At 37.9% G+C, this 72,089-nt stretch overlaps 3 protein-coding genes across 4 annotated transcripts in view; 2 read left to right on the forward strand and 1 right to left on the reverse strand.

The window, feature by feature from the left end:
* The first annotated feature begins 460 nt into the window (after positions 1 to 460).
* On the forward strand, positions 461 to 42,136 carry MTMR7 (myotubularin related protein 7). 2 transcript variants are annotated; one of them, XM_039700072.1, is made up of 14 exons: positions 462 to 834; positions 11,835 to 11,957; positions 13,520 to 13,682; positions 16,779 to 16,936; positions 18,555 to 18,683; positions 21,474 to 21,608; positions 26,577 to 26,709; positions 31,474 to 31,583; positions 33,528 to 33,653; positions 34,443 to 34,492; positions 36,171 to 36,371; positions 37,590 to 37,730; positions 39,352 to 39,478; positions 39,953 to 42,136. In XM_039700072.1, exons 1-14 carry the CDS (start codon positions 811 to 813, stop codon positions 40,307 to 40,309), a joined length of 1,977 nt encoding a protein of 658 aa, XP_039556006.1. In that variant the 5' UTR covers positions 462 to 810; the 3' UTR covers positions 40,310 to 42,136. The 2 variants fall into 2 exon arrangements, with proteins under 2 accessions (XP_039556007.1, XP_039556006.1); XM_039700073.1 differs by lacking the exon at positions 33,528 to 33,653 and having other exon boundaries at positions 461 to 834.
* A 4,779-nt stretch (positions 42,137 to 46,915) lies between these two features.
* VPS37A (VPS37A subunit of ESCRT-I) lies at positions 46,916 to 61,445 on the reverse strand. The gene is made up of 14 exons (XM_039699846.1): positions 61,440 to 61,445; positions 60,897 to 61,259; positions 60,492 to 60,814; positions 57,370 to 57,444; positions 56,302 to 56,416; positions 55,332 to 55,432; positions 54,224 to 54,440; positions 53,192 to 53,262; positions 50,946 to 51,073; positions 50,800 to 50,858; positions 50,639 to 50,707; positions 48,691 to 48,834; positions 47,881 to 47,961; positions 46,916 to 47,678 (listed from the first exon to the last, which is right to left on the reverse strand). Exons 1-13 carry the CDS (start codon positions 61,443 to 61,445, stop codon positions 47,881 to 47,883), a joined length of 1,752 nt encoding a protein of 583 aa, XP_039555780.1. The 3' UTR covers positions 46,916 to 47,678.
* CNOT7 (CCR4-NOT transcription complex subunit 7) overlaps positions 60,929 to 72,089 on the forward strand; it is a 22,270-nt gene continuing 11,109 nt past the window's right edge. Inside the window, exons 1-5 of the mRNA XM_039700077.1 lie at positions 60,929 to 61,291; positions 61,469 to 61,675; positions 61,911 to 62,104; positions 65,002 to 65,163; positions 70,920 to 71,064. Of these exons, the coding sequence (XP_039556011.1) occupies positions 61,559 to 61,675; positions 61,911 to 62,104; positions 65,002 to 65,163; positions 70,920 to 71,064 (618 nt within the window). The 5' untranslated portion in view covers positions 60,929 to 61,291; positions 61,469 to 61,558. The remainder of the gene's footprint in view (positions 61,292 to 61,468; positions 61,676 to 61,910; positions 62,105 to 65,001; positions 65,164 to 70,919; positions 71,065 to 72,089) is intronic.

A 72,089-nucleotide genomic window follows, 5' to 3' on the forward strand; every position in this document is an offset into this window, starting at 1 on the left:
ATAGCTGGTTAGTGTATGAAAGATGGTTAGAGATACCTGTTCTTTATCTTCACACTGGTAAACTGGGAAAACCATCTCAGTGTCATTTCTTTTTGCTCCAAGAGGAAACACATCTCTGGCAATAGCTAAGGCAAAAGATGGGAAAAGGAATTTCTGGCATAAGGCTGAAAACTGTGTGTCACAGAAAATATTCCCTTGTGCAAATCTGAGGATGCAGCAAAGTCGTGAATTACAGACACACAGATCTTGAGATAAACAAAACTCAGTGCTTCAGTTTCATAAGTGGAGCTTTTGTCTTTGAGCTTCTGTACACGCTGGGCCAGGGAACAAACAAAGCGGGGGGAGGCGATCTCAGACAGAGCTCGCTTTATGCTTCCGAGCTTATCTCCCCTGAAAGAACGGGCAGAGCGATGTGGGGCTCGGTGAGGCAGCGGAGCGTGCGGGCTGAGCCCTGGGTGCCGCGGGGCGGAGGCAGCGGGCGCGGGGCCGGGCCGGGCCGGGCCGGAGCATCCCCGCGGCCCGGGCGGCATGGCAGCTGCCGGGGAGGTGGGGCCAGCCTCTGACCTGCCGGCATCGCAGCGCGGGCACATCATCTGCCGGCAAGCAGTAAATCCTCCCTTCTTCCTTCCCAGCTGCGCCGCAAAACGCGAGGAAAACATGAAATGAAAATATAGTATTAAAAAAAAAAAAAAAAAAAGGAAAAAAAATTCTTTTGAGCAGCAGGGCCGGAGGACGGCGCGGGGAGGCCAGGTGCGCAGGGCTGCCTGCGCCCGCGGGCCGTGCGTGAGGAGCGGGGCCGGCGCTGCCGCCATGGAACACATCCGGATGCCCAAGGTGGGTCCCGCCGCATGCCCGCGGCCCCTCCTGCTCCGGCCCGAGCGAGCCTCGCCCCGCAGCCCTGCGGGCCCCCACGGCCCTCCGGCTGATGCTGCGGGCTGCGTTCCGGCCGGCTGGCCGTGATTCCTGCCCAAGAGGCCCAGAGGTGGGCGCGTTGCTCTGCGGTGTGCGCTTGTCGGGATTCTCGCTCGGTGCCTGTTAACGCAGGCACTGCCCAAGCTGCAGGGATCGGGAACGGGAGCTCTGTTACTGCTTCTCAGACGCCTTTCGTTTGCCCCCAGATTTCAGAGCCGGTGATGAATTGATTTAGTGTTCCTATGCATCTATTTGATCTTTAGCCGACGCAATCCGTCCTTTTCTACAGCTTTCTAAGCACTAGGACTGTATTTGTTTAACGTAATTGTCACGTTGCTCTAAAAAATAAAATAAAAAAAGGATACCGTTTTAACACATAAAAGGTTTAGATTAAAAGTAATAACAAAAAAAAGTGAAACCAGAGCAATATGTTAATTCGAAATGGGGTGGGACATATTTTAATATTTATTTATTTATTTATTTAATAACACAACTCCCTGAAATTAAGAATTTATTTGTATATGTTATCAATAAAATATTAGCAACATATCGAAATATTATCAATATTATCAATTTTTAAAAATGACAAATTTATACCTTTGATCAATATTTAATGTGATGGCATGAATTTGAGATTAGGGCCTTGTTATTTGCCTATCTTTTTTGGCCTTTAAGTGTTAAGATGTAAATCTAGTATGAACATAGGCATTTATAACAACTGTCTTTCTCCTAATCTCATTTCATTACCTGTTATCTCCCTCTTTGGGAAGGAAGAATTTCAGAATAGTATGACTATGTCTTCCTGCAGGTAGGTACAATCAGTGGAAGCTGTCTGTACAGATGCTCCTGACCATTGGCTGAAGAATGCTGAAAGCTTGAATGAGAAAAATGTTGAAAACAAACTAATAATGATAGAAAAATATCCAAAAAATAAATAGTTGTGTTTTCTGTGAATGGAAGACCCAGGAAAGTCCCTGTTGCAGGCAATGGAAACTTATCTGTTTTCTTTTCTACAACCAGGTCCTGGTCCAGAAAATATTATTCTGCATATGTAAAACCCATTTCTGTATCTGATACTGTGAGAAGGCACTGTACCAATGCCTCAGGTCACTGAAAACCTTGACTCAGTGTGGGGTGATTCTGCAGTCTTGGATCCTGGCAGTCTCTTACATTATAGCTATGCTAAAAGGTATCTGATACAATAGAGCAGTTTAAAAGAAATAATTTAAAGGAACAAGGGTACAAAAATCCTCTAAAATTTCCAACATAAATGTAGAAAATCAACATGAGTCACTACTGAAATACTTCATCTCTCCAGTTACTCCTAAATACACTGAAAAATCAGTGTATCTACAACTACCTGACAGAATTGATACCTTTGATTTTTGAAAACCCCTCATCTTAAAAGTCCTTATTGGGGGTTTGGGGTTTTTGTTTTGTTTTATTTTTACGGAATTTGGTTTTGATAATCGGGAACTGAACATTAATGCATAATCCAATGCCTGTAATATAAAAATAGGCAAGGGAAAGCTCACAGTATCATGTATTAGCCTCTGGTGTCACATTTCCTGACTCCATACAATCTTGTCCTGAGAGAAATTTGAGAAGCGACTGCCCTGCTCTGCAAAGGTATTCATCTCAGAATTATGACACTTTCCTGATTCACAAACCTAGCCACATGGAAAAGCAAGACAAATTCCATACTTTGCAAGATAATATACTTATTAATATCTGAAAACAAAATTCTTAGCCCAAATAAAAGCTTTTCCTTCAAAGGGAGGTCTATGTTACATGATGCCCATTAGGTCTCAGCAATTGTTTTAAGTTTAAGTGAAACATGACTGTAGTGATTTATGGTTCATAAATATTAAAATTAATCTGATAAAACATAACAGACATTAAAAAAGCAGAAGGTAATTCCATACCAGGTGAATCAGTAGTTCATTAAGATAACTAGTCTGTGTCAGAGTGACAGAGAGAGAGCATTTAGACTTGGCCACATTCTGCAGCTTCTCAGCATCTATAGTTGTATTAGGGTCCAGCTCTTCCTAGTTCCATTAGTGTCCATTTATGGACCTCTCTGTGTGAGTTAGCCAGAGCTCCTTATAGACAGGATGACACTCTCTGGCTCCACAGCCTGCATGGAAGCAAGCTCCAGAAGATCATGGCTTTCCAAAAATTACCTTCTTCTGTCTATTGAAAAGTTTTGAGTATCTTCCTTCAGTATTGGTTCCTTCTAGCTTCAAGGATTTGTTCAATAAAAATTCCACGTTCACCTTATCCATGCCTTCACAGTAAATCTTGATCACAACCCACTAGATAATTTCAGAGAATTCTGATCATTTCAGAGAAATGTCATCAATGACCCCAAGACCTCTTTCCTATGTCCAATCCATTGTTCATTAGATATGTTTTAGGTTGTTTTTCCTGGAGGTATTCTACCATGTCTGTCTGTGTTGAAGCTCCTAGGTGTCTCCTTTTCCCACACAATGTTTTGCAAGACTCTTCTGGAGTAGGATTTCCCACTGCAGAAGCGGTGCTTTGGGTGCTTTCCCAACAGACTGTACATATCCACCTGCTAACACATTATTTCGTGTGCTGACCACTATTGTTATATCATTATACTCTTGGTAGTAAACTTACATAGGCACTGTATTTTCACAAGGTAAATGCAATCCTATGCATGAAGGCTGTAATTTAAGTTTAAGAGTTGGAAACTGTCCCTCATTGCTGAATAGAATTATATATAATTCCCATACCCTTTTAAAAATTAAAAATTAGTAAACCAGTGACTGACTTGAGTTTGGATTGAACAGCAAGATAATTCAGGATAACTCTCCAAACCCAAAATATGACAAACATCCAGAAGAAAAGAAATCGGCAATACTTCTGAGAAGATATGAAGCATGTTTTTATGAGGATGTGTAGAGATATGATATGTTGTGTTTGTATGTTGGCAGCAGGCCTACTTAAATGCCTTATAATAAAGAACACATCAGTTTATCTCTGGTGTACTAGCTGTCTTCAGTGGGCTTGGCCCAGAAATTCTTTTGGCTCAGTTTTAACAGAATACTTGGGATGACTTGAGTTGCTCGAGTGCTTTCATTTTTGTGATGTTACGGTGAGGTATTTCCTTTCAGTGATGTCTCTCTCAGGCGGAATTTAAGATCTGCTCCCACGTTAATGACAAATCTCTCTACCAGATGTATTGCTTCACAGAATAAATTCCCAGCATGTGTAAATGGGCTGTGTGTTTGCTTTTGTTTTTAATCTATTTTCCATAATTCTTACTTTTGAATAAAATCTTATAACATGTCCTTTTTCACAAAGTCTCCATCAGGAAACCCATGTAATTTATATCCACTTTATATGTAACAATGTAAATGGCAAAACATTTGTCAAGGTGTCTATCCAGATCAACAGCAAAATTGAACCCAGCATGCCCAGTCTTTACTTTCTTTTTACATGTTCTGGGTTGCTGGATCTCCACATTTTTTTAGAGGTAAATTGGCATATTCTACCACTGTTCTCTGTGTGCCTTTTGTAGAGATAAGGTGTGATACTATAGTTATGTTCTCTGTATCGAAGCAACAATTCCTTTTGGAAAAGTTTGATTTATTTCAGTTATGTAGAAAGGTGGCAGCAGTCCTGAGGTGGTATTGGGAAACACCTGAGGACATGGACTAGTTGTTTCCCCCACTGGGAATAGGGAATGGAGTGCCACAGGTATTTCACTATAGTACTGGAGTTTGGCTAAACTTGTGTTTAGTTTGCTACTTAGAAAAGTTAGAGGAGGTGGGGCTGGCATGGCCTTTGCCTTTTAATGGTGTTTTGGGTCATCAGGTTACAGCAAGCACATTATGCAATGTCTTTTAAGTGCCAGCTTGATTTTCTGCTTTTTGAGTGTGATGTGAAGGTGGTTTCTGCACTTTCCTCTAAGTGTACAACTTAGAGCACTGTGTCTTACAATTCAGCTGGTGTTTTCTGATTTCATAACTGTTTTTCATTTCACATAATGGTTAAAAATTGTTCAGCCTGTTCTGGGTCCAGTAATGTTTAATGGCTTCAAATATGTCATTCTACTTCACTGCTTTAGTCAAATGATGCATTAAAACATCTACACTAATCCTGGACACATTTAACTGTGATTTTGTGAGTTATGGATTTTTTCTTATTAGTAAATCTTCTTTATTTAGAATGCAATTTAATTTTCTTTGGTTTCCATCTATTCCATCTTTGTGCTATGAAAGTTTGAGCCCGAAAGATAAATTTAATACAAGTGAGCTTTGTAGTACACTATGACAGAAAATGTTGTGTGGTAACATCAAACTGGACATGGATAAAATGAAAATAAGAACTGCAGAAAATGTCCACATATTGTGGGATTGGATTTAAAATTATCTGTTTGGAATTGTGCTATAAAATATTTGTTTTGAATTTGAGTCATCAAGCTACCTTCTTATTAGTGTGAGTTTCAATTTAAACAAAATCTTGTAACAGCCATTATTCTCAAAATATTTAGTTAAAAATGGTCAGAAGATCACACAGACTCTTATTTTCAATAATGTGACACTCAATAAAGAGGTAGCTGGATAAAGTCACAAAACAAGCTCTAAAAATCATGGGTAGTCATGTATTTTAATTTGTTGTCTTGACATTTATGTCTAAACTGCTAACTCTAAACCTTATTGCGCTTGAAAAATAGTACTGGAAATCATTAAGACAGCATGTCTGCAGGGACCTCTTTGATTTTTTTAATTATTTTTTTAATGCATAGTAGGAGACTGAAGTTGGAATGAAGGATTTGAGAAGTTAGGCTTTGGGGTGGTCAAGGCTGGAATCTCTTAGGCCTGGTGTTAATGGGCCCAAGTGGGTGGTATTTGAGCAATTGCTGTCTGTAAACTAAATGAATGATCTATTTGCAGTAGAAAATGCACACTGACATTTCTTGCTGTGTAGGTGTACTCTGCTAAGACAGGTCCCTACCACCAGAAAAGGAGTCCTACTAATCCATTTTTAATGCAAATCTCTGATGGCCTGCACAGTTGAAATGGCTTGGTACTGCTGCTCTAAAACAGGCAGCTGAGCAGGGCAAGGTTTTAAGCATGTAACAGAAAAGCCTGTATCAAATACAAGAGTTTAAAGATATATTTCTTTTCAGTATCCTTTGGCTGCATGCAGAATTCTTTCTCCCTATATATCTTTTCAGAACCAAATCTGAACAAATTTGGCAAATGTCTTAAGATTTACTGCCTTGAGGAAGCCCTATTTTTCCTAAATTAAAGCTCTTAATTAGGATTTTTAATAGAATAAACTTAGTTGCTCTCTTCTCCTTTTCTAGATAAATGAGATCTAATACAGACTGAAAGAGAAAATTTTATGTATGAGCCTTGTATTACAATGTTGTAATCATATTGTAATGCTCTATTCTCTTGTAATAGGGTCTTGTTTGCTGCTCCTATTATGCAGCTGCTACTCAGGTGTATCTGATAATGTGGTGCTGACGTCTTTCTTTATAGATCTTAGCAGACAAGAGTTTATTTTTTAAGGCAAATTATTAGGTAGTTTGTTGTCTGTCTTACTATTATGAATCATTCATTATTATTTTTTCAGCTCTTATCCTCCATTTCCAATTTTAGTTCTTTAGAAAATTAAACTTCTTTAGATTTTTCTTGAATAGTTTACCCCATCCTGCCAGATTTGCCCTGGGGAAACTTTTTACAATGCATCTCTTAAGGTGTCTTTGCTAAAATTTAATGATTTCCTTTTGCCTTTGTTTGAGTCTTTTGACTTATGCAGCCTTCTAACTTCATAGACTGTGCATTATTTTACTGCACTTGGGAGATCTTTTCAGAGAGGGAAATATAAAAAAGTAACATGCATCAAGTACAGTTTTTGTGATTCTTGCGAAATAGAATAGAAACCACATTAAAAGGCAGCATCAATTGGCAATTCAGTTTTCTTTTATTCTTACTCCAAGATCATGCAAAAAAGACCACTTATTGTATATTTTGTTTAACAAGTACAACACTACTATCTTTGTGTTGGAAAAAAAAAGTAATAGCATTTGGCCTTTTACATGTAGTCTTTTTTCACTCTCAGGAATTATGCTAAAGACATGGATAGCTGGGGTCAGCCAGGGTGAAGAAAACTCAAATGTTCCGCTTGGCCTCAAACCATACCAGCTGTGCTCCTTTTTTCCCATTAGGCTGAGGCTTTTGGCTTTCACAAGCTCTTCCCTTAGCTTTTGTCTGCCAGCAGTGCTAAGGCCAGTGAGAGTCCTGTGACGAATTCCCAGGATGCAGTTTTTTCTTGCTTTTACTCCTGTGTGTAACCTCATGAGGAGAGTAGGGAAGGCTGCAGGAATCCCTGGTCAGCCTAGGAGGCCAAGGGGATGGACAAGAAGAAGTCTCTGTAGGGCTAAGTGTGTGCCCCTAGGGCCCAGCCTTGGCTTTGGGTCAACTCTTTCAGCAGCAGAGAAGTTTGTGGAAATGGCCTTTTTTTGTCCTTGAAGAATCACTGAAACTCATTTGTGCAGCCAAATTTCAAGGTTCTTTATCAGCTTATACATGAAACTTGCTTTTACGGGTTGTGGTAGAGCAATGAATTTCAAGTCACTGAACAATAGAGAAGCTCCTGAGTGAGGACATTCCCTGCTTACCTTTAATTGGCAGCTTTATCCTGGCTGGGAGGGTTTTCTGGCCTTTCTCCTTCTTGGGATAAAGAATTAGAGGAGATTAATTAGTCAGGGCTCCTAAAGGAACGGGGAACACTTGGTGACATGGGAGCTGATCACTTTTGTTTTTGGCTGACAAACAGGCTTTTCAGCTTCTTCAAGATGCTCAGTGATAATGGGCAGGTCAGTGATGACCATGGCAGAACTAGCTGTTCAAGTGTCTTCTACTTCAGGTTAGCTAATGCATGGGAAACAAACACATAGACTTAAAACCTACGTAGTGAGAAAAAGCTCTTTGAGATTTTTTTTTCCTAATTCAAAATTTAATTTTATTGGAAAATCCTACAGTAGAGGCCATTTTGTGTCAGATAGCACGTCCATGCTGCACATGAGCTTTGCTGTGACAGGATGCTCCAGTTCTGGCCAGTCTGCCATACAGCTTCTCCTTTCCCTGCTCAGTCTGAGTCCACAGGCAGAACTGATCCTGTGTTTATCTGAAAATGCTTTCCCATGTAGAACTGTGAACAGCCTGGAATAGTAGCAGTAACTTCTGCACTGCTTTGAGATGCTGACGTGTTTGAAGACATTGAAACAGCTTAAAGTGAGGACGAAGGTAGCATATTCATAAAGCATTCAAAAACAGGCAATGCAGTCGAAACTTATAAAAAAAGTTATTTAAACTAAAAATGAAAACAAATTAGGGTACTTGAATATTTTTAGGAATAATGTTTTGGCACGCAGACTTTTCCAAATACTTTCAGGGTCATATGCTTGCTGTTCTTCCTTAGGTGGGAGTCCCGTTGAAACTGGTGGGAGTTGTGCCTGAATAAAACTTTGGCCCATGATTTTCCCTAATATGACATTTTTTTTCTTGAATGACCTCCTGACAACCTTGTTTGTAAGTCATTTGTCATGTTTATTCTCTGAGTAAAAAGTGCCTTCCATCTGTTCTTAATCTGTGTTCCCTTTAACTTCTATTTTTGCCTCCTTTTTTCTGTCATCTGTGTTGCATTGGAAATAGACTTTCTGGGCAACTTTATTTATCTCTATGTAAGCGGTTGTAGTTGTAGCAGTGAATCTCCTGGTGGTCTTCTCTTTAGGCCTAGACAACCACAGGCATCAGGAAAGAAAAATAAAAAGAGAAAAAATAAAGAGGCAAGAGCTTTGAATTAATTATTTAAATTATGGTAGTTTTACTTAGATGCCCCTCTTTAGACTACTTTGGCTAATGTTTTCTTTCTAACTCCTTGTGGTCTTCCAGCTCTCCGCTTTACAGACTTGTGTTTTCCGATCTGGTCTCTCACAACAGCTGTTCATTTCAGGTGAAGCACATGTGATGGTCTATGCTTTTTCCTGACACGTTAGTATATACATAATTTCCTACATTCTCCAATAAAGTCTACAGTTGTTTTGGTGAAAAAGTGGAGCATTGTTTTATAGGAAAAAAAGAGAAAAATAATTATTATGTCTTTCTGATATAAATTTTGGCAATTAATGCTGATTTCTCAGCATGCTGTGACTTTTTAGATAGAAATAATTTCTTCCAAAGCACTATTGCTCTGTGTGCTCCCCTCTTGTGGAAATGAACATATTCCCATTCCCTCTATTCCCAGACTCTCTAGGTTTAAAGAAACTGCTGGACATGTCTTTCTTTTCATGACTGGGAGAGTGCAGAAGAAGAAAGAAGGCTCATTCTCTGAATCCTTTGATCAGCAGAGTGAAATCTAAGATTGAGCGATGTCTCATTATACTGATGGACTAAATTTATATTTATTAAATACAAGATAATGCACATGGGGGGTAGATCTTAACTTGTGTATGCAGGCATGACTAAGAGTTACAGTTGCTGGTTCTAAAAAAGACAAGAACAAAAAAAACCCCAAAACTAACCCAAACCCCAGCTTTTTCAGCAGAAGACAAAAAAGCAAGCAATGTTTGAGAACTTTTAAAAACTAAATAAGAAGCAAAACAGCAAACATTGCCATTCCATTACATAATCACAAGTGTGGAAAAACTTGTCTGGAACAGCTTCCATAAAGGTCACAACTATGTAAAGTTGGGCTCTTCACTCTTGGAACATGAGGGAAGGATCTGTACGAGCACATGTGGCACAGAACTGGTGACAGATTCAAAAAGAGCAGGAGGAAGGGATTTTATTGTACAATGTATAGCTGAAAGGTGAAGTTCACTCTCACAGGGTGTTACAGATGCCAATAAGTTACAGATATACAAAATGTTATTTAATGAAATGAATGGAATGTAAACACAGTTATGGCTATTAAAAAGTGTGACCTCATCTTAGGAAGGCCCCAGAGCTGGGCTGAGATCCTGAGGGAGCATGAGTACATGCCTGCCTCTCTCCCCTCAGCTGCTGCAACTGTCTGTTCTTGAGAGATGAACTGCAGGGAGAGGTGAATTCTGATCTCTGTGCTGTAGCCACTGCCTTTGCTTTGATGAAATCAGACTTACCACACAGCTCTTACTGCAACTGTTCCTGTTCATTCAGATCCAACCTTTAATTTATTTGTAACTCTGTATTAAAAAAAAAAAAACCAAAAAAACCAACAAATCACAACCAGAGAGGAGCTTTGTTGGTTAGCATTTTTCATTCATGGGGCTGTGATTGATGAGTGGGGAAGGATGTGATCTAGGAGGTCTGGAAATTCATCCCTCAGCCCTGTCCTGCTGTGTGCATGCCTGCTTTGCTTGTGTTTCATGGCCCATGCTAGCTCACTTTGTAGGCTGGGGTGGGTGATGAGTGCCTTGTGCAAGATCAGTGCCTGTGCAGCAGAGCCCTTGCTGGCTGGGCTGCAGTGTAGGGACCTTTGTGTTCATCCAGACAATGCTGATTTTTATTGGTTTTGTGGGTTCCTTTCATAAATGCACTGCCTACATTTTTCTTTTGTATCATCCCTCCTCTTTTGCTTGCTGCTCAGTGCGTGCTTGGTTAATATTGTATTTCTTCCATTCCTTCTCAAGCCAATATATGACCTCTGAAGTAGATGGCCCTGGGAAAAGACTTCATCCATGCTTTCTAGCAGGCTTTTTTGTTTAAATAAATAGCTTTATTTTTGTTTAAAACAGATTATAACTGGCCTTGAGGGAGATGACTCTGCTTTAATAATGGTTTGATTTTAAGCATTTTAGTACTAAACTAGCTTATTCTCATTTTAAGGTTTTCTTCATTCCTGTTTTTAAAATAGTGCAATGTATTTGGAATACACATTGCAAACATGTGATTGTCAGATGCTGGCATTCTGTTTTTCAGGAAAATCAACTAATAATAGTTTTAAATCGTTTAGTAGGAGATCCATCAAACCCATGGTAGCAAACTGGTAACTGTTTTGGACAGGTTTTATCCCACTGAATATCCAGCTTGTTGATTTTTAAAATTATTCTAGTTCTCAGTCAGAAATCATGGAAGCCTAGAACAATTTGTGTCCAAAGGGACCTTAAAGATCATCTAGTTCCTACCCCTAATAGGTGCCTATAGCACATGCCATATACACAATACTAATGATGTATGAGTCACAAGCTGGTGATCTGAGAGTTAATAATGTGTTATAGACTCTCCTGTTGTCAGGAGTGCATCAAAGGCAGAATGCCCATTTTGTGCCCAAGGTGGGAGAGCAGTGGAAGTGGAGCTCTTTAGTCCCATTGAAAAGTTACTGAAGGCAAAAGCTTCCAGTGGGACCTCTGCTGTCAGCCCTAACAGGAATGTAGGGACCAACATCAAAATGTTTCTTTTTAACTATTTTAAACTCTTTTAACATTGTTTTAAATCTTAACAGAGATTTTCATGGGAGAAATTTGCCTGATTGAGACGCATTGAAGAAAGACACTCTACCAGCATTATCTCCTACTTGTTATTTAAATTTAGCTGGAATGGCTTGAATAGAGCTAGAGTTTAACTGAAGGACAGGCCCTGCCTTGCTGTCACAGGGTTTTGGTAAGATGAGATCACAAGGAAGAACTTAAGTGAGAAATTGTCTTTGGAAGTGTTAAGTAACAGGTTTTTGGATACAGAGGTACCACAAGAGAGGGGAGAAAAGGAAAGTTAAGGAAGATCTGGAAATAAATTACATAATCACATTTTCTCATATAGTTATACTTCTTTGATATTTAATGTTGTGCTGAAAAGAACTTTGTAATATACAAAATGTGAACATTGGGCTCTCACTATTGAGCTTCCTGTCATAGCCTAATAATTCCCTTTTTTTTTTTCCTCTGTCACTTTTTTGTATAGGTGGAAAATGTTAGATTACTTGATCGTTTATCTTCAAGAAGAGCTGTGGTGGGAACCTTGTATTTAACAGCTACTCATGTCATATTTGTGGAGAATGGTTCTGAAACTCGCAAAGAAACCTGGGTATGAATTTTTATTGTTTCAGTTGGCTGCAAGTGCATGGCACTTTATTGATGGTGATTTGAAAATTACTTCCAAAACACTTTAAAAATAGTTATTTTGTTCATATGGATGCTTTTATGAGGGTGTGTGAAGTTCTAGCCTAGTATTTTCAAAAATTTTCAGTGGATTCTGGATATTATGGTATAGTAAGAGGAAGAGAAGGGCCTTCACTGTATGAATACCAGATGTGATTAACTGAGGAACAGTTGCTGTAAACTGCACTGTTACACCTATCATCCAGGAAGAACTGAGGGGAAATGCCTTGGATGTGAACTGCTTCCTTGGCTCTGTCGATTCTTGGCCTTCTCCCTTACTGCTAGCATTGAATCAGTGGTTTTGTTGGTTTAACACTCTCATTCTTTTTATAAAGCGTTATTTTGAAATAGCTGTTTTGATTGATTGACAACATATATTGCCTTTTCTTGTTGTTTAACACCAGCCATTGGCCAGTGGCCCCACACAGTCACTCGCTCACACCCCCAGCCAGCAGAATCAGGGAGAGAAGCTAAAGGGTAAAAGGTAGAAAATGGGTTAAGATAAAGATAGTTTAATTAGGAAAGCAAAAGCCACACACACAGGCAAAGCAAAGCATGGAACAAATTCACTGTTTCCCATGGGCAGGCAGGTGTTCAGCCATCTCCAGGAGAGCAGGGCTCCATCACATGTAACAGTGAATTGGAAAGCTGAATGTCATCACTCCAAGTGTGCCCTGCTTCCTGCTTTCTTCCTTACACACTGAACATGGTGTCACATGGTCTGGAATATCCCTTTGGTCATCTGTGGTCACCTGTCCTGGCTGTGTTTCCTGGCCAGCACTGCAGTAGGCCTTGGCTCCATGTAAGCAATAACAAAGCCATCTCTATATTATCAACCCTGTGTTCAGAGCAAATCCAGAACACAGCCCCATGGCAGTCACTGTGAAGGAAATTAACTCTACCCCAGCCAAAACCAGCACACATGGACACATATAGGTACAGCTGTTGCTTGGTGTCATTCATCGGAGAGTCTTTTATGTAGCTTAATTATGCAGCCCTTGTCCCTTTTTGCACTAATGAACTCCATCTTCCTTTGATCCCGCTATTCATGACCAGATTTTTATTGTAATGTTTAATCTCATTTGATGCAGTATTTAAAATTATATCAGCATTACCATTCTACCCATGAGGAGGCACAATATTTTAGCCTTATGTAACTGATGCTGGTTCATCTATTCCCTGTGCAAATAGATGAAAAGAGCTTTGACAACCACTAGCTTACACTAAAGCAAGCAAACAAAAAGCTTTGGATAATGTGAGCAGGCTGATGTTTGAGCAGCTGAAACACTCCAGAAATGCCTCTTTGCAGGTGATGTATCAAGCTGCTTGAGCCTGAAGCTGGAGATAGAACCAAACTACAAGAGGAGGATCATGAGGGTTTTCTGAAAGAGTAGTGGAAGCTACTGTGCCTGCTCTGCCACATCATTATAAATGTTTGCTTTTCTTCTTAAAGATTTGACTAGCATAACTCTTTCCAATTACCCTCAGGTTCTCCACAGCCAAATTTCCTCTATTGAGAAGCAAGCCACCACTGCCACTGGCTGCCCATTACTGATCCGCTGCAAGAACTTCCAGGTCATCCATCTGGTGATCCCTCAGGAGCGAGACTGCCATGACGTTTACATATCTCTGATACGTCTGGCTCGACCAGGTATGGGAAGAAAACAGCACAAAAATCAGCCTTCATCCTGAATAGGGAGAATTTAATGGAAGAAATGTACCTGTGCATCTTTGTCCCTTGCAGGTTAATAAAAAAGGTTCAATAGAGATGTGTTATGAGAGAAATATTGATGTAATCATTTGTAGATCAATGAAGAAAGCTTATTATAACAAGCAGTTAATTCCATAAAGTATGACATGAACTTGTATTTAAAATAATACTCTAGGGCATCATGTACCATAAAATATATTATAAAGATATATTGTGTGCAACTAATTTGCTGGATGACTTGTGTAAATGTAAATTTAGGAGAATATTCTAAATTCAGGTAAGTTTTATGTCCCTGTTGTAACAAAAACTTTACAATACATTTAGTGGTCCTGTCAAGATATCCATTTTGATGTTTTGTGCTGTGCAGAAATTCCTTAAAATCAGTGAAAGACTTAGCAGCAAGTAGTTGTTTTATTTCACTGGGCTGCCTGTGTTTTGGCTTATTATTGTCTACATTCTGAATATGCCCTGTGTGTTTCTGAATTCAGTTCAAGATGCTTTTGAAACCTTTCCCCTTTTCAATGAAAAACCAAATATTGTATCAAAGCCCAACATTTGGTTGCCTACATTATATTATAGCTCCTCTCTGCACTGTGCTCTCCTAAGACCAAACTGACAAAGCTTCAGGATTGTTTATTTTAAACTAAGACTTTATAAATATAACACCAGCTTTGGTTTTTATCATTATTTTAACAGCATGCAGAGAAATTATCTGTTGCAGTCTTTACAAAGCTGACAACAACTGGATTTAATTTTTTTCTTGCTAAGAGAGTACCAATTTTATCTACTGTGTAAAGGGGACAAAACTTGCACAGTCAACCAGCACAGCTACTGAGCTTTATAAAGCACTAATAGTAGTAGTAGTACTATATAACTGTCGCAGAAGTAACTTGGTAAGCTAGGTGATGCAGGGTGAAAGTAATCAGAGAAATTTAAAACAATTAGAAAAATTCAATCAGTGGTTCTGTTGATGAAAATCTGGATTCATTCCATGCACCTCAGCTGCAAGTACATGTTCATGTATGCTGGAAGGCATGTGATTCTGTAATCCTTTTTCTTGGAGGCAGAGGAGGTGTGCGTGCTGCTATACACCAGAATAATGAAAGGAAGAATAGCTGAGGACCCTGAATACCAGTTCAGTGACTGACTGCAGTGGACAAGAAGGTCTGAGGAAAGAAGATGCAGTAACAGCACTGCAGAATTAGCTCTTTGCATAGTTTAACTGCACAGCAGTTTTCCTTCTCCAGCAACCGATCTTATTGTGATTTGAGACAGAATATGTTCTTGCCTACCTACTCAAAATTAGAAGGCTCTGATTCAAGCTGAGTCATTTGTACCTGACAGTGCTCTTCCCTGTCATTTTGTCAGGGCATGAAGCTGTACTTCCTTTGGATATGATGGTTACTCAGCATTAGAAGGTATTTTTTACTCCACAAGCAGATAATTTGACCTATACAGGCTCTATTTTCTATTCTCTGCCTGTTCTTTTCATTCATTCCTGAGAGAATGTTACTCATGTTGTATACCAGCTTAAAATGTTCTATGCTATCTGATGTCCTAGTTACAGTAAAGGTGGAGGTTATGCCTAATTTTATTTTTGCTAGAATTTAAATAAGGTCAAGCCGTCAGCTGAATTTGACCTTTTTGCTTAATTAAGCCATTTTGTAAAACAAGCTGATCATAAGATACTACATATTTAATAGCAGGATTGCAGATGTTTATGGAAAAATTACTGAAAGATTGGGAAAGGTCCTATAAGTACTGGAAAATATGTGGTAAGGCACTGACTACTAATACTTGAACATTTCTGTTACTATGTGCAGATACCATCATATGGTAATACTTATAATGTTGAGGATACATAGTCAGATTTTTAAAGGCTTTGCTTGTGCCTGTGGACCACAGGTCCATTGGAAAGAAAATCCAGATGCTTCTGACAACAAAGCAGTGAAAACAGGAGCTCAGATTGCTACTAAAAGCTCAGTTTGGATTTATGGATTGTGATGGAACTTTAGGTTAACATGGGAGAAATAAACGAGACTGTCTTCCTAATCTGTGCCATACAGAAGTTTGAAATTAGAGAATACAGGAGTTTAAACTGCTGGAAAATGTGGAAAACATTCTCTTCTTTCTCCCTACTCAAGACTTTGTTGATTTTCAGTATGTTCCTGTTCAGAGTTAACATGAACATCCCAGCAACAGCTGCAATTCAATGGCAGTGGTGTCTGGCTGCCACTGGTCACCAGGATTAGGATTAATTAAATGCATATATATGCCTAAAAAGTTTCAAAACTCTAGCACCACCAAACTATCATATATGGTATGTGGTTGTGGGGGACAGGTGACATAGCTGCTTAAACCACTTCCTGGTCATGATAAAATATTTGATGTAGCACGTGCATCTTTTATGCTATTACATCATGTGCATCTCGAATGCATTTGCTAATAATTCAAAGACAGAATTTTGCAGTCCACAAAACTGATTTCATTGGATCTATTGGAAAGCTTCCTAATTAGGGACAATGACTACTGAGGTTTTCTTTTCATTTTTGGAAGAATGTTCTGCAAAGTCCATTGTTCATATCTTTTTTCTTTGCCACAGAATGGATGTTACATTAATAAAGGGATTTCTAAAATACCTCTAGACAGCAAATTCTTTTGAAGAACGAGTGCTTACTCTGGCACTGGCTTTAGTTTTCTCTGGATGAAAGCATTATTGCTGACATTTTGTCTTTGTGCCAGGGAAAGTTTTTACAAATCTACTGAAGACTAGCAGAACCGTATATTTTAAGTAGCACTTCTCTTAAGGCACATGCATTGCAACATATACAAAAATAACAAAAGAGCATGTACTTTCAAAGTTTACTGGACAGTAGATATAAAGCAGGAGATGTGCTTTTGTAAAGCAAAGTGTACTCTTTGAAAGGAAGCTGCATCACGGTCCATGCCAAGTGCTGGTTTTGAAGTGTGATTTCAGGATGAGAAATCTGAAGTCGTTTACCCTTTCTGTTTCTTTGCTTATGTTTTTTTCCCCAGTGAAATATGAAGAGCTGTATTGCTTCTCCTTCAATCCAAAATTAGATAAAGAAGAACGAGAGCAAGGGTGGAAGCTTGTGGACCTCAATGAAGAATATAATCGGATGGGTGTTCCAAACAACTACTGGCAGATTAGTGATGTAAACAGAGACTATGGAGTAAGTTGTTGTGATTTTTCTGTCACAGAGGCTGTCTGTACAACAAAGCAGCAGCCTGATGAGGACCACCACAGTGCTTAGTGGCAGTATCTCTTTCTGCTCAGTGCTGTATACACATGTAGTAAGGTGCAGTTACTCTACTACTTCACGTTACTCTACTGCTTCACATAAAATGGCACACAGTAAGTGAGAGAAAGGATGGGTCTTCATTTAACAGATGTGGAAATGAAGAGCAGAAAACAAGTCCACTGTATTTTAAATGTTAGAGTTCAGCTGCCTGGGAAGAAGCTTAAATCATACCTAAGGTTATACGTGTGAATAAGAGTTTCCCTGATGTGTAGGGCTATGTAAAATTACTACGTAGTCATTTTAAGAAAATTTTAAAAAATTATTCCAGATAGAACAATTGGCAATATTTTTTTCCTCCCTGGCTGTTCCCACACTCCTTTTGAAGCATCTGTGATTGACTGCCAGTGATTTTCATAGTGATCCTATATGTCATATATCTTCGTAGCTGCCTGCTGTCCTGCCTCATTCGGTCTTGTACGATTGAAGTTTTTAACCTTTTAATGTTAATTAATTGTGAGAAATAATAACCAATATATTTTTGAAAGAAGTTTGTCTATGCACTCCATTGGTTCTGTTGCTGGAACACATCCATGTTAAGGAAGCACTGTGACATTCTCAGAGAAGACTGAATGTGCTATCAGGGTTTGTTTTCTTTTTGTTAAAATGAGTGGGAAAAAATGTATGATCTCTTTTAAGATAAAGTGTAGAAAAAATGTCATGATGAATAAAATCCAGTTCACCACAGCAGCAATGTAACCACAAACCCTTCCTTTCCTTTCTCTTTCATTACATATCTCTTGACTCAGAAAATAATTTCTTCCTGGCCATCCTTAGTGCTTTAGTCATCTCAGAAAGTCAAAGGGAGATACTGAATATCCTTCTGACCCCAGTCAGAATGCTACAGACAATATCAGGAAAAGGGAGTAAAAACAGGATTACATCTGTGGTCTAACTTGTCTTCACAAGTAATCTGGGGCTTTTTTTGCAGGCACATCTTGTTCCTCTCAGAAGTGGTAGGCATTGTCAGGGCTGCTTGCCTTTTTGTAGCCTCATTTCATGTGGCTTAATTTCTTGTTGCCATGTCCCTATTTTTGTCCTTTTCCTTTATTATCAAATTTTCTGAAAAATTTGGCTCTGTTGTCCCCTCCCATTATTGTTCCCTCCCAGCAGAATGTTTGAGAGCTTCACCCACTCCCATCCTTATTCCCAAATTCGGCTACAGAGGATACTGTGGCTGTAAATCCAACCAAATGTAACAATAAATCCTTTCTGGGATGAATGTGTGTTAAACCTGTCTGTTCTCAACAAGACATGAATTAACACTTGGAAATACAGCCCTTCAACCATTTTCTTACAGTTTTTCCATCTGTAAGTTAGGATTAACACTTTCCAGCTTCAAAATAATGTTTTGACGAATGGCAGTGATATGTATACAATAATAACAGACTATTCCCTGATGTTAGAGTTCCTTGGTATTTTGATTTTGCTGTGGAAATGGCTAATGCTACTTGTACATTGTAGACCAAACAAACAGAGTTTCCTTCCACAGGTCTGTGACTCCTATCCTACAGAAGTCTATGTACCAAAGTCTGCAACTGCACACATCATAGTGGGGAGTTCCAAATTTCGCAGCCGAAGGCGTTTCCCAGCTCTTTCCTACTACTGCAAGGGCAACAATGTAAGTGCGAATTTGCAACCTCAAAGTGTTTGCTTGTTTTGGCCTTGGCCTCATAATTCTTCTAGTAAGGTTTTGCAAGACAAAATCTGTGTTTATTTAAGTTTGAAACAATATATTAGTGTAGGCTGGTTAGGGTGGTTAGTTCAGTAATAGACATTTAATATAGGCATTTAAACCCAGTTTCGTCGTTCAGCTAATACAAAAAATATGTGTGTTCCCTGTAGCACAAGGAAGTGGAGTAGTACAAGAGGCCCTGAGACATGGCTGGCAGAGCAGTGAAGGCCAGTAGCAGGCAGCTTAGTATCTGATTGGGAGAACAGAGCAGTTTTGGATCTGGCAGCCTGAGAGCAAGCTGAGGAGGTCAGAAATTATACTTGCATCAGTTAGAGAATCAGGAGCATCTTTTCAAGAAAAGCTCTGTGAAAAGATACAGAAAGGATGGATATAAGAGATACTAAATTCTGGCTGAATAGTAGGTTGTGGTTATTGGTTTTACTGGAGAGACTCTCCTTGTCTGCAAGAGTGAGGAGTTCCACCTTGCCCTCTCCATAGCAGACATTCTCAGGGCTGAGCAAGGAACTGCTTCGCTTGTCTGTAACCATTTGGAATAAAACCCTGTACCTAGACTACTTGTATTTCTGTTTCTGGTAGCTGAGGTGAGCAGGGAGACCCTTAGACTAAAAAAAAACGGAGTGATTTTACATTTGTGTTTCAGCCCCTTAGGGACTGCCTTAGCTCAGCTGTCATTACCAGTTCGGAGAATGGTGTCCCCTTTGTACTCTCAAAGGATCTGTGTGATTCCTGCTTCAGTCCGGAGTGGCACTGAGAGGTCTTCCCTAGTGTTGGGGGAAGGTCAGGACCTTCCAAGAGACAGAGCTAGTCTGGGCTTACAGGGTATCTGTAGCATTTGCCACACAGGCTGGGACATATTTCTGCAGAATGTCACAAGCACGAATCATAAGCTACAATCTCCATGAAAATCTTGCATTTACAGCAGCCCTTATCATAGATTTAAGCTTCAGAAGAAAGGAATGAGAAATTACTTTTACTCCTTTACTCTGCATTCCATCAGAGCATTTCTTCCATAAAGATCTGTGAATTTTACAATGAAGTGGAGAATAGGAAGATTTAAATACTAAATACAATCTCTGCATAAATTATTTTTTTTTTTAACATTTTGTTCAGGTCAATTTTTTCAGAGTTAATCACTTTGCCTGATCAACTATGTCCAAATATAGATATCTAGGATTCAAAACACTTGGACATTTCCAAATCTCAGTGAAAAATAAGGTTTCAGGGACAGGTAGATTACCATAGTAATTCATCTTGGATGAGTTTCATATTTCAGCCTGAATGTTTTCCCTGCTGTGGTTGAAGTTCAGGTTAATGTTCAAAGTACCAGGATCTGAAGTATTGTGTTTACTCCTGGAACCTTTATAGTTTGAAGAGCTAGGAAAAGCAGTGTTTTCCTAGAAAAAGGAAATACCTCCTGTGAGTTTGGAGGTTGCCTAGTAAATAGAGTAATGGGCAGGAAAGGGGTAAGATTTAACAGCAGTTTGGGAAGAGCCTGCTGCATGCAGAGGAGACATGTACCACTCATTCAGTCCTTCATAGACAGAATTTTCACACAGCTCCTTCGTCCAGACAAATTCAGTGGTGATGTGACACCTCTGCATCTTAAAAAGTCTGTGTGAATATGATAAGATCAAAGTCTGCAACTATCTGTTCAGTTTATGCAATAGCACGTAACAAATCACTGGAATATGTGCTGATCAGAAGACTAAATAACAAGAAACTGTTTGCAAAACCATTAATAAAGTATGAACAGGGTCTCACACAATTCTGGGTTTCTCTCTTAAAGACCCATACTTTACTGAGTAGCTACTTGTAGTTCAAAGATGTGACTGAAAAAAGCATGTCCTTTCTCACAGTAATAAATAATCTGTAGGACAGCCTGCACAAGTTGTGACCTTCAGTAGGCAGATTCTCTTCATGCTTATGTTCAGTGCTTAGAAAGTGCATATATTATCCCCTTGCCTTCTATAAATCTAGCTGTCCTCTGCCTAGCAAAAATAAAAACCTCCCTCCCCACCTATTTCACATTTTGTTTCTTCTTTCCTGGTTTCATCTGGAAAGAAAGTGATCTTGATGGGTCAGTGGCAAAGCTCTCTTCACTGAAGCCTCCTTCAGTAGCCCTGGTTAATACAAGTACTCCAGGAGTGAGGCTGCCTGACCCACTTCTTACGCAGTGAGGTCTTTTTCCTAAAGCAGTGCTAAAAATACCCCATCATTGCTGATCTGTTTGCATGTCATACATTTTTGTTTCCGGGTCTCATGCTGTCAGGCTGTTTAGTAAAGCAGGCACTGGTGTAGGTTGGGTGTAATCAGTCTGGTACCTGGTCAGTGTGAGTACAAAAGGACCTGTTCCTTATGTTATGCCAGTGTTCTCATGATTTCAAGGCTGTACTCATCCTCAAGATATCACCTTTCAGGAATTATTCCATATTAGGGAAATACAATACTTAAAATAGCTTTAAAATTCAGATTCAAGACTAGACATGGGCCAATGGGGTTGTATTGTTTTAATGCTTCCTTGCCTTTAAAAAATAATATATTTATTAACATGTAATTAAAAATAATGCATTTATTAATTTTACCATTCTGCCTTTCTCATGTAATTGTACATCTATGTAAACATCCAATGATCTGGTTTTATAAATGCTTCTGGATGCTAAATAATTTGTACTTTATAATTCTGTAAGGTTTTTTTGTTTGTCATCTTTTCTGCAGGCCTCCATATGTAGAAGCAGCCAGCCTTTATCTGGCTTTAGTGCTCGGTGCCTTGAGGATGAACAGATGCTCCAGGCCATCAGAAAAGCCAATCCAGGAAGTGATTTCATATATGTTGTTGACACTCGGCCCAAAGTAAGTGCATTTAATTTCTTGCACATAGCAAGACTGAGTCTGGGCTGAATCCATTAGGGAAGACACACAACCTAACTGACTGACCAAGTCACTTCTGGTCTTAGTTGCACCTGTCTGCCTCCACAGGTACATGAGGATTTATCAGGAGAATCTTAACTAGGAACCTTGACCACATTATTATCTCTGGGAGAATGTTATTCTTTACACTGAGCCTTTCCCTTTTGTTGTTCCTAGCAAAATGTCAAGATACAGAAAAATAAATAAGGTGTAGTTGTAACTGTTTACACACACAAAGAGCTATCAAGTAAGTATATTTCTGATGAGACTGGCAAAATGAATTCCCATTATAAGATGTATTTGCAATTGTTTGTAGTGTTGCAGACCTCTGACTGTTATACTGTAATTCTCCATGAATGATTTCTCCTGGAAGTGAGAAAATTCCAATGACCCCTGCATAAGGCTAAAGAAAGACAAGTAACTGAGATCACAGGAATGGAAGAGACCTTTAAATATCTTCAGCACTTTCGTGGTTTTGAGAGACAATCTGAAATATGATAAATAATGACATCAGATGCCATATCTATAGTTGATTAAAAACCTCTGGCCAAGAAAAAAGTTAAAAAAAAATGCTATGGAGAAATATAGAAACTCAATAATGATCTAGAAAAGATTGGAAGCTAAGAAAACTTTGTGTCAAAATTGTCATACTAGCAAACAGCTCAAGGTGATAAAGACTAGATAGTCTTCAGTATCTGGAGGTGAGACTAGGGGTATGTTCTTTCTTCTACTATCAGCAACTTTCCTCTTGAAGTTACCAAAGCCTCTGAAGAAAAGAAACTAAAGAGGCAAACCTCCACAGAATCCCTTGTAGGTATAGGATTAGCTATAGCATGGGAAAAAGGAAAAAACAAAACAAAACAAAACAAAAAAAAACCCAGAATAAATGTTTGAGGAAAAGGAGCAAGGAAGCAGTTTCATTATCCTGAGATCAGAAGACAGAGGGGCAAGGGCAAGATGAGTAAAACTGAGAAACATGAGAAATGGAGTGGGAAGCGCAAAGCCGGCAGAGCTGGAGCAGATGCAAGGAACCTGCATGGCTGGTGACTGACTGAAGGCATGAGCCTTGGGGGGAAGCTGCTGTGAGTGCTCACAGCTCCACTGGGAGGCAGTGGCCAGAAAATGAGGGCCTTGGCATGTCTCATTGACCCAAGTCACACCAAGGGCTGTGTAATCTGGTAACTACTTTTACCTTCAGTTCCCTCTCTTTTGTTGGGAAGACGAGGATGCTGCCAGCTTACTTGTGGTCCTGAGGTGAGTGAATTGTAATGAGCACTAGGAAAGGATGGTACCATTGTGTTCAGAAAGGGCATTAGACATGAAATGCAGACCTAGCTGACTAAAAAATGCTTGTTTAACAGTTTTCTCTGTGTAGTAATATAACTTGCACAACAAGTTATAACTTGTTTCCTGTCTGATGATACTGGTACTCTTCCCTATTTAAGGTAGTTGATTTATTGCTAATGACTTACTGACTTGGTTATTAATAATGTTTTACCAGGTAGTAACAGGAATGAGCCATCCTTTAATTTTTTTTCTGGTAAATTATTTTGAGACATCTTCTGTGTGCAGTGAAAAAAGCCCATACTTTGTGGAATGTACAGAGAGACTGAATTGGCTGACTCAGCTGTGAATGCCAGCATATTCCCAGCAATGCTGGCTTCTTCAGGAGCTAGTCAGGAGATGAAGACTGTTTGTTTTCACTTAACTGTTTTGTAAAAAAGAAAATGTTTTGATGTAAAGAAATATGCAGCATATTCCCAGCAATGCTGGCTTCTTCAGGAGCTAGTCAGGAGATGAAGACTGTTTTCACTTAACTGTTTTGTAAATAAAAAATGTTTTGATGTAAAGAAATATATATACCAGATTCCTACTACTCTCTGTGCAGCAAAAATGGACAGATCTACAAAGCTCCTGTGATCCCAGATGCCAAATACAGCCTTGTTACAATTTTGCACGTGATAATGCATTTATAGATGTAGAGCATATAGCAATGGATAGGCATTGGTGGAAATGCTTCCTGGCATTCCTCAGGGAACCTTTAACAAATGTAAAGATAAGATATCCACTCTGGTGGAAGGCTTTCCATTCCTGTAGGCAGCTAAAAAGCTGCTTGCCTCTTGTATATCCCATTTCTCTTAAGAACCAGTTCCTTATAAAGATCATGAATGTTGATGGATTCTTCAATTCAGCATTTCCAAGTGCTCTTCCCTCATTGCACTTCATAATTTAGAAACAAAAGATTTGTCTGTGGAAGGAGGCTTTGTTTCCACTTCATTTGAATATGTTAGGGTGACCAAATACAAATTTACTTAAGCCACTCATTTCTCTATGTAATTACAGAAGCTAATGTAGACTTAGTGTTTATGACTAAAAGACATTATTTCCATAATCTTTATAACAAGACTTGACTTGGTTATCCTCCAGATTAAAGAAAATGCCAGGAAATCTTGCAAGTGTGGCCTTCTACCTTTACAGGCTGTATCCCCATATTCACTGAGATTAATCAAGGACATGCACAATTTAGATAGCTTCACAACAACTATTTTAAGAGCAACAGATGGAATTTTGGTAGATGATGTGGAAAAGTTGTTAGTAAATATTATGGCAGCTGCAAGTTTGGCAACTGACAGTATTTAAAATAAATGAGTGTCAGAAAGCCTTGCAAATTTAACCTTATATTTATTTACTTTCAAAGAGTGCTATTTCAGATTGCCCTTTAAGAAAGGATATTTGTGATAAAATTGCTCTGCTGCAGGAACAGTTAATGGTATTTATGTGCTGAGTGCTGGGTTAGTTAGAGGATAGATGTTTTTCATTTAGGCTTTCAGGGGTTTGTGGTGGCTGAGACTCGTGTGTACTGATCTTTCTTCCTGAAGCTATGGGCTGCTGCAGAGAGAGACTGCCTCATGTTGTTTATACCAGAACACTGATGTCAATTTCAAAAGAGAAAGATTAGGATTCAGCAGATCATTTATATCTTTGTAACAAGTCACACAGAGGACTCTGTCCTTAACTGACATGCTGTTCACAGGCTGTATCTTTTTTTTACTGTCCATTGATAGTCAAAACATCAGCAGACTGCTGGTTGATAGACAAGAGTGGAGATTCTTTGTTCGTGCTCTTTCCTGAATTGCATACTACAAGTTAAAATAAATTTTGCCCAAGATTTGTATAAATCAAAAATGCTGGATTTTTGCCCAGATTCCTGTTCAGAGTATGGTTCCTTCTGTTGTGTCATGAAATTCATGCAATGTTTCAATTCCTAATGGTGGTCCACAAATGTAACTTTTGAGCTCTTTCCTTTGAAAGTTAAGATATCAGGTTTGGTCCTTAGAAACCTATTTTGACATATAGTGTAAAAAACTGGGCTTGTTCATCTTGGTTGGAGGGAGGATGGCATCAGACAATCAATCCCCAATTGTGTGTATTGGCTCCAAATTACAGTTGCGTATTGGGAGTATGTGTGTTTGGGGTGGAAGAGGTCAGAAAATGAGACATTCTTGTATATCTCATGATGCCATTAGCTAAGCACTGAAATATATTATTGTAAGTTTCAGATGTGACCACAGAAGCAGTGAATCAGTAGTACTGCCTGCACTATTGGGAAATAAACTGGAGACAGAGTTATCTGCCCAGCCTCTTGTCCCCTAGGCAATGCCTAAAAGAGATTTCTTTTTCTTTTTCATGAGCTCTCACTGAAGTGAAGATGAGTCACTTATTGTCCAGTTGATGCCTCATGAAGTCTATATCCTTAATTATTTCTTTCTGAAATCTTTCCTGAGCAGAAGCTGTTAGTTGTGCTTGGAGGCATGGAGGTTCTGCCACTTGAGCTGCTTTGTCACTCTCAGAGCCTTCATATTTCTTAGGAAGTTAGAAGGCCCCCAGCACTACAGCAAGAATTTCACAGAAAAGCATAGACTTTATGCAAAAAGACTTTCTTTCCATTGCACAGTGAGATTTTGCTATAGGAAATTTAGAAAACAAAATAGATAGGTACTTTATAAAAGAAGAATTTCGTTAAAAAGACTTATTTAAAAAAGTACTCAATTTTTATCAGCTTTAGTTTTCAGCCCAAAGATCAAAATTTGGCACAAGGAGCTTGGCAGATAGTTTTCCTTCCCACTCAGGGGTTCCAAAAGGGGGAAAATACACATTAACCACACCCTTAATTTTATGCTTGAGAAAACTGAACTAAAGAAGTATTTAGTCACATTTCCATGCCAGGAAGCAAGTAACAGATTTGAAGACAAAACTTCAATTTCCAGCTGAAAGTATTTTTGCTGAAGCACAAATAACTGTGCATTGCAGATGGAAATTTTTGTGGTTATGCTGTCAATTCAAATATTTTGTAGTCTTACATAACAAGAGCCAATTACTATAAAATTAGGAAAACCGACTCCATCTCCCTGTTCGTGATTGCAAGCTTCAAAGAAGTAAGCTGTATCAGCTTTTGGATGATTTGAGCAGTAAAATGCAGTAACTTGGGCAACACTAGTGTGCACACGCTATGAGGCAGTGGCACGGCAGATGGGACAGTGCCACCTCCTGGGTGCGTTCTGCTAGTAAATATAATGCTGATCCCGCATAAAACCAAAACTGCCCTTGAAAATTAAAACCTTCACGCTCTTGCAGAGGAACCCTGCCTAAGCCGTGCGGGTTTTGTGTTTAACCTCACTAAGGAAGTTTCACTCCCTGTGTGAAATAGGGATGTCAGAGACTCAGCAGCCCAGCGCCCTGCCATAGGCTGTAAACAGATCCCCGGTTCAGAGCCCCTTGTGTTGACGCTGTGACAAATGCTTCCTATTTGTCACTGACTTAAACCGCTCTGATTTATTGCTGTAGACCACAAGGTTTGTTTTGAAAATACTCTGCTACTGGTTTTCATCCAATTTTCCCCATGTTTTTCAGCTTAATGCAATGGCAAACAGAGCAGCAGGGAAGGGATATGAAAATGAAGACAACTACTCCAACATCAAGTTTCAGTTCATAGGCATTGAGAACATCCATGTTATGAGAAATAGTCTGCAGAAGATGCTTGAAGGTAATATTCATTGGAAACTAGAGGAAAAAAATTGATCCTTCTGTCAAAGAAATCAGAAGAACTGCTCTGAAATCAGCAGCAGTGAAAAAGAGTATGGAAAGCAATCTTTGTCTATTGCAGCTGCATGAAGCTGCCTGCTGACTAACGGGACTTGTGCAATGGAGCATCATGGCAAATACTGGTTGGTGATTTCTTAATTATGAAAATTTCAGGGTCCTGGCTGAAATCCAGATATCATTTAATGATAAAATTAATTTTAATTCTGTACACCTTACTGCTAGTATGTCTTTTTTTGAAATTTACATTTTGATGGTGAAATGAAAAAAATCCCTTATTGCTGACTTTGAGGCTAGTGGAAAATACTGATTGATTTTTTTTAGAGCTCAGAAAAACTATGGTGGGATTTTCATGTAAGGCAGTCGTGCACTTTAGACTGTGAATTTTAACAGAAACTTATTCATGCCCTGCATAGAACATATCACATCAGGTCTAGTAATGAAAGTTACAGTCAATGAGTGTAACAATTAATCACCTTCAATATCCCATGGAAATGAATACCATTTGCTTTATAAATACTTAGCAGTATATAAACCAGCAAAGCTGTTCTGCCATTTCATATTTCAGTGCATAACTGTTTAGAGGTCATCTGGGAAAAGAGCAAGGATAAATAAGCCATCCTTGATTTTTAACAAGCAAATAGGAAATAGTGCTCACTTCTCCATGTCTCCATATTTACTTCATGTGCATCAACAACTTCCATCACCTCCCGGATCAACTTAATTTATCTTATTCTTGACTTGATGCTCTGCCCATGCTCTTTTTCTCTTCATCTGTCTCCCACTGAGTGCATGCAAATGTGAATTTGAAATCTAAGAAGAGCTTAAATTTTCCATGATAGGGAAGCCATGCTCTATTTTCAAATTAGAGCATTTTATGGAAACCAGCATTAAAGTGTGATGCAGGTAAAATATCTGTTCACGAGAGTTTTCTTGGTCTAAGGATCTCAGGTAGGGAAACAGAAAGATTTTTTGTTCACTAGGAAGTCTTGTTTGTCTAGGAGAGAGGCTGGGTGAGTAAACAAGTCCCTTTATTTGTTCAACTCAAGACTATCAATGTTAAAATAGTAAACAACCAGTCTGGCTGCACTGGCAGTACTATGTGTAATTTTTGAGCCAAAAGTTCATGAGACTGGCCCATGGCCCAAACTTGCATGTAACAAGGTAACTTCTAATGTATTTAACACTTCAGGCTGCTTAGAGGGCACAAATTCTTAGCATCTATTTTCAAATAAGCTGTATGGTTAAAACATCTGCTTTTTTACTGGGTTTTATATTTGCTGTGTTGAAATCTCTCATGTAGCAACTTGACTGGTAAGGTTAGAAATCACAGAAGTTAAGGGCTTTTTAAAAGAAAAATCTTGTGACTTTCAGTGTCCTAGGGCTTTCCTTATGTAAGATGCTATATATTTTTTATCTTTTTCCATTTTTATGTGTCTCTTAATCTGTTTTTCTAGTGACCTTTTACCTGACTTGAGCATACAAAGAGACCTAGAACCAAAAAGGCTGTCAAGGGTTATGATAACACACATTTAATATGGCTTTAATTTTTATCAATTAATACCTCAACAATATATCAATAATAATTAATATTAATATTAATATTATCAACATTACCAATGTTTATATTATTCATATTAATATTATTAATATTATCGATATGAACATAAATATATAAATAATTAAAAGAATACATAAATAAGGTAACAATATCACTGTACCTAAGCGAATCCTAAGTAAAACATTACACTACTCTTTACAGAATGGGGATCTGCTGCTCATGATCTGTGGTAAGGCTTTATAAGGTGCATAAAAACCTTTGAAAAGACAAATGAGGCTGATGAAAACTGATTTTAGTTTAATGTGAGCTGTACTGCTGCTTGGAAGTACACAGCATGAAAAGAGGACATCAAGATATAGTTGGCCAGATGTGTTGCTGAAATGCAAGGCCAGTTTCACTCAATTTACTGGTGCTAAGCAGAAGTGAAGAGCAGAGGATCTTCACATGCAGGACTGCAGATTATTTTTAATATAGAATTTTAAATAACTTCCAATGCTAAGAAAATTTGAAAAAAAATGTAGTATTCAGTTTTCTATTAGAAAATGCATTTACATTAGGAATGTATTCATTTAATTATTAATTTGGGGGGGAAAGCTGAGGAAATAAATTTATACTTATAAAAATATCAATAATTTATTTGAGTAGGTAAAAAGTTGGTTTCAGCTTTGTGATTTTACTGACTTTATTTCAAGACAATTTATCTTATTTTAACATATATTTACCCTGGTATAATGTTGATTTTTGGCTAATTATGCCAGCATTATAAAATGATTAAATTTTTAGAATAAGATTTTTTTTCAGAATATGTAAAAAATGTTGAGGTTTGACTGTACTGTGGAAGTGAAATGCATTTCAACATGATGGAATTCCCTTGCAAAAAAAAAATCTCGGCTGCTTTTAGTACAGTATGGATTTTTATTTTTCCCCATTTATAGATGGGTCTATGTGAAGAACCTTGAGATAATTTTGATCCTGTGCGCAATCTTCCTTGAAACAATTTTTACCATTAGAAGGACATTACACAGGGACTTTTCTTGATAAAGATCCAAGGTCTGCCTGAGGCTGCTGTTTGGGATTTGGGATGGGGTGGGCTGTGCTGCACATCCAGGGGCCAGCTGAGACCTGGCTCCCGTGTGTTGTGCACTGTGGTGATGGCCCCACATGCTCCCTGTCTGTATTTAAACAGCAAATATGAGCTTCTCCTCCCCTCATACCAGGAGCAGCACTTGCTGATGGAGGAGCAGCCCCTCTGGTCCTTGGACTTCTGTGACAGATCAGGCAGTGAGAACCCCAGGGGGTTTGGCCCACAGTAACCATTCCTTCCTCTACTCATGGCTGTCCTGCCAGGAATGGGGGGCCTAGTCCAGCACACCCCTCTGGAACTTTTGCTGGTGGAAGAGGCAGTTTGCAACGTGCCCTTTTTCTTCCTCCCATTCTGAGACTTGGGTGCATTGCTGGAATTCTCAGAGCTCTGCCCGTTGGCTCTTGATTTTCCTGTGCATACACTGTGCATGAAGCAGGTCATATTTCTCAAAGACTTTGGTACCTTTTCTGCTGAGATGGAAATGCCCTTTCCCTTTAGGATAAGACTCATAACTGAATTCATAATTGAACTCAGTATTGAGGTCCAGATTGGTTGCCAAAGTCATGTGAAATATACAGTGTATGCATTTAGGACAGTATGAACTTTGCTCAGTGAAGTGGTCAGTAAATATTGACTCCAATTCGGGAGTGGGAATGAGCAAAGCACTGTTTCAGCCTTACCTTGGGCTTTTGTAAACAGACACAGCAGCTTCAGCCAGCATTCAGCCACTAATTGGTCATGCTTCCATCTGCACAGAAACATTAATCATGTGAAAAGCTGTTTGCTTTCAGTGCTGCTATCTCTGCATCTTTAAAAATATCCTCCAAAAATTACTTTAAAAATAACCATCTGGAAGGGGCCTTGCATATAAACATTGCAAAACTTTGTATGGACACATTAGGCCATTTTGCTTCTGAACTAAATGGAGTTAGGAGAGTCAGATAGTTCTGATATGGTATAAACTCTGTCTTTGGCTTGTAAAATTAAATTTCAATTACACTGAAGGAAAATAAAGCTATGCCAGGGGCCACCATGGCCATAAATAACTGAGTCTTTTAAGATTTCCAGACCACAAGAGACTTACTAAGACATTAGTAATTGACAGATCATACATTAACTCAGTAAAAAGCCATGATGTTTTTCACTGTACTCTGAAAATTAATTTCACTGGCTAATATATTTTTTCTTTAAAAGACAATATAACTCCACATGGATCAAAATAAAGATGTAGACTATTTATGGGGTCATTTTAGCATCTTACTGTTGAAAATAGATTGCACTAAATTTCATTCAGTATGTGTTCTGCTGGATTGAGGTACCTTGTTTAGATTCTGATTGCTTTTTTTCTTCTGATGCCGCACACTCTTTATTATTAAAAAGATAGACACTTGGATACAGCAGAATAGGAACTTAGAGTAAAAACGGAGTGATTTTTTTTCCCCCTTCAAATGTGGCATAAAGTTTGGAACATTCTCAGGAAAATGTCTTCCTTGATGGATTATGTCTTGTCCTCACCATTAGGAGGAAAAGTGAAGCTTTTTGACTCCAAGTGAAGCTTTAATGAGGTTTGATTCAAGGATGGACAACTGTGGATTGAACCACTTTAACTGGCCACTATCATCTGTGGTGATGCTGGGAGTAGGAGGTAGTAGAACCATTTAGGTGTCTGTCTGCCTGTCCAACAGCAGAAATCAAATGCTGTTTCCAAGCCCTCATCATCAAATACATTAACTCCTCCTAGGGATTTGAAAACTTCACTCCCAACACAATTTTGGAAACTACATGCTTCAGAGAAGGATGGATTTGGATTTGCTTGTAATAGGCTTTATGACAGCTTCTCTTTTTAAATTAAATCAGCATATTGGGTGAAATTTGACCCAACCCCATTTCTCAAATACATATGTTTCTCAAAGGTTAAATTTGACAGAGATGTAGTATTTCTTTTCAAAACATGCACATTTTACGCAGTGGATATCTGAAGAAGAGATAATTCCAAGGCTGAACAGTTAATGAACTTGAGGGACTCTAATTACTATACATTTAAAATGTATCTTACTTTGCAGTTTGTGAGCTGAAATCACCTTCAATGAGTGACTTTCTGTGGGGCCTAGAAAATTCTGGCTGGCTGAAGCACATCAAAGCCATTATGGATGCTGGCATTTTTATTGCAAAGGTAAAGTGTATAAAATGAGAACAAAACTTGGAGTAACCAGATACAGAAAACAAATTCTCTGCTTATGGGTAACTTCTGTTATCTCTTCAGTGATGTTATACCTGAAAAAAGTCCACTGCAAGATGTGCTTTTGTGTATGAGGAGAGATGATTCTTAGGTGCTGTTGTGTGGACGTTTTTCTAAAATAGTTAACAAAATCTTGTGTCTTTTTGTGCTGAATCCTCTACCAGCCCATGTCTTGTTATGTCAGGCATTTGAATGTCCTTACTTTCCTCCCCAACAGTGATTGTTACTGTTTCTTTGCCTATTTGCCCTGCCTCCTCCGCTGGTTTCTGGACATTTTCTTTGTGGAAGTGGTAGTTATAATATATACATATAGCTATATATAATGTATAATACATTATATTATACACAATATCTAGCTACTGTGTTATCCCCTCTGAGGTATGAGGCAACCAACCAAATTCATCTCTTGAGCCAGTTACCATGGCCAAACTCTCTTGCAGCTTCTATTTTTATATACTTGAGAATTCTTTCAGAAAACAGTTTTGGCTTTAATAAGAAATTATTTGCCCTGCTCCCCGGCAAAGTAATGTAGACATTTGTCATCTGCTAGCAGTAGCTTTAATTTTGTTGCCCCCAGCCTTGTGTTCTGCCTTTTACTGCTTCAGTTCTTATTTTTGAGATTACAATTTCTTATTGGCCATTTTATTCACATGACCTACTGCCCACAACTATACAGATAAAACTTCATGGGTTTCCCTCCTCACTAACTGCTTGTTTCTCTTGCATTGCTTCTTCCTTCTCAGTAGGCAACTGTAGTTTCTTACCTGAACAGCAACTGTGCAGTAAATACACGTATTACTACTCCCAGACCTACTACTTTTCATTAGCTCATAGAAATAAGGTCATTTACATGAGCTTTGCCAGTTTTTCCCCAGTCTTAGTATCCTTTGTGCATATGCTTGCTAGCTAGTGCCTTCTCAGACATGCATTTTTACCCATTCTTATTTGTACGGTTCTCAGTTCTCAATTCTTTGTCTTCTGCCCACAGGGGTTCTATTTTTGTCTCTTGAGATAAACATAGATAATTTATTATTATTATTCCTCATTCCCTGTTAAGCCCAAAATTAACCTAAATGTTTTTCCTTTTTTTCCCCCCAAACAGTATTTTTCCTAACCTATTCTATTTTCTACTTACTAAATTCAATTCTCTTTAGAAATGACAAAGGCCAAAACCCTTAGAATAAAAAAAAACCAAAAAAACATCACCAACCCTCAAGTTCTAAAAATAATACAACACCAGACTCTGGATAACTCAGTACAATTTCTTCTTGATGTGTTTATGTACAAAATGGAATCCTCTCTCCCCGATTATTACATTAAAGATACTGATAAAATTTTGCTTTTCCCACTGCCACAGGCTTCCCCAGAAGCCTTTGCAGTATGTCCCCAGTGCAATGCAGTGTGCTGCAATAAAGTCCAGGCTAGTGATGGCACTGGAAATAGACACTGCCCTTAATGACATTACCATAAAGATGAAAACTTAAGAGCCATGTTGCAAGAATGGCTATGCTTTTAATGGCATGAGATGTGTTAGAGCATTTGAATCTTCTATAGGTAGTTGTCTGCTCTGACAGATGAATGTATTTTAACTGAAATGAATCCCACATCTTCCTGTAGTGAAGCATAAACAGGTAATTCTCAACCACCATATTGCATGGCCTGGGGCGAATTAAAACTTTGCAAATTAGAGTAATAACATTTTCAAATGAGACAAATAACACTCAACTTTATTTAAGAACTCTGTGGTAGAGTAAAAAATGAATGAGCTTTCCCAGTTCCCAAATTAATACTCTCTCTATGGCTCTTGTCTCACTGTTTCTCTCTTGCCATTGCCTTCCTCCCTGCTTTTGAACTTTCTGACTTTTTCTGTATCCTTAGGCTGTGGCTGAGGAAGGTGTGAGTGTGCTTGTTCACTGCTCTGATGGCTGGGATAGGACAGCCCAGGTTTGCTCTGTAGCAAGCCTTCTATTGGATCCATATTACAGAACTATGAAGGGATTCATGGTAAGCGGGTTCTTTCATGGAGTAAATGAAGTAGTATGGCATCACTTCAGATGAATATTTTTGTTTTAAATAGGAAACTGTCCATAAATATATCCTTTTGTTTTCTTTTGTTTTGTTTTATTTTTTTTTAAGTAGGAGGGAACACTTCTATATGTTCCTGTTAAAATCTCTCAATTTCTCTATGAAACATTATTCAAGGTGGGGATCACTTGGTCAACTATGCTTGTTGTTTGTTTTTTTTCCTAACTTTGACTGAGAAACTTTCTCACAGCCCAAAGAGCTTTTGTGAAAGCAAGAATTTGTACTCATATGAAATGAACATTTTAATTTTGAGTGTCAGAAGTGTGTCTTTTCTAGACATTAGATTGCAATGAACAACTATATTAGAAAATCTGTTCCTTTCCCAGGTCAATCAGCAGTAGTAAAGTATCTAGAAGTGGTTATCAAGTTACTGGTCACATGTTAAAAGGATGTTTGCGACATTTATAAGTTCTATTTTAGAAAGCAATGAAACAAGATATTTGAAGTTGTGTTGAAATACTGGCACCCTCTGCATCCCTGAAGAGTGCTGTTTCCCTGAGCTGGCAAGCAATGCTCATTATTTTTCTGCCAATTCTGAAAATTATTTGGGATTCTAATATTGCTTGCTTACATTGTTCTTGCTTGCCACTTTTCTGGTCATTCTAAGAATTAACTGGCATTCAAACACTCCTTGTTTACACCACCCTTCTGTATGCTTCAACATGTCAGCTCCACTCCACAACATTGAATGCAATATTCTCATTTTAGGTGTTAATTGAAAAAGACTGGATTTCCTTTGGCCACAAATTTAACCACAGGTAAGGCACTGCTAAGGTTTTCCTCTCTTTATATGTATGTGTTTATGTAGTCTGTATCTGTTGCCATTCCAGTTCTTCTTCGTTGCTGCCTTACAAAACACAGCAACAGAATGCCCCAGGAAACTGCCACACCCTTTTCTCCAACTATATGATTTAGCTGCCTGGAAAAGTCAGAGTGAAACATTTCTATATATGCATTCCAAAACTACCAAGGGGAGTCCTGCGTGCTGCTGTTGCAGCTGCTATGAGCACTGAGAGGTCCATGTGCGTAGTGTGTGTCTGCCTTGCAAAATCCCTTTGGACTCCAGCCGATCTCCTAGGTGCCAAGGCCCCCCACATAAGTCTCTGTTCATCAGAGGGATTTCGACATCTTCCAAGGCAGTACTTAGTCTTAGGCATGTCTGTGAGTTACCTATTACATAAAATATACTCTTCCTGTTACAGTTTGTTCTAAAAAGCCCAGCAAGACCTGCTCAGAAATGTCAGGCAAAATGGAAAGCCATTTATTTGAACAAGTTGTTTTGAACATCAATCCAATGTAAATGCTATAATGTAATGAAAAATATTTGAAGATCTAATATATTTAAACATGGATAGATTTTCACATTTTCTTTCTTTCATGACTTTACTTCTATTTTCTGTAAAAATTAAAAATATTATTTTTATGTTGGGGTTTTATTACATTATATAGCTTGATTTGAATATAAATTTGTTATAGTTTAAAAAACCAACAAAACTCAGAAAATCTGTGCATCTTCACAGAATTTCTGTAGGAATTGAAATTCTGTAGGAATTACTACAGTTCATATGATACTGTCGGTTTTTTATGATTATCAGTGGCAAAAGCTATTATAAAATGCAATAACCACTGATAGCTTTGGTTCTTTGGTTTGCTGTGCAATATTGCTGTATTTTCTTTGATGGTAATAGAAGTTTAAATTTTAGATATTTATAAAATTCTACTGTGTTGGCACACGTAAATATAAATGCACATACAACCCCCACCCACCACTGGAGGATAATTGATTGAAAATGCTTCTTCCTATTATATAGACTTACAAAATACCTTTTACTTCCATGTGTATTTTATTTTTAGTCTCCTTTTCTTCATTGCAAGTGGTTCCAAGAGGCATTTTTATACACAGAAAGTTTCACTTTACTTGATAGTCACAGTAGCATGTAAACATTTCCTACTCCCTAGAAATTTCACCAAGAGAGGGCAGCTTTAACCTGTTTTCTGCTGAGGTTATAATGAGAGCAGGTAGCTCTCCTGCTCAGTTTTCTACTTTGGGGAATAATCTACTATTAAAAAACTATCTTCAGGCACACTTTTTTCATTAAGTCATTGCAGCCATTCTTTTGATAACTTATGTTACCAGGGTAACATTTATACTGATAGCATTAAAACATGGCTATGCAGCAGCCAGCTTTTTGTAGCTGTAATACAACAAGACACCCAATAAAAGAGGTTTTTTTTTGTTTGTAATTCTGCCTCCATTCTACTTCATGATTCTTGCATCATTTTTGTAAGTAAAATATAGTAATTCTTGAGATTTTAGAAATGAATGCCAATGATGTATCTTGCACACTAAAAGTGAGGAGTTCGTTTTCCTTAGAGTTAATTCAGTTTTCTTACAGGAATTCAGGTTATAATTGGATGTATCTTGTCTTGTTTCAGGTATGGCAACTTAGATGGAGATCCAAAAGAGATATCACCTGTTATTGACCAGTTCATCGAATGTGTTTGGCAGTTAATGGAACAGTTTCCTTGTGCCTTTGAATTCAATGAAAGATTCCTCATCCACATACAGCATCACATCTATTCTTGCCAGTTTGGGAATTTCCTGTGTAACAGCCAGAAGGAGAGAAGAGAGCTGAAGTATGAAAATGTTTTCTTTAGTAGCATATTTATGCGTGGGGTCTGTGGCTGGTGGTGTATTGAGCAGTCAGACATTCTCCTTTGAATGCATGTGTTTCATAAGGCACAGGGTGCCTGTTGTCTTCTGGCAACACAGATTAATACCAAAAAAAGTTGATCCTCTGCAGTGTAGCTGTGCTGGGAGCATAATCCATGGTGTACGTGACACGGATTAGTGAAAATTGACAAGAGCATTATGCCTTCAGCCATGTGGGCCTGCCTTTACTGCTGCCCTGACAAAACACAAGGCAAGCTGACCCTGTAACTCCAGTATGAAATGATAATAACTCTAGTTATGTTCTCAGTTTAAAAGTTACTGCTCCTCTGTGTTTTAACCTGTCTTTGGATCTCATGTCAGGACATTTTTGTCCTGCCCTCTTAGGTACTTCCTTATGAACAGCCTTTTTGTCTAGTAGCCCTTCCTAGGACTGAGACAGCAGACTGTCCTGCTGACCGGCCCCAAAGCAATTATGAATTAATCTACCTGCCCAGAGGCCCAAAGACAACATCATCATTCCTGGCAGTGCTCATGTTTGTATCTGCTTCCCAGGGCTCTGGGTCCTTGATACGTGATGATATCCATCAGGCTGATGATGTCAGCAGTAGCAATGAGAGGAGGTGCTGGTTACTGCTGGCTGCTGCCGTTTGGTCCCTTTCACTGCTCAAATGCAGAGCAGCCACAGTGAACATCCATTAAAAATCAAAACCTTCACAAATCACCATATCTCATGACCTAACTGTAAGAAATTGCAGCTCAGTGGGAAATAAGTGCTTTTAAATGTGGGGATCCCTTTGGTGCAGAGATCTGTCTGAAAGCTCATCTTATGGAAATGATCGTCTCCACCTCACAAAGGAACCAGTCTCTCCACCTACTCACTCTAGCTGGTGTTGTTTTATGGGAAATGGATCAGATTTTGCTTTTAGTGATCTACAATGGAATATGGGTCTCTATTTCTCTATGTTTGTAACTTAAGTCTAATTCTGTTAAGGAAGCTGATTGTAAACTGGAAATACGGAGGACAAGAATGCTGCATCTAAGCTTTAGCTATCCCTGAAATGTAATAGAGGCTTTAATATATTTTTATTTATATAATAAAATATAAATATGTTTTATTTATATTAATATAGAGGCTTTAATATATATAATTTTATTTACACATTTTAATGTATTTTTTTCAGAATCAAAGAACGAACTTATTCATTGTGGGCTCACTTGTGGAAAAATCGTGCTGATTACCTGAATCCTTTGTACAGGTCAGACCACAGTCAAACCCAAGGGACCCTGCACCCACAGATAGCTCCATGCAACTTCTTGTACAAGTAGGTAGTATCACTTGCTGCTGGGAGTTGTAGTATGGGTTAGTACAGAACAGAATGCCTTTGTATAAAAGTATTTCTTGTTCTGTAAGGCTGTTTATACAGAGTAAATTCAGTCTCAGATGCAGTATGTTTGTTCCTTGTGTGCTCATAGTCAGCCAACACCTCTGCACCATTCCACAACAGAGTATTAGTCTGAAAAGAAGATTAAGATTAAAGCTATATTGATAGTTGTGTGTCCTAATTTCAAGGTTACTCACTTCTTCCACTGAGAAATGCCTCTTTCAGTCCTGTTGTCATCTGTTGTTTCTAAATTTACAGTTGCTTTAACTTCTTCCATTCTGAGATTTTGTGATGTTAGTTTGGATCAATTGGTGTCAAAAATAAAAAGCAACTTTTCAAGAAACCATATGATGCCATTGCTAAAACAAGTATTTTGTAAAAAAACCCCAGACTTTATCTAAGTTGTTATATCAAGTAAAACAAAGTTAAGTTTCTCTTGATATTTCTTCAAAACATAACAAAATACCATCACTTCAGAAATGTTACTATTGACATTCTGAGTTAATTAATTGTGTCATTAGTCTTAACATACTTTGGGAGTACTTAAATAGAAATTCATTAAAACTGTCATTTAGGTAAAACTGATCAGTTTGTTTTCCAGTTGCAAAAAATAGCACCTGTTAAAAAGTCAGTAAAAATCCTAAATGACAGAAATTGAATTTTTTCATGTCTACTATACCAGGTCACATCCACTTTAAAACAATTTAAAAATAGTCATTAATCGTATTCTTTGGGATAGTGGGATTTATAAAGGAAGTACTGATACAGCAGATCCTCCAATGGATAAGTAATCCTGTTGATTTTAATCGAATTACTTGGGTGCGTAAAGATTTCCAAGCATGAGCTATCAGATGATAAACTTAAGGGGGAAATGTGATTTAAATAGTATACTATTGGGATAGGAATAATAAGCCACCAAGCAGCATGCACGTGCTCCAAAAATATCTGTCAGCTCCTTGGCCAGACAGCTGCAGCTGACAGCAGGGCTCGGCTACTTAACCTGTCTGGTGAACTGGTTACACACTCAGGGCCTGCCTGTGCCCTACTGCCAGCAAGGCGGGAGGAGCACCAGAGTAACACAGAATTTCAAAGCTGAGTTCATGGGAAATTGAACAATTGAGAATTATGAATATGAAAAACTGCCTTTACCATTGGCTATTTTATAGGTACCATTGCTCTAAAGCCCATAGTGTAGCACAAGAAAATAATACAAAAAAAAAAGAAGTCTGAAATTTTTTGCATTCAGCAAACCCTTTTCAATTGTGATATAAACTACATTCACCTTTCTTTCTATTGTCTGTCAAAATTAGTTTGAACTGCTTATATCCAGCTGCCTATGAGTTGCACCTTCAGGATGGAGGAAATGCAAATTAACCATTAACCATAGACTATTGTCTATGAACTTATGTGTATACACTCTAATGATGAATAAGCATGGATAGATCATTTAGGACAATATGTGTCTGGGGAAAGAAAAAAAAAAAAAAGAAAGGTGTGCATTCACTCATGAGGCTACTTCACGAAATGGGAAAATTCCTCCTGACCTTGCCATCAATTCCAGGTTCTGGAGTGGTATGTACAACCGCTTTGAAAAGGGGCTGCATCCTCGACAGTCAGTTACTGATTATCTAATGGCAGTGAAGGAAGAAACTCAGCAGCTGGAAGAAGAGCTAGAAGTCTTGCAAGAGGTAATTAGCAGCTGAGCTTGATACCCCAGACGTGGTAACTGATGATAAATGAAACCCAGCTTCACATGCTGCAGAGTCCCCTCCACACTACATCCTTTTCTGGAAGGAGGATGTTCAGCCATCATCTTTGTTCTCAGATAAATTATTGTGAATGTTTTGCATTTAAGACACAAAAGTGGACTGTTTTTCTTAAAGGATAAAATTTTACCTGTGTTGTTGCACAAGTACTACCGAAAGTAAGTTTAATCCTTTTGTAACTCAGAGGGAATTGTAGCTGAAGAAGAATGCTGTAATTCAACATTGGTGTGTGACAAATTGTGCACTTCTCACACTCCATAAATGCAAATAGTCAGTTTTAAAGGGTGGGTTGGGCTCTGGAAGTTTATTTTAAAAGAAAAAAAAAGCAAGGATATATAAAAGGATTTCTGGGCCCTAAATGTGTCCACATGATAAATCCTATTTCCTTTATTTCAGAGATTGGCAAATCTTCAGAAATCACAATCAGGTAATAATAAAGTGAAGAGTAAGCAACAAGATCGAAGCAAACAGTTTGGACTGTATACTTCCAACAACAGCTTAGCTAATACTCCCCAGGAGTATAGCAATGATCTGAAATCATTCCCATCCCGGAGCCCTTCTCAAGGGGATGAAGATTCTGCCCTGATTTTGACACAGGACAACTTGAAAAGCTCTGATCCTGACCTCTCAGCCAACAGTGACCAGGAGTCTGGCGTGGAGGACTTAAGCTGTAGGTCCCCAAGTGGGGGTGGCTGCTTGCCTAGTGAAGACAGTGGCAAGGACTCTGACGAAGCTGTATTTCTGGCAGGCTGAAATACCTGCATGGCAGCAAGGATCCAGATGATGTAAAATCTTACACGGTCTGGAATGACATCTTTTAATCAGGTGAAGAACAGAAGTGGTCTGTGGCCTACAGAAATAATCCAAAGAAAGGGAACTGTGCAATTGTGTAAGTAATATCCAAGCAGAACAAGTTACTATTTATTTTAAGACATTACACTAAAGAAAGGTAATATCTGCTGTTATAGTTCATTAAGCCAATATGGTGGTTGTTTTATCAATGCTGTAAATAATTATTCCTTACTTTGTACATTTCCATAGTTATTTATTGGACAGCATAATAGTTCTTTTCCTAATAGTTCTTTTCCTAAGATGTGAAATTCCAAAGTACTGTCTTACACAAGGCTGAAAATGCGTTACTGTTAGCCTCACTGGTGAATCAGTCAAAAGTTATTTTTGTAGAGTTCATTTGCCTTCAGACATATTATGTATATTCTTCACTTTTTTCTTCCCAAGAGGATAGAACAATTATTTTTCATATTCTCCTACTAATATCCTTTACAGCAAAGTAAAATAAATGGACTCCCTGGCTCAGGGGACAAGGATTTTTTTGATCCTGAAAAAAACAACTCCATTAATAAGCAGTTGCTGCTGCTGCATCTGAATGCATCCCATTTGTACTCAATTCTCATCCAGTGTTGAAAGTTCAGTAGATTCTGTGACCAAAACTTCAAGGAATGCAACAAGCTCACACAGCCTTTGTGCTAAAACCCCCCTTTGTAACAAAAGGCACACGAGGCAGTTTACTCTTGCCTCTTTATGTTTTGTTATCAAGTTTGTTTATATCTTACCCTTGTTCCAAACCACCTACATAAGACATAAAGGTAAAAATTTGAAGGTGATAAAATCCCTGATTCTTCAGCCTATTTTCCTACTTGAAAATGTTTTATTTGAGTGGGAGCGAGGTACATAAACAGTAGAGAGAATAGGAAATATTGAATCACTTACAGAAATTACTTACAAAAATATCACTCTGAATTAGTAAGTAAATGAAAGCTATGCCCACAAAGGAACCATTACAGAAAATATTTCTTCCATATTTTGTTATTAAAAATAAACTAACCATAACCAACTGGTGTTTTTTATCCTCACACAAAACTTCCCTTTTAGTATTTGTCAACCTGAACAGAGCATGGCAATACTAATTTAAGAAAAGGACTGATTCACTATTCATCACAAAGTTGAATCTCATTTACGAATTCAGATATTTTTAATAGGAGTAAGAATAGTTTTCATGATCAGCAGTTCAGAAGTAAACAACTGGAAAATGTTCAAAATTTGGAATGTCTTGAAACTCACTAAAAAGGTGGCCAGCCATATTAGGCTGCAACTCTTTCAAGTTTGGGGTTTTTAAAAATTTTATTTAAAGCCAGCAGTAAAAATATAATTCATATGGCTGCTTTTACGTGCTTGAAGACAGTGCAAAATTGAACTCTAGTAGAGCAAAGTGGTAGTAATGTAAGTTTACTTATATTGCATTTCACATCACTCCTTCAAGTACAGACCTACAGAAAGAACTATATTATATAAATATACCTCAATTTAGAACCATTAGATTTTATTATTCAGTCTGCTTTTCTGGAATGGCTTTTCATTCTGTTCTGTGAACATGTTATTAAAAGTGAATAGGTAAACTTCAGTATTATTACTATTCTCTGAAGGGAGCTGCTGTCTTTGAACAAATAATTCTTAACAGCAAAGTTTATCTTAATGTTATATTGGAAAGGCCAGATTCTCAATTTGATAAATCGCTGTAGCTCATTCAAATAAAAACAACAATAAATTATATTCTGTTGAGAATCTAGCCTTCTGGTTTTTAATCTTTATGAATTTTTAATAAATTAAAGCCCTGATTTTAACTGCACTTTTAAAAGTGTTTTGTATTTTGAACATAGCCTGTAAACTTTATGGTATTAAAGGAAACTTTGACTGGGTTTTCTCAAACTAAAGAAACATGCTGCAAAGTCACAATGAAAACAAAACACACAAATATTCTGCTAAAGAATCAGTCTGAAAATGGGCAATGTTATTGTACATATTTAAAATGTAAAATTGTATATGATGACATTGTGTTCGACTAGACATGTATAGAAATAAATGCAGAAGAGCAAGATATGCAAATTCAAAGCACTGTCTTTGTGTTGCTTATGCAACTCCTTGTAACTAACTTTACAACTAAAATGTTAACATACTAACATTTTCTTTACTGAGCCTTCACTTAGCAGCCCTCTGTGATGTGTCTTTTAGTCCTTGGAGTTTTGCATTAACTATTGCTTACATTGTACTGTATGTATTTGTGGCATTATCAGGCTAATGAGAAATACCTTCAAATAAACATTTAGGTGTTATGAAATGTTATGTCACACCAGAGAATGAAACAAAGGATTGCCTTCCTGATTTTTGAAATAGAGTTCTTCATTTACTCAAGACAAGGGATTCTTGTATTTCCCCTACTCTGATACTTGAATCCAGTAGCTGCAGTTGTGGAGGAATCTACAAATGATAACTAGAAACACTGAGACTGTTATCAAGAGTGTTAATTGTATCAGAGCATATTATACCCCTGTATTTCTTTTTTTTTAGGGGAAAAAAAAAGATGAAAAGACTTCTCTATTAACTACACATTATTTTCTTGTAGCCTTGCTGCAAATCTTTGCAGAGTTGGCCCACAGCAATAAGCCCACTGCAATTTGAAATAGGACACAGATGAATGTGACGAAATTGCTGAAAGGCCTCACTAGATTCAGGCTGCTCTTCAGTATCAAAATATGCCTCTAAGGGACACTGAAGGCAATGGGATCAAACAGCTGAAGCCTCCTTTACAGATCACCATGTGAAGCACAGAAGGAAAACTATTTGCCAACTGCTTTTATTGGTAACTCTATACAAGAAACGTGGTAAACTGCTAATGGATTCTAAAAAGCAGAGAAATTAATTAGATGGAGGGCACAACAACACGGTATCGTTAAAAATAAAAAAAGGAGAAACAGAAAGTAAAAGGAGGAAGGCAGGGAAGGAAAGCTCTTTGTAAAATCAGCAAGTAAGGCAGAGAACCACGTTCCAGAGGCAAGCCAGGGTATGGGTTCGCAGCATGAAAGATTTTTAATGACACAAACCAACAATAAAACTGCAGCAACAAAATGGGATAGCCTTTGCAATGAAGGTAAGAATGTCATCACTGTTGACCAGCTAACTTAATGCTTTATGTGGACCCTGCCCTGAACTACATACAAGAGTTCTCAAGTAGACCACAAACATAGCCAAGGCCAGGGGTTGCTTCTGGGTGCAGGCTGATGGCTGAGTGCAGCTTTTAGGTTGGCTGGTCACCCTTAGACTGTAGTGCAGAGACAGGTAAATACCACAGTGACTGAAAAATCCTCCAAGGACAGGTAAGTCGCTGACAATTCATTTGGGAAGGGAGGAACATGTGCTGGATGAGTTTGAAGTAGATCAGCTTATGACAGTACAAAGACACATGACAAACATGCTAAAGATCTAGAGCCAAATGTACTGCAAACCCTGAATTCAGAGAGGTGCCAGAGTGCGGGCATGAGAAGATAAAATAAACATTCAAATGTACTTATATTATTTAAATTGCCAGTAAAGCACCTGAAACCAGCAAATCAAATAATGTTAAATGTTAAAATAAAATGTACTAGTCCTTTAATATAGATCATTCTGTAAAGAAGCTAATGAAACCTTACAGGTCCACCAGGTTAAAAACAACTGAATTCAGGCAAGGACTAAGTTTGTTGCTAAGGTTATTCAGATAAATTTATTCTATTTCTGAAGACTAAAGAGCACAGTTCTTTATACTGAGGTATTCCCTTGTTATTGAAATATAGGCTCTCTTTATAGCTTATTACTACATAGAAATGTGACGTCTACAGGTATCTGACCAAAACAAGGCATTTTCAAAAGCCAGAGATGCAATACAGGTTTTTAAAGCCCATTTTGGTGAAGGTAGCTCCAAGAATTAGCTTTTTAAATGGTTGAACAGGAAAAGCTCAAACCACTGCACATGGAGATAAAAAGTTTGTCCTTGAGTACTGCATCCACTTCCAACACAATTCTGTATCCACTCAAAAAGTCCTGCAATGCCCAACTGTATCTCTAAGTTATAAGTCTACAAGATATATTAAAATCCTAAAGCCTTTATGTGTAAGTTTAACACATTACAGTATTTACAGTTCAGAATATTTAAGGCTGTGATACTTGACTTTGTTGCCAGAGTTTTAACTGAGTTTTTCCTGAAGGTCTCTTAAATCTCTATTTTATAAACATTTATTCTAGTATTTGAAGGAAGCATTTAGAACTTGGACACATATAAAACTGTAAGATTTCTAACTTCCCACATTTGGTCCAGGTCCTAAGTGGCAAAGCTGCTGGAGTATGTAAAGAGCAAACAACAGAATTATAGTACATTCTGCTTAGAACTGACTTATTAGTATCTTGTTTGCAGTAGTGGCTGCCATTCTCTTACACTTTATGGGAAATTGGATTTACGCCTATGCTCCACATGTTGGCAAAAATTGAGGTAAAGAATGTGTTTTAACAGTGAGCTACCAGCATGCTAAAAGCAAAAATCCCTAACTCTGATAGTGTGTTACCAGTGTTCTACCTAGTCTTCTGGTGAAAGTAGACCAGGGAAGACACAACCAATGTAGGACTAAAACAAAGAAAAACAAAACAACAACAAAAAAATCCTCAAAAACTACCCCACCAGCATTAGGTAGGCCCCTAAAGATCATAAACAGGCTAGACATTCTTGGATGGAACAGCATTCCTGCAGCTAACCCAGTATACATCATCATTGAATACAGAGACTTCTACGCTTCTTTTCTAGAGGATGGGTTTGTGACTGCAGAAGGGGCTAAAAATAAGGGAAAAAAATCCAAAGAATAGTAACAATGACATCAGAGAATAGAAAGGCAGAGAAAATAAATTAACTTTGAAATCCCTGAACAACAAACACTGAACTTACATTGAACAGTGACATTTTATTGTAGATTCTACTCCACTACCATCAGAAAGATTCCATGGAGACGTTCCCAATTTGAACATTTGCTCACTAAAGTAACATAAGAGGAAAAGGTGAGGAGTTCAGAACTTGGACTAGCAAATCCCCTGAAGGTGACCTGGCTGAAGTGTTTGGTGACAGCAAAGCACCATAGCACCTGGCAGATGAGAACAGAAGTGTGTCCTCCTATCCTGTTATAAAAACTATAAAGAAGATACTAGCCCAATACAGCAAGAACACCAGATATCTGCTCATCCATGTATTTCTCTGTTCACAAGAAACAACAACAAAAAAAACAGCTCTGCACAGAATTGTGTGTAGTCTTGAGAGTTAACTAGATCCTCAGAAAGAGATCAGAAACAACAACTCAACACAAAATTAGATGGGATTTTCCCAAGAAGGTTACAGTGATGACTTACACCTAACTCTTCTCCAGAGCTGCAGAAATCACACTACTCACAGACACAAGTTCAGAACCACTTAGATGTTGACAAAATCTAAGGCTTTAATTAGCACATTAGCAGGAGTGCTACATCAATATCCAGGCAGCACATTTTTTGGAATAAGAACCTCTAAAATTATTGCTGAAGCATTCCTTTTATTAAGTGCTGACTTTTTTTCAGACACTGAAGTATCTTTGATTTGGACCACAGATCTATTTTCTTGGGACATCTAATCTCAGAATTTGAATCAGCTTTAAAATAAGTCCTATAAAATACCAGTGAACAGTTCACTCACCCTGAGAAGCAACAGCTTAGGACAACCACATAAGTGTAACGAAAGGCAGGGCTGAGACTGAAGACCCACTAGCCTGTGGAACAGATTTTTGCACTCACATGATTTTCCTTACTCACTTTTCTCCATTCAGAAGAAATATCACATTTTGCTGGAAGAATATAAAGTTTAGGACTGAAGATCAGTGATACAGAAAAGCACATGCTTGGATTGTAGTCTGAGATTTGAACCTGCCATGTCCTGTGATCCTATCTAGGTAACACACAGGTAGAGTCTTGGCTAAGAGGTTTATCTCCAGACTGCTTCCTGACAAGAAAGAAGCAGGATTTCTGACACATCACTTAATCAGCACTTTATCCTATTTACAACTCTCAAAACTGTACCATTCCTTCTACTCCTCCTCTTCCTTCCTTCTTGACTGTCTCCATGAAAACCTAATGCATTGAGAACGTTAAGAAAGTGTCTTCTCTCAATAGCAAGAGAGAAAATACATGCATGTATTTAGGACCTGTATTTTTCTCCTATAGAACACTGCATTTGGTCCTATCCATTCCCACCAGATATACCCCATCCCAAGACTGTCAGCTTACCAGAGGCAAGATTCATTGATTAAAGCACAGAATTGAGTTTTACTTCCAAATCTGATCATTTGCCTTACCATATGACACTATGGAATTCCAACCAAATTAGTTGCTTTGTTTTTTAACATTAGAAAAAATAACTATTTTCCAAAGAACTTCAGAACTAGTTTTTCTAAAGTGTTTCTGAGTTCCTCACATGATGAACTTATTTATATTGCATAAAACAGAAACAGGAAGGTGACCTGCTTATTATTCCTTTATGAACGAAAAAAAAGAAAATGAACTTGTTAGATGAAAATTGTGTTTAATTAGTGGTAGGTACCAAACCACTCTTGAAATCAGTGCATCAGTGCTACTAAGCAACATACCAAATCTATGCAGATATCATTTATTCTGATTCCAATATAATTTTCTCCAACACATCCTTTGCTTAATCCCCAATCTACTTATCCAAAACACAATACAAGCTATACTTAGTTTTCTATTATTACTCAGAAGTAAAAAAACTTGTTCTTTAATATTTTGGCTTCAAGAAAAGACAGCTTGTGAATCCACTGGCAATCTCCATTAAGAATTTGTTTAGTTTCCAAAGTCCTGTCAACACTTAAAGTCTTCCACAGATTAAGCCAAATCTATGGTTAAAATTCAAAATACAAAAGATATGAATTATGTTTTTATAAAAATGTAAAAAGCTAGTCAAAATTACATGTTTAGATATTTAATCTCTGAACAAATGGAGTATAGCAGCAGGGAACTTAAATATTATAACTATCAACAATAAATACAAGAAATTAATGCAAAGATTGCAATAGAAGGATTCTTGAGTACAATGAGAATATAAAGAGACATTCTAATTTGTACAAAAACCATCCCAACTCTGTATACAATCTCTTCTATAAATACAACCAGATAAGATGAAATGCTTATTTGCAAATAATAGTTATTAAAAAGTGTGCTTTATTGGGATTTTCATTCGTTCTCTTGGCAGGTGCAGTTTGCAGGAAGTCTGTAAAGACAAATAATGATTAGACATTTTAATTTCTCCAGAAGTTATATTTTAAGTTATATTTTAAATACAAGTAACAACAGATGCAGAACATACTTGACTTCCACAAAAAGTGTTATTAGAACAATAAACACTGTAACAAATCCATGTGCAGTTACCAGGTGTGTAACATAAAGTAAATTGTTTAACAAACCAAGTTTACCTATAGCGGAGCATGAAATTGGCTGTGCATTGCTATTGCCTGTTGAAGTTTTTCCTCTTTGGCTCGTCTGCAGTGGCAGAGCTATGAAACAAGACATACAAGACTGAATTCTAAATGCAGTTTTTTATAATGCATACTGCAGTTTCTCCTGAATGATTTTAGCTACTTTACAGACTCTTTAAAGAAAGAAAACCCCACCTGACCTACCTCCCTTCCAAGCTTTGGGCTGAATTATGGTCTATACAGACAACATTATTCTATCCAAAATTGTTTATAAGAGGATTGTTTCCAATGTTACAAAAGGCATTTATTGGGTACCTTGGTAAGGACTTGGTAAGTTACTTTTGTCACAGCATGAACAAGAATGGTGGTTTTTGAACCTCAGTTACTTATTTGATAGCCATCAACAGAATTGTTTAAGAAGTTTAATAAATTAAACATTAAGGTTCGTTTAATGCAACATGCCAGTTTATGTCAACCTTCCAAATGTGAAATTTACCATGTGGCTATCTTCCCCTATATCTAGACAAGATACAGGAGAAATTGGCACAAAAATATCTGCAACAGCACATGAATATGGTCTAATGCAGGAGACCTTTGCACTCCCATCTTAAAAGTATGTGCCTTTGAAATGCAGATTATAGTTTATTTAAACTGAAGCCATTTAAGGATATTTTTTTCTTTTGTCAAAGATCACTAAAGCTCTGTTTTGTATCACAGGACTGCTCAAACTCTTAAAAAAAGAAGTCCTAAATTTATTCACTGTGTGTTGTACATGTTGTCGGTTAGAACTACTTGTATATTACATACCGTTCTCTTTTCCATGAAACTACTAAGAAAGTCATCTATCTCTGTTTTGCCTTCCAAGAAGTCTTCTGCAATAGTATCAGACTCCTCTTCAGCTTCATGAGCAGCTACTTTAAGTCTGGCCTGCAGAGCACTTGGACTGCAACTCTTAAGAAAATAAAAAGTACAATGTAATATTAGCCTGTCCGTTAAAACTTACATTTCCAAGAAGATAAATGACTATACAAATATGGAATATGTGGATAGAGCACTATTATTACATAAAAGCCTAATTAACCAGATGAAGTTCTATCTCCAAATTACAGCACAGCTTGTTAAACTAGAAAGGTTTCAATGTGAGAAAAGCGTTGCTAGTTTAGGTCTTTATACACAATCATTCACACAAATGAAGAAAGTTTTTCAACTTTTATCCTACAGTGTAGAAAGCATCCAGCTTGGAAATTTGACAAGTTCTCAAGTGCATGATTTCTGAGTAGAACTAACATTTCAAGTGTCTTCAATAAATAGGGTCTACTTTTGAAAATCAGTTGTAAACCTGAGAAGTATTAAAAGGTAAAAAAGCACTCATTGTTCAGCTTTTAAATACACTTGAAATGATTGTGGAGAAGACAGGAAAGCAAAAAGCACCTACTCAAGAAGCAGATTGCTAATCTAAATCAGTATACTTATTTTTCTGTTCTTATAACCCTCAAATCTTACTTCTGTTTATTGCATACAATTTCATTATTTTTTCTCAAATATAGCTGGGCAGTTAAAGAGGACGTGATTCACATCCAGTAGGAGTCTGTACAGAGCCAGACATATTTTAGATGCTTGGCCTAACCTTCATCTATCCTATGAAAAATCTTTTACTTAGGTACTTTAAAACCTTAATGTAATCAAAAATTTCCTGTTAAATTAGTCTTGTACAAAATATGGAGAGTTTGCTCTAATAGAAGATGACTAAAATTCATTCAACACAAGTAAAAATACTTGTTTGGAAATTTGAAGGAAAGAGAGCAGGAGATACCATGTAGTGCACAGCAAACATCACTACATGAAGGTATAGCACATATGAAAAAAAGGCAGAAAAATTCAACTGCTACTCCTCAACTCTCAGCCTCCTATCCATCATTAAATTGAATCAGCAAATCAGATTTAGAAAAAAGAAAAAGGACTTCAGCAGTGTGATATTATGTCCTGTTCTTGAATGGTTTCTTGCAAAAATAGGTAGTTTATCCATGTCAACTACCTCTGCCCACTTTTTTTTTTAAATTTGTTTTGTTATTTTGGGGGCATTTTGGAATTCAGGTACTATGCATACTAAACTGATGGACTGTTGCATTCTCAGGTGATGAGTCTTGCAAATTATGAAGATTTCAGTGTAGAAAGTGGTTTATCAGAAGTTATATCTTCTAATGAATACCCTGGTAAACATACCAAGAAATTATTCTCCTTGAATACTTTCTGAAGTAAGAACTTCTGCTCTATTTGCACTGTAGAACGTGCAAGGTTTGACAGCACATAGAACATATTGCCTGAAATAAGCATTCCTAGTGAACTGCAGAATTTAAGTTCCTGAAGTTATTGAGCCCTTTCATCTGGTACAGCTTTACAAGCTCATTATGTTAAATGAGTACCATTAATTGAACATGCCTTCTTTAAAAATTACTCTGTTCTTAAAACTGGTTTGGACTGGGATTGTACTAAACAATTCTAGATGTAGATCACTCTTTTCTTCCAACTTTGCTTCTATTGTAGCAGTAAAAAATAAAAAGCCAATAGGAAAACCATTATTTTGCTTTTAACTTTTTGGTACATGATTCAATTTTTTTCATATTTGATGAAATACTTAATCTACTGCATATTAAATGAGAGTTAAACCAAAATAATATTATTAATGGTTAAAGATACAATTCAAAACTTCAGATTTATTAAAGTATTCTTAAAGGATGCCATGTAGGAATTATACCTCACTAAGTTCATGCTGTCTTTGCATCTTTTTTTCAAAGGCTGCTTTCATTTGTGTGAGTTGCTCATACTGGAAGAAAGAAGAAAAGGAACATTATCACCTTGAAAAAACTCCAGATATTACCACTCATATTTCTGAAGATGATTTTATTGTTAACTTACTTTATCCAACACTGTCTGTCTTTTTGCTTCAAGGCTAGGCTCCAGCAACAGGTTTTTTTCTGAAAAATAAAATCACCATTACTACTTTTTTTAAAGGATTTAGTTCACAGAACAAAGCTACACATGTTAACATTTTGACAGCTTACTTGCCAGTTCTTCAATGCTTTTCACTAACTCATCTCTATCAGTAATGACTTGCTTCAGCTGTGGAAGAGTTACAAACTGTTCCAGTAACACCTCCTCTTGCTCATTCATACTGGTCAGCTGTGATATACTGTACTCAAACAGAAAGAAAGTACATATAAATTTGAAAACATCACATGTAAATAATTAATTTCTTCCAAAATTTGAGGCATTTTTTTGGCACTTTACAAATACATGATACTTCACCACAACTTATTTTTCCCCTTTCTCCTTGGACTCTACTATATGCAGCAGTGAATTTAAAAAGCAGCATGTTAACAAATATCTCCCATTTCAAGCCTTACTTCCCATAATGCTACTAGAGTGGGTTGACTGTGTCAAGCTACCAGATGCCCACACAGCTGCTCTCTCAGTCCCTCTCCTCAACAGGCTATGGAGGAAAATCTCAGGAGCTGAGATAAAAACAGTGAAGTCACTTACCAGTTACAATCACACACAAAACACACTCAGAAAAATTTAACTGAATTTATTGTCAATTACAGTAAGAGTTGGATGGTAAGCAAGAAAGTCAAAAACTAAAACACTTTGCTCCATTTTTCCTCAGGCTCAACCTCATTCCTTCATGCCTAACTACCTTCCCCTGTCTCCCTCTCCTTGGGGCAAAGGGGGAACTGCAAGTGTAGCAGTCAGTCCCTAACAGTTCATCTCTGCTTCTCCTTTCTCACACTTCACCTCTGCTCCACAGACTGCAATCAGTTCCTGGCAGGAGAGACTACTCCAGTCTGGGTAATACCTGGCTGCAGCTTCCTTCAGGGCATATCTGCCTGCTCCAATATTGGGTCTTTCCTGGACTGCAGTGTAGGTAACTGCTCCAGCACAGTCCTCTCAGCTACAGGGTACATTTTAAAAATACCTGTTCTACTGCAGCCTTTTCCAAAACTTCTGTGGGCTGTGGAAAAGTAAATGCTCTGGTACTTGGCGCACCTCCTTCTCCCTCTTCTTCTCTGACCTTGGTGTTTGCAGGATTATCACAGTTTTCCATTCCTCCTCTCAATCCTCATGGCCTCTGCTCTTTCTAAAATGTTTTCAGAGACAGCGCCTGCTTCACTAATGGACTCAGCAGTCCTGCAGTGGGTCTGCTGCTAAACCAGCTGTGCCTGGCACAGGGGCAGCTCCTGATCCTTTCTCACAAAGACCACTCAAAAATCCCCCTATACCAAAACTGTGCAATCCATACAGAACAGAACTATTCAGAACAGCTGCAATACCACTGTCATTCAACTAAACTACCAACAGACAAATCATGGAATTTTAATCCAGTCTTCTTGAAAGGACTAGGCTTGATTAGAATATTTTAAGAATAGCATTTAACAAATTACAGTTCCCTGCAAAAGTCTTAATGTGCTGTTATGTAATGAGGATGCTGCCAGAACTTAAAAGCTAAGTCAGCTAAACTTAACAGGCTCTTTGGAAAGTGTCAAAGGAAAAGAAAAAGCAACTCCAGTTGAAAGGACAGAGTTTTCAATTGCTGAACTACAACACCACCAGAAATATGTGAGATCTGAAGGAATTCATGGGAAATTTGTAACCTATTCTACCTCACAGAACTGTCTCATTAGATCTGACTCTGATCTGCTGGGAGTAATAACTAATACAGTTTGTTTGAATAAAGACAAACAGATGAAAATATCTGTGTTGTGTGTGTACAAAGTATTTAGATGTAGCAGTGATTTGCACTGGGACAGCAGACACATTTAGCACCTGGATTTGTCTAACCCAGCCTCCCATGAACATGCTGAGCTGCTCACAGAACAGTTCCCCATTTACCTTGCACTACAGTCCTTTGATACTTAGGAGAATGTAATTTTTGAACCAGCCTCAAGCTGTCCCATTTCCTCCTTCAAAAGTTATGCTTATTGAATTACTAGAAATTAAGTCCCTTGCAAGGCCTCAGAAAACAGCAGAACACTGATAGTAAGAAAAAGTAAAAATAAATACTCCTTTTCCTGGTGTTGAATCGAGTATTGTTCCTGCTGACAAAACCCTAAAGAAGCAGCATGTTTGAATATAAAACAGGGTTATTTTCTGACTCCAATACTTTGGTATGTGGTAGTTCCCCTAATTATAATTTCTACAAAACCCTTTAGTGATGAGTACAGACTTCTGACAAATATCAGATACAGGCCAGTAGTACAGTACAGTGCCTTTCAGTAATTACAAAATGTTCAACTACCTTCTGAATGTTTACCTTAGTTCTGAGAGTTCTGGAAAGGTATCAGGAACATCAGGCATTTTGTATGTTAATCCGTTCTGGCCAACCTGAATCAAAATTTAGAAATGCTTAGTAGATTTTTGAAGTGCAGTTTCTTGATATTTAACCTGATTAATCAAGAACTGAAGATGAATATTTTCTAGCAACAAGAGAAGCAGGAAAAACAGTAAGAAGCAATAGCACTAGTATCTGAACAGAAAACAACTCAACCAATGCAACAAAATGCTTGAAGATATTTGGGGTGACATGTCATAAAAGATGAGTCAGTTTTCCATGTCCTTCATTTGAAAACAGTTGAATGACTGAGGAAATACACAGAAATAGTAAAACTCAGGGAAGTGAGAACAGAGAAGGAGATTGATATTTTGATCTCTTTCATGTGGTTTTTAAAGCTATAATCCCTCAGAAAATAAATGTTTTAGACAAGGAAAAAACAGTCGTAGAAAATTTAAATTCCATAAAGCCACAGAAGTGTCTTCCAAGCCTAAGAAAACTTGTTTCTATAGACATGATTTGATTCAAGACTAAACATTTAGATAAAAAGCTTTATTTAAAATAAAATTCCTTCCAGAGTTCATCAGCAATAGAGAGCTTGAGTAAAAACATACAAGATAAAACACCACATATAAAGACTTGAGATTGCACATTGCCCTTACCTAACAGGTTCTGAGCAGGAAAGAAAAAAAGAAAGAAACATTTTCTGTGGTTGGATACAGCTACAGCTGCCCTATGGGGGAGTGCAGCTCCAAAACAAAACCCCCTGTAATCAAAGACCCTTAGCATAACACTAGTTTCACTGAAACTCAGACAAACCTGTTGCTCTGACTTCAAGTTCTAAAGAATTCTTCATCAAAGCCAGAATGACAGTTTTGTTTCCCTAGCACCAGCAAAACAATGAAGTGCACTCATTTAAGTGCTTCCTTGAGTCTTACAGCAATGCCCTGTGTGCTCCTAAAGAACTTATACCCAGTGTCTGACAGCTTAAGCAGCAGAACTCAGCACACTGACCTGCAGCACCGCTTCTGCTGTCGGAACAGGCAGCGGCAGATCAGCAATCAAGCCATAGGAGGGAGCAGCAGGCTTGTCTGTAGTGTAGCTTGAAGAAACTGATTCAGAAATGGGCATGGGTGCCATTGTTCTGTTTGTTTCTTGAGGTGGATATGGAGGGAGAAATGGAAACCCCTGAGGAGCAAAAGGAGGCATTCCAGCTGGTTTGTTGAAAAGGCTAAAAACAAACAAAACCACAACCATGAGCTGCATGCAGCACATCACTTGTCATTTGAATTATAATTACCAGACCACATATAAGACATAAGAATGAATTTCCAAGTTGCCATAAACTTTGTACTTTCTGTTCTCAGTTATTTCCAATGTAATAAGCCTTTCTGTCTAATAGTGAAATACAGTATAGAACTCCATCAATCTACATTCTTGTAGAACAGTCAAATACACACTTACACTCTTAATTATGAGAAAACTACTTCTCAAAAATTTATGACAGCATAATTTTAAATTGTTTCCATCCTAAAGTTGTGAGAAAAACATCTGTGTCATGTATTAGCTCTTATTTATGGTATAGCATTTAACAGCTTGGGCAACACACACATAATTACTTCTAAATAACATGAAAGATTTTTTTTTAAAATTCACAACTGCAGCCACATCTAAACTTAGTATCACCGTCAGCCATGAGAACCACAGTTGTACTGATACAATTTGAATTTAATACAATTCTTCAAATCACACAATTTCTGCCACACATGGTGCAAGAGGAACTTCCCTAAGCCTGGGAGATTATGAACAGAATATGAAAAAACACAACTGCTCAGATAATGAGATACAGCAAATTCTAGATTTCATCTGGTAATGTAAAAATTTCTTTTTCAAGAAAATGGATATAAAGTTCTATCAGGCATGTTGATACAGTAACTCCAATGAAATCTAGTGTCTCTTCTGAAAACAATCAGGTTATCCACCACGCACATGAAATTGTGCAAGGACAGGGAATGTAATTCTTCCGGTATATCCATTACATTACTCCTGTCCCTGCCCTCCTTATAACCAGTTTAGTCACTTTTAAAAAAATTAAGACATTTATTATGTTTAGATAACTTACTATGGAAATGATGTTGAGCTAGGAGCTAGAACCGGAGGATTCTTCCAAAACTCATCCAGTAAACTCTGAATAATTTTTCCAAGATCTGAATGCATTGTAAACTGGGAGAAACACAAAACAAAATCCAATAAAGAAGAAACGTATGTCTGGAATCCAAGAGCTCCAAAATGTGCTGAACTTGATTGTTTATTATACCCACGTGATAGTGTTGAAAAGCTATTTCAGACATACTTGTTGATCCAAACTGTATGTACATAAGTTCCAAATAAAGTGATAAAGCAACCCAGAACTGAACAGAAACTAAGTCTTTTGTATATTCCATTATTAGTGGAGAGTCAATGAGGTACCACATTTCTATTGAATAACCAAAAATCCCCACTTTAGTTAGCAAGTTACATTTGTGTAAACAACAGAAGAGGAAAAAAAATTAAAATGTCCGAGGACAGAGGCACTAACTACATTCTAAAAGAGTCAGAACCTCCATCCACTCAAAAAAAAAAAAAAAAAAAAAGAACAATCTTGTTGACAAAAAAAAGACCAGCATATTAAAATCCTGAATATTCGAGCTAAAACTGTGACGCCATTCTAATAGGATTAGGCTAGAAAGAACTATGTTACAAAACTGTCTTAAAGCATCCCTCTCCTTTATTTGGAATACACTGGAATGTAATTGGAAGAACTGTGCAATTAAAAATAGCCCAAAAAGTGTGATAGTAATTTTCTAAGCACTCATAACTTAAAATAGTTTTAAATACATGGAATACTCAAGTCAGAAATGGTATCAGTAAAAGAATAATTAGAATTACTGCTGAACATTTCTGAATTTGTTTTCAGGCCCTGAAATACAGTTTGAAAGAGATTAGGATCTATACTGGTATTTTTTACCAGGAGTATTAACAATGATCTAGTGTAACATGTATTAAAACTGCTATTAACAGTAGATCTGTGTGAAGCTACAAATTACACTTACATTACTTATCAATGGACCGGTCACATATACTCCCTGCTTGTCCACTAAATGATGTCTCACAGGTGGGAAAACACTGATGACTGGTTTTTCCTGAGGAAATTGAGGTGGAAGCAAACTGAAAATAAAATAATATTTATCATTACAGTGACACCCCATGATGAAGTTTGCATAAGAAGGCTTCTTATGCAAAGAAAAAGTGCTATTAATTACATAAACATACTTTTCTATGAGAACTGTTATGGACAAGTACACAATGAATGAAGCATACAAAAGGATTATTCAGCTACAAAATTTGAAGTACAACTTCCACAAAGCTGAAGAGAGCATTTACTAGGTAAAATTGGAGTATAACAAAGGAGCAATTATCACAGAATATTCTGAGTTGGAAAGGACCCACAAGGATCACCGAGTCCAGCTCTTAAGTGCATGGCCCATAGAGGCACTGATGGGTGTTATTAGCACATGGTCTGATCAACTGATAAGACAACAAAGAAGCTGTAGCATAACAAGAACATTTTCAAATACAAATGTTATTACTACAAATACAATGCAGTGTAGCCTTTAAGAATATTAGGCAAACTCTGCAGGGCAAAGTAATATAAAACTTGTGAACAGAATACTATCAATACCTGCCAGAGCAAGTGCCCCCCAAAGTAAATTCACAGGAAATATTACAATAAATCACTTGAGTTATGATCCAGAAACTTCACCAGGGTAAGAGTATGTAGTTACAGCAGACTAAGAAATTACCAATCAAGTTTATTTTCAGTGGCAGGGAATCAAAGTTATCAGAAATCCTCAAGCATTTTCCCCTAGTTATCTTCAACTAAAATCACACAGCTATCTTAGGAACTGAGAACAGTAAAATATGATTTTTCTCTCAGCTGAACATCTGCATCTTGTACAGAGTCAATTCCACCCACATCACTATAACCACTAATAGAAATCCAGGTTATGGGTCCTGAAATTAATTATGAGCTGGGAGCAGCTTACTTTCTATTACCACTTTTTTTTTTTAGAACAATTTTAATTTTCAAAATGTGCATAGATACAGTCCACTCTACTTACATGTTAATATTAATTGTCAAGTTGTTTACAGTGAATGGCAGTCGATATTCCACATCTTTCTGTATTTCTGCAATGCTGTCAAAGAAAAAATTGTTAGCATCCATTGCATGGTCAATGTAAGAGCTAAAAGTCTAAAAGAAACAAGCATGATCTCAGACATTTGTATTCAGTTTAGTTTTGAAAAGCCCTGTAAGAACAAAATTGAAAATGCTGGAGTAAGCTAATCATCTTCAGCGTTCTATATTGAATATTAAGATTAAAGAAAAAAAATAGTGGATTTAAAATTTAAACCTCATACATGGTCACAAGCAAAGGATACAGAAATCACACTACTCACACTTCTGACAACAATCTCAACTTATCTTTCTCCCACTACTGGCTTAATTTAAGACAATACATTAGTGGTTTTTTAATATACTGAATTTTATCTGATTAAACATTTACTTTACCAAGGCATTATATCAGGTTCACATTGCTCTGCAACACTGCCTTCAGACCAATATGCAGAACACTTATTAGCCTAGGAATTCTTCCTTATTAGATTAGCCTAATATTTAACAGTAGTTATTACTATGTGCACCAAGCTCTCAAGAATTATCTGGAGTAGAGTTATATTCAACAGGGTAAAGCTCCAGTGACACTCAAGACCCAGGCCCTCCTGAAAACACTGAGAAGCCTGACAAAATCTAGTAAGGTCAAATCCAAATTTATTCTTCCTGCAACAGGTAAATTACAGAGGGAAAAATCTTGAAATGAGCTACACTAATAGGAAGTTGATTTCAATACTCAAAGCATTCTACAATTTCTACGCACAGCAAGACTATTTGAAAGAGAGCATCCCAGAGAATGTGGAGGAGGTGGAGATGAAGACTTAGCTCAGAAGCAGAATTTCTAGACAATACGAACATATCTAAGCTGAGAGTAAAAGACAGAAGGACAGCAAACAAGCTTCCTTAATCAAAACAAACTAAAAGCAGACTGATTGCTCTTCCATGTATTTTCCCTGCTTGCACCTGGTTAATAATACTCTTCTCTGTAACCTAAGGCTTCCTTATACAGGGGAGGGAACACAGCTCCAATGGCAAATAACGGCAGATGGGTGCTCCCAGAAAACATCTTTTGATCCAACTTCAGAAATGCTCCTCCATCCACTGCCAGGTATACTCCATAAAAATGGAAGATTCTCAAGAAAGCCAAAACACATTACCTGCAAATGTGTTTTAAGAGTAGTATTGGGAGTGTTTTGTGTCCTTCCAAAGTACTACTTGGGCATACAATTTAAGGCTTCAAAACCAAGTCTTTAAGAGCTTGGGGAACAAATGGGAGTAAGACACTAACTCAGCTATGAATCTTGCTTTCTGCAGCCTGATCTTATTTCTCTCATAGACAACACAGTATTTGCTCTTTCCCTGTGAAATCACATGCTGTTTGAAGAAAATATCAAATATCTTCAGCACAGGAGAATTCAAATCAAGGGTTCTGCTGTGTTACACCACACACAGTGCACCTTCTCACTCGTAACTGAAGGATTCTCCCCAGAATCTCTTACGCATATTCCTGCCCTGTAATCATCTGCCACACTTCTCATTAGCCTGCTGCAAAATCCTTTTGAGAAAGGTATATAATTACACTTCACTCATGTGGAAACTGAGGAGGAAGATGAGGACAGGGAGTGAGGAACAAGAAAGCCAGAATCTCATTGAACTGTTTGAACGGTCATAACCCTGCTTAGGAAAAATCTTGAACTAATAACCTTAGCTGCCGCTTCCCCAAGTGGGAATGAGTGCACTGGAAAAATTATACATTCTTAACTTTGTCTAGAAAAACAGCAAATGTAAAAAAACCTCTTTTTTGAAATGCAAAGATTTTATTTTAAGCTCCTAATCTGAGAGGGACTGTGTACAGGAATGCTAGCTGCTTTGCTGAAATAAAGATCACACATACCTGAGGTTTTATGACCTAAGACAACACAAACCAAACTTGACTAACTTAGTTAACTACACCACACCAAGAATTTTGAGCATTCTGGTGAAAAGCAACAATACTGATAAAGGAATGACATTTGGGCAGGTACCATGTCCCTACCCCTCACCTGAATTCCTGGCTACAGCATCCATTCCCTCTCTGCCTATGCTTGAGCTGGTGCCTTCACAAACATTACCAAACCACTTCAGCAAGCTGACTGAGAGAAACGGATGCCCTTTTTGGGGATTTAATTCAGGACGAGCTCATCTCACTGCCAGATTTTAAAGAAGTGGGTATCAACAAAAGACCAAGTAAAGCCAGCCCAACAAAAACTTTTACGTTAACTAAGGTCCTATATGCCCACAGGAACAGCTCCTTAAAAAAGTGAACTGTCTCCAAAATATCTGTGAAATTGGCTCTGAACAGACTTACACTTATTCAAGCAACAATACTTAAAATACCATCATATTTATGTTTCTTATGTGACAATTCAAAATATTAGGAAAGCAAACTATCTGCAGTTATTAAACTTGGAAATGCATTTAGTATCTCTTCCACTCCTAGTGTCAGTCTGATGTGACAGAAAGCATTCTCTGTCCTTTTTCTGAATTATTTTGGAGGCAGCTACCATTTCAGTTCAGAAATCCTAGGAAGTTGTATGTCAGTAGAATGCTTACTTCATGGAAACTATAACTTCAAATGTATGAAATGTGGGTCTCCTTTCAAAATGCCAGGAGTTTTAAAAGACTAGGTGAAACAGGGCAGAATACTGCCAAGAGGGGGCACCTCAGAATACTAACTGTCTTGCTTTAAAAATTGTGGATGTTGAACAGGAGTAAACACAACTGGCCTCCTCTGACCATCTAAACAAAACTAGGTTTTAAGAAGCAGTCCGTTTTTAGTAGGTAGCACTGAACACCAGGAAAAACAGTTTGTAAGGCCAGCAGGGCTGCTATGCCACTGTGCCACTGCTGGCAGGCCACTGTGACACACAACTCCCTGAGGCTCTATGCTTTAGTCTCAACTTTTAATCAACTACGCTATTACGAGCAGCTTCCAGAGAGGTTTTATCCCAAGACGCAGTCGCGCCTCTTAGAAGACATTACAACCCGTCAGCCGGCTTTCGGGTCAATGGCAAGTGAAACCGGCACGCCGACCTGCGCCTGATCACCCGGCCGGGCCACACCGCAGCCAGCGGGGACGCCTCCCCGACAGCCAACTGGACTTTCAGTTTCCGATTCTTCCTCCCAGCCCGCGGGGTCCCACATCGCACCGTCCTCCGCCGGGGACCCCGCAGCCCCGCCCGGCGGGACCCTTCGGCCCCGGGACAGCGCGGGGCTGGGCCGGCCCGGGCTGCGGCGCCGCCGGCTCGCTCGGGGGCCCTGTTTACCCACACGGCCGCGAGGAGCCAGCCAGGCCTCACGGGGAGGGGACGGGGCGCAGCCGGCTCCCCGTGTCCGCGCACAGGGGGACACGACAGCTACCGACGCAGCGCGGCCCCGGGACGGGCGACACGGTGCGGCCCTCCCGCGCCCGCCCCCGCGCCCGCCGCGGCCACTCACGAGGCGTGCNCGCGGGCACCGGGCGGGGCCGCCGGCACCGGCACCGAGCCCTGCGGCACCTCCGGGCGCTGCCGGGGCCTTTCTCGCGCGCGGGGGACCCGGCCGGCCGTGTGTCGGTCTCCGCGCGCCGCTCGCTGGTTTAGAGCGGCCCTCGGGAGCTGGAGGAGCTGCTCCCGCCTCGGGAGGCCGCCCGCGGCGTCCCCCGGTTTGGCGTGACTCTGTTTTGCCGCTTCGTTCCCTGCTGCACGCAGCCCAGGGATCCTGCCCGTGCGAGCCGCGGGGCAGGAGCGCCCGGGGACCGGCCGGGTGTCCCGGTGTCCGTGTCACTGGTGCGCCTTGCCGCCCTTGGGCAGGAAACAGTCGCTAACGACACTGTGGGGGTTTAGTTTCTGATGGTAATCTGAGCTCGCGTAGCCGAAATTCCTGTGGTTTTGGTGGCTGTGTTGTCCTGCTTTTGTGAAATCCACAGGGCTATAGCGTAGCTGTGGTGCTTAAGCCTTTTTTTTTTTTTTCTTCAGATAAACTAAGAGTAAAAGCTTACACTTTCATGCTTTGCTTTCTTTCTCTCTTAGGCTAAAAAAATAAACAGTTGAAGTCCTCTTTATGAAACCAATCCTCGGTCAAGTGTAACTTTTGATGTATGGTCTCTAAAGCCCCCCACTATGCCAGCAGCTACCGTAGATCATAGCCAAAGAATCTGTGAAGTTTGGGCTTGTAACTTGGATGAAGAGATGAAGAAAATTCGTCAAGTTATACGGAAGTATAACTATGTAGCTATGGTAAGTGGGTGCTTGATGCCTGTCTAGCAAATTACTGCAAAAATCGTGTCTTAGGCTGAGGTCAGCAAACTTGCTCATCCTTTAAAATTGAAAGTTAATGTTAACACTGTATGAACATCTGGATCCTAATCTTTTATCTTTTTAAAAGTTGTTTTTGCACACAGTACTCTTCAGCTGTGATATGGTTAGATCTGTATGGTTGTCGTGTGCTCAAGTTTTAATTCTGCTCTTGCAGGACACAGAATTCCCAGGAGTAGTTGCAAGGCCTATTGGAGAATTCAGAAGCAACGCAGACTATCAGTACCAACTCTTACGCTGCAATGTTGACTTGCTAAAAATAATTCAACTAGGACTGACGTTTATGAATGAGCAAGGAGAATACCCTCCAGGAACTTCAACTTGGCAATTTAATTTTAAATTTAACTTAACGTAAGTATTCAATTCCTGTGCTGCTAAATGTATGTTTCTGACTTACTGAGAACGTATAAATACTGTAGCAACTTCGTTATCTATCTGATTGTATTACTGGAATACCAGAAATACTCGCGTAAGGAAAATTTTTGTCAGCCAACCATGCTTTCTTCCCTCATTTCTGTGTAGTCTTACTGTTGGTTATTTGGTCAAAAATGCTAAGCAGTTAAAAAAAATGTGGAAGGCATTTTATACTTAGTGCAAGAGTTAGCTCTGTGTTTTCACGTTTAGCATTACAGAGTGCTTCTGCCTTAACTTAGTTTCACTCCTACTAGTTGTTAAAGAAATCACATATTGTTGCTTTACCTACTTTGAATGGGAAATACCAACACTTGAAGGAAAAAAAAAAGTAAACTTAGTGGAGTGACTAAAAAAGTATACCAAATGTTATAATTCTGAATTATTTTGTCTAAAGTGTTGGTTAAAAGGTAAGCTGACTTTTATTGGATTGGAATAATACCATGGACTTTATTTCAAAATGTGATTTTTATCAGTGATAAAACTTTTTAAGCATAAACCTCACTTTTTTCAGGGGGATCAAAAGCTTATCTGGTGCTCCAGTTATACCTTTAGCTGGTGGTCACGAAGTTACTAGTATCTTGATTTTGTCTTTCTGAAGTAAACATAATTGGTCTGATAGATTTTCATATGTTGATTATCTTCTGAATTGAATATCAGTACAAACACTTCTCACACATTTAAACCTTGCGGTTTTTGGCAGTTGTGTTACAAGTTGAGAACTGGACAACTTTATATACATGACTTAAATTCACAGCCTACAAAGGAGGTTTAGAGAACAGACCTTTATTTTTTCTGCAGATGAGAGGACTTGTTTTCAAAGAAAACTTGGGGTTCTTAAGTGGAAAACTGCTGCTGCCTCTCTTGATCTCTGTGCTCTTTTAAACAAGCAGTGGTGTGGATTGTTACATATCAGTTTGATCTGAGCAATGACATGTTCTATTTAGTCTTGTGTGAATTGTCTCCCAAAGGAAAAGTAAGCACAGATTAAATGCTTTGGTACCTCTGAACTTACCTGGCCCTATGAATCTGGGCTGAAAGTTACCCATTTTCTTAAATAGACAAATATACTGATCCTACTAATTATGGGAGAAAAAGGAATTAATAACTTCCAAACTGTGATCTATGAAGTAGGGCCTGTGCTACACTTCATTTATTTTCTGGGTTTCAAAGGTCTACTTAGTATCAAACAAGTGAAACTAAAAGTAGCTTTTCATCTATTTGTGCCAGATGCTGCAGAGATTAGACAGGTTAGTAAGGCAAGATACTGGTAATCACCAAATTACCTTGTTACTAGTTGATGGTGGAGGTTATAGAAAAATATAAACTTGGTAAGTACTGCACAAGAGATTAATATATATATATTTATTTTTTTTACGTGGATGGACAACTTACTTGTTTTTGTCTGTTTATAAACATCCTTTTGGGAAGTGGCAATGTGCCAAGTGTTCTCCTCCTGAAGCAAAACAGCTGTTTGTTGTTCCTAGAAGGTATTTTTTTTGTGTGTGTGGTTCCAGCCAGGTCTTGTTTTAGTGTGCTTTTAAAGAGCATAAATATTTCTCTAATCATACTATGCACCTGATTAGCAAAGAGCAGCAACTAGAATGAAACCCCCTTTTTGTTAAATGGTGCATTTGTTTTGGATGAGTTCTTTAATGTGCTGTGGAGATAGACAGGTGTTGAGAAGCTGATACCTCAAAGCTGGAGAACTATTGAACAGCTGTGTGGGAGTGAGGAAAAAAGATGTAACACATCTTGAGGATGTATGTCTATGTTGTGAAGAATAATGATTTGCTCTTAGGAATAAAGAATACAGGTCTATGACTGAATCTAGTAGTCAAGTTTGATATATTGGTTGTCTAGGTTTTCTTGTGTTTTTGTTTTGATTGTTTTTTATTAAAATTTGAAACTGTACACTGAAGAGACTTTGTGGAGTAGTATGTTGTGGACAGTAAAATGAATTTCATTCTCTAAGTGCTTACATACTTACTTTTTTTTTCTTAATTTAACCATTCCATGTTTTTGTTATGATAATCCAGATAAAACTTAAGGGAGAAAATAAGCATGAATTTCAGCATGAAATTCTTAAGACATCGCAAAAAAAAAAAAGTTAGTGTTAAAGGGAGTAAACACAGAGGTAGGAGGGGTCAAAAAAAGGTAGAAGAATTTTTATTTCATCATCTTAAATTTTAGGTCCAAAATAGGCTTTTAAAGTTGAAACAGATTGTTTAGGAAAAAAGAGTTTAGACAGAAAAAGTTAGGATCCCTGAATTCTAAGGCTTTGCTACATGGAGTAAATACTCCATTTCCAGTTATACTGAAAAAAAAAGTTTTTATGAACACATGTCTAAACATTTAAATAAGCTTAAATCACAAAAAAACTTCTGAGAACTGCAGAACTAATTGAGTACTGGGATCTGGATTGTATTTCTCATATTTCTGCAATGTAGTGTGTTAGTGTTCAACTGTTACATTTAATTTGTTGCAATTCAAGCAATTTATACATATATATTACCAAATAAATTCTATAGATGCACTTTCATCTATAGGCTTGTAAAAGGGGATTATCTGTAACTGGAAGAGGAGCAGGAACTAATTTTTTTATGGAGATGGTAAGAATGAAGGTGCTGGGAATGATAAAATGATAATGAAGGTTAAAAAATTATAATGGAGGTTCAAAAAAAACCTTTGAAAAATGGTTGGTTTTGTAATTAACCTAGAAGAAAGTTAAATTGCTCCTGCTCTGGGCTAAGTCTGTGGAATGAATTGCAAAAAAGAAATGTTATCTCATTGAGGTTTGTAGATTTTGGAAATTTACTTTTCCTCTCTGTTTTTAGAGAAGATATGTATGCTCAGGACTCTATTGAACTCTTGACGACATCTGGTATCCAGTTTAAAAAGCATGAAGAAGAAGGCATTGAGACACAGTACTTTGCAGAGCTGCTCATGACATCAGGAGTTGTATTGTGTGAAGGAGTCAAGTGGCTTTCCTTTCATAGGTAAATATGGCATGTTATGTATTTGAGGTTTCAACATCTCATGGGTGTTTGAATCCTGGAACTCGCGTCCCCTAATTTTAAATGCTGTGTATGTAGCCCATATCTTGGTTGGTAAGACTGAGGAAATGCTGTAACACCTCTAACACCATTTTGTATTGGAAGAATAGAGGGCATAGGGGTTGTACTGGTGTTTTTAGCTTTGGTGTTTATGCAGTAACCAGAAAATTGGGAAGCTGAAAAACACAAAACGGCTAAACCAGCAGGTGGAGCTGTACACGTGCAGGTAATAACAGAAACATTACTAAAAGCAAACTATTAATGAGCAATCCTTGAGGAAATATTGTCTGTTTTATAGGAGAGAATTATCAGTAAAGAGGTCTATAAAGCTCTCTTAAATTTGTTGTAAATCTGCTAATCTGGAGAAATTACTCAACTTGGAAAGAGATCCTTCATCAGCCTTATGCATATATCTTACTGCTTATTCCATCAAAGGAGTCTACTATCTCTCAAGTAGAAATACAAATGTGAATGCTAAATCTCTATGAGTCTGTCAGAATACAAAAGATTTTTGAGTGTTAATAAGATGTTACACTTTTAAAATGTACACAATCATTGTTTAGCTAACTGCATGCCAGAATTTTTGTAAGCAACAGTGTCTTTAAAGGCTTATTGCTGTGTAATGCCCTTGAGTTGGTGTCCTAAATGCTGGCTTCTAAGGAAGTCAGCAAGATAAAGCAAATGAACAAGATTGTAAGCAAACTAGTCTCAGTTAAAACGTGTATCTCTCATGTTGTATTGGTGGTTGGTATGTCAATGATGAAATTAGAATAAAAAATTCTTCATCCCTAAGTATTAACAGTTGGAAAACACAGTCACATGGAATTAGAGAAATATTTATGCAATAAAAAACTCAAAAATAAGAATTGTTTTGGCCAGGAATGTTTGACAGTAGTAGAAGAATCCATATAACACTTTTGCAGAAGTTGTGGTTTTGATTTGTTTTGTACAAAGAAGTGCTACACTGAGTTTCCAAAGCAGAAAGGTTTAAAAGAAAAGACAGTTAAACAAAGAAGGATCCTCTGAGCACAGTCGGTCACTTCCGTCTTCCACTTAGCAGCTGTTTCAACTCACAATAGGACTCTAAAATAATCTTGCTCTTGCTATTTTGTTTCTAGAGTAACACCTTTAAACAAAGAAGGATCCTCTGAGCACAGTCATCACTTCCATCTTCCACTTAATAGCTGTTTCAATTCACAATAGGACTCTAAAATAATCTTACTCTTGCTATCTTGTTTCTAGAGTAACACCATGGGGAAGAATACTGTAACAAGAATGCCTTAAATTGTGTCAAAATAACTATAAAAGCCAAATTAGAATTAAGGGTTTTATTCAGCTTCCTAAACACAGTATTATGGGCTCTTAGGTGTGTATTTGTGATTTACATTTGACTACAGTAATATGATTTGGATAGTTCAAGAAGAAGGGAGGCAGGTTATGTATGTAGCTGGTGCCAGGATGCCATGTAGAAGCAGCTTCAGCCTCAGACTGGTGTTTTTCCAATATTACCTGGTGACTAAGGGCCCAGTATAAGGTATACCTGAGGAACTTCCACTCTAGGGATTCTTTCTGGAATAATTATATTTAGTGTGTGAAATTTCTGACTGATGGGCTGGTCAAAGTCTAGTACAAGCCATGTGCAATAATGCCATTTTTTACTGTTACAGCTTATGAAGGGTTTTTGAAATTGTTTCATTAATAGAAGTCCAGTTTCATCTTTGCTAAAATGAGTTTCTGTTGTGGATTTCACTGGAAGTGTCTTTAGAAATCCTCTTAAGAGAGTTGTTCAGCAAATGTTCGTCAGACACTGATTATTAGTGTTTAAAGCTTTTGTGCTTTTTCAGACCTTGTTGATATCATCTTGAGCACAAAACCTTGGAGTAAATGAGTTAAGTTCTGAGGAAACCAAAATTATGCAAAGCTATAAATGAGCATGGGTCATATAAAATGTGCCACAAAGCGTAGTGAACAGCTGTTTCTAAATACATCTTTGATTGTGATTACATTCTATCAGTGGAAACTTATGCACCAGGATGCTCGGTTGAAAATTTGTTCCATATAGGCTCTCCGCACAGTAGTTCTTTGACAACTGATAAAGCTGTGCTTGGTAGTTGCTGACTCTGCCATTGCCTCTGTTACCTTAAAATGCTTAAAGAACTAATAACTCTTAAAATTTGAGTGCCATAGTAAGTGGGAGAAGGGAATTACCCCTTTCTTACGAGTATGAAGGTACGGTTTGGTTTCCATTTTCTAGACTTTGATTTCCGTGAACTTTTATGCAGTTCATTTGCAAGCTCTTCACTTCTCAGATAGTTCTCTTTGTGTGCTTTTTATCTCCACATTTGATGTAGCTGCCTTGTCATCCTGACATGTTGGCAAATCTCTGGATATGCAGTTCTGTCAGATATGAGTGAAGAAATATTTGCACTGTCACCAGGTCTTGTGTATTGAAGTTCCATAGACAACTTCCATCAAATCTTGTGCATGTGTATGTTAAAATGCATTTGAGTTAATGAGAGAGAAGGTGGAAGCCCTGAATTTGTGATTTTTTTATCACAGTCAAGAGAGCTGTGAGTGCTTGATAGTCTAGCAAGTTAGAAAGGAACAGCTCAAATGCTGATTTTGTGGATGTTCAGCTGTCTGCTCTGCTGAAGCTTTGAGTGTCCACTTGTGTGCAACCTCCTTTGTCTACCTTTGGAGGGTCTGTGAAAACATGCTTTTTGGAAAACAAAAACCAGATGTTCTTGGGATACTGCAGAGTTCCAAGCTAATGTGTTTCAGTAATCATTTGTGTCTAACTGATTTTAGTAAAATTTAATCTGTTGGCTCATTTCTGTTAGCATCACAAAATGAACTAAAGCTTTCTCAGCTCTTGCACGTTTAGATTTATTTCAGAGACATGGTGATTGAGTAGAATTCATTGTTAACTGGCTATTTGAATTCTACCTTGGTAGTAAGAGAAAGAAATAGAGGCATGTTTGATCTCTACGCTTGTCTTTTTGCCTAGAGCTGTCCATAATCAGTGAAAAAACAAAACAAATGTCTATGCTTGTGTTGTATGTATAGCTCTACTGATTGTGGCTTGCTGTGCTAAGCAGTTTAAGGTGTTGATATTAGAAATGGTGCAAGGTTTTTCAGGCAAGGAAAAATCTGTGTGCTTCAGGGTATAAACCAACCACTAATCACTGTTAGAGGATTAGAAGAAAACTTATTTAATGAGCAGGTAATTACATAATTGCTCACTGTGGACTTTCTTAGCTTTCTCTTAGTATTCAGCAGTGGCCACTCAAAATTTGTTTTAGTGGATCTATCTTAGTCTTAAATTGGAGTGACAGTTTTCATGTCTGTAAGCTTGGATATGCCAAAATTTCCAAGTGAAAAAAATGTGTAATTCTCAATCAAAATTGCTATTTTTAATAGCCTGCTCCCTTTTACTATGAATAGTAAAGGAATGTTGACTTTTCTTTAGGTACTTCCTTCTTTAAAGAAATTAGAAGTGTTTGAGGGCATCTGTTTTCTATTATTTTATTAATACACTTCTTTTTTAAAGACAAGTCAAAAATTTTTTTGAAGAGGAGTAGCACAAATATGTTTTTTTCCACTTTAATATGACTGTTACATATGAGCCTTGAGGATGATCAATGTCAGGAATTCATTGAGTTAATAAATTGTAGACTCTGAAGGAGTAAGCCTCCATAATCCTGAACACTGTTTTTTGCACCTTTTTGAACAGCCTTTTTTGTTAATGTGGCTTTTTCTCTTTTTCTTCTATAGAGGGCTTTATGCTGATATCGGCTTTCCCACCACTTCCCTCCCCCTTCAAATGATCTAATAAAATTAGACTTCTAAGCTACTGTTTTGCCAAGTTTACTATAGTTTTTACTTTGTAAGAGTCAACTGAAATCCTTCTTTATCTTCGGCTCCTTTGCTCCCTGGCCAGTGGCTGTTGCTGTGGAGATTGGAGGGTGGCCAGCACAGCTTCAAAGTCCCAGAGGCAGTGCAGGATTTTTTCAACACACAATTTCTGCTTAGAGCACTGGAAACTCCCATGGGAGAGCTGCAATAGTCTATAGGTATTGTATATCTGGCATTAATGGACTTGTAGCAAATGATCCATTTACCCCCAGTATGTTGAAGGTTTTTCTACCATCTGTGTATAAACTCATAGTATAAAGATGTCAGAGATAATCTTATTGTATAAAAATGGTTCAAAAAGCAAACTTACTTACATTGAGTGTACAGGCTGAAGCTTTGGGCCTACATCAGAAGTCTCTGCTTTTTGTGGATCCTAAATATCTGCATGATCAGTGGTATAGTGCTCTTAACTGATTTGTCTTTTCTAATGCTTATCTCACAGTTAAATATCCTGGCCAGTATTTACCAAATTGAAAAATTCTTAGTTTTGAGTGTGACCCTTGTATAATCAGGAATGAACACAAAGTCTTAAACTGGAAATTTGGAGTTTGTGGTGGCCAGTTGTTCACTGGAATCATCCTTCAGCTCTATGCTAAGGTTCCTTATATAGCAAAACTGATAAAGCCTTCAGTAGAGGCAGCCCTGTTGTTTGTTCTCTTCTTTGTTAGTACAGGCATATTTTAAATTGTATGTCAGTAAAATCTAGGAACTGATCTGGTTCAATGCAAACTTAATAACATGGAAGAGAAAGTATCACTCCTCCATTTAGTTTCATGCGTTAGCAGTCCTGCAAGTACAAGGGATCAGAACAGATGAGTTTCATGGTCAGGTAATGAATAATCTGGTTTATAATAGTTTCCCGCCTAAGAAAAAGCATAACTTGTCATCGCTGCTTTTTGTTATGGAGTTCAGGCCTGCTTCAATACCCTTTCCTGTATTTCACCCTCTTGTTTCTTCTCATAACTGTTTGTAAAAGTACTTGTTTTCCCCATTACTGCCACGCCTCATTCCTGCATGTCCTCTTTATTCAATCGAGCTATGGAGGAGGAAGCCTTCCCAAACTCTCCTCTCTACCATGTGCACACTATAATTCCACTGTTTCTTCTAACAAATAAGCACTGCTCAGTTACCTTGCTGCCTCCTGCGGACTTACATGTACACACAAAAATTTTTCCAGCTTACTCTGTCATTGCCTCCAGAAAGAGTAATGGTCTACAAGCTATTAAACTTTGTAGTTGTCTGTGTGCTGATTTAATTAGAAAAGTTGAAAGACAATTCCTTTTCTTTGTTGCTGAGGGTTAGACTTGCCTCCAGGCATAAACATGCATTGGCTCTGGAAACTCATTAATCTTTTGGATTTCAAGAACTGTAGAAGTGTCTGTTTGTCTCAATTTGTAGTGAGAAACTCCAGTCTACGTGAAAGACTCCTAAGCTGGTTTCTTTCTAGTGGAAGTCCTTGTTATCAGATGAAGACCCAGAAGCCCTACCTTATTTTGGGATTTGGAGAAACTCCTGTAGGCAGTTCTTTTTGCATGTTCACTTGGCCTCTTTCAGACTAAATTACAATGTTTTCCCTGGAATCTGCAAAGGGGCAGTTTATATTGAAGTTTAGGGGTTTTTTTCATATAAGTTGGTCTTAATTGCATTGAATTTAAGCAGAATGTCCTGTCAATGTGCAGTGAAGTCTTGAAGGTTGTTTTTCCTGTCAAAGTGCACTGAAATCTTAAAGTGAGAACAATGCTTCTAAGTCACTTATTTATATTGTTTTTGTTACTAATTTGCAGTGGATATGACTTTGGCTATCTAATCAAGATCCTGACAAACTCCAATTTACCTGAGGAAGAGCTGGACTTCTTTGAGATACTGCGATTGTTTTTCCCTGTCATCTATGATGTAAAATATCTTATGAAGAGTTGCAAAAATCTGAAGGTAAGGAATCTGTTAATGGTTTGGAACAAATTTTGCATTTGGAGACAGAGTATGTAATGCTTAAAAGTACTTTCTCTATTTTTATCTGCTTTTGCTTTTATGGTGCATATTAAGCATTGTTGTCTCAAGCTTTATATATTTGATATTAAAGGTATTGTTAGAAGCTGGCAAGAGCACAAATCAATTTTTGTAACTGCTTACCAGTTAAAAATACCATGTTGAAACTGTATTTACAATACCTTGTTGATAGATAATAAACCCATGTTTGGAGTTAATTCTTCATTTCCTTAGCCATAAGAATTGATGGGTCTCATATACTCTTATTTCCTCATTGTGCAGTCCACTAAAGAACTGCAGTCATCTAGGCTGAGGTAATTTCAAGAAGATGATGTGGAAGTGTCTTGGGAAGAAAAATGAAATGAAGAATGTTTCAGATGGCCCAATAAGCAAAGATAAACAACAACATATGTTCAGGGACAACATGTGACTTCTAGGAAAAAAAAATGAACTAGAAACTAATCTCTCATGTCAGGCCAGCGGGGCTAATTGGCTTACTCTGTCAGGCATAAAATTTGGATACCTTATTGGACTGGAGAATGAGTGGGAACTGGAGCTAAGTGTGTGAAGGGGAAGACAGCAAGTGAAAGAAAGATACTAAAGGCACTGTTAACAGCTTTACCTGCCAAAGAGCTGTTAAGAGTCTGGACTGCTGCTGGAGTAAGCTGCATCACTCATCTCAGGCAATTGATGATTTGTTGCTTTTATGGAAAGTAATTTAATTCTCTAGGATTTCTTAATGAAAACCTGCAGTAAGAAGAGAACACATCAAATCCACACTAAGGAATGGCTTACCAGTTCATCGTGCTGAACTCCTGATCCGTGTGCTGTTTATAGTCTTTGTTTCTTTTTGAGATGAACTAGCAGAGTGTGTCACTTTGAGTAGTAGTCTAGTTTTGTGGAAAGTAAATTGTGTGAATCCTTTGTTAATCAAATTAATGTTGAAAATGTAGATCACCCAGTTAGTA

Source organism: Passer montanus, unplaced genomic scaffold (assembly GCF_014805655.1).
Source record: "Passer montanus isolate IOZ18808 unplaced genomic scaffold, ASM1480565v1 scaffold14, whole genome shotgun sequence".
In the NCBI taxonomy this organism is placed as follows: Eukaryota; Metazoa; Chordata; class Aves; order Passeriformes; family Passeridae; genus Passer; species Passer montanus.

Bases quoted from the DNA above. Each gene is read 5' to 3' on its own strand.
- MTMR7 (XM_039700072.1), top strand. From the start codon at position 811: ATGGAACACATCCGGATGCCCAAG. The intron at 11,958-13,519 runs GTATGAATTTTT...AATTACCCTCAG, and splicing joins AAACTCGCAAAGAAACCTGG to GTTCTCCACAGCCAAATTTC. The intron at 33,654-34,442 runs GTAAGCGGGTTC...TTCTCATTTTAG, and splicing joins GAACTATGAAGGGATTCATG to GTGTTAATTGAAAAAGACTG.